We start from the raw sequence: 71,703 nt of genomic DNA, 5'->3' as shown, positions 1-71,703 counted from the left end.
TGGATTGAATTTGGTCTTAGTTTGCAATTATGAAATGCTTGTTTGATTTTTTTTAATAAAAAAATTTGATCAAAACCCCATTTTTGCCTTTTTATATCATTCCAAAGTATGTTCTTTTTATAAAAAGAATTATATAGATAGGTGTTCTAAAATGTTTTCCTCATGCTGTAGTTTTTATATAAGAAATTTTATGAACAAAAAATGTTCGAAGTTTGTTTTCCTCGTGTTGTGGTTGCGAGAGATGTGGAAATCATCTTCACATTTTGGGATTAAAAATTGCATCGCCAGTTTTTTTAAAATTAAAATTACATAATCAGGTTTGTGTCTCGATTAATAAGATAGATTTACCTAGTCTTCTAAATAACGCGCTATAGTATTTTCGGACATTGAACGCTATCTTATAGGATAAAAGTGCATTATTTCAGCTACGACCGCTATAGCAGCAATAGTGGTTCGCTATTTACACTACACGCTACGTGCTATAGTGCACGCTATGCTACATATGCTTTTATTTAAAGGCCCAAACTAAAAATTTATTTTAAAGTTTTTTTTTTTCAAGATCCAGATTAATTTTGCTTTTAAATAGAAAAAGATAGATAGTTTATTCCATGATACTTAGGTTTTTTTTAATAGAAAAATTTTATAGTTTATATCATGATACTTATGTTATATTGAATAAAAAAAGATAGATAGTTAATGATATTATTAGAAATATTTTGAATAACAATTTGGACTTTGTACTGATTCAATATAAATATTCTAAATTCTTAATCAATTTTGTGTTATTTATTGCTCTATAAGACTTTATATACGGTTGATAATTAGTAAAAATATAAAATATAATTTTATAAACAAAAAAATGCTATGTATAATAGTTTTTGCTATAACTATGCTATTCGCAATAGTTTTTTTTAGCTTTTTCGCTATAACACGATAATCGCTATTTAGAACCTTGAATTTAACCCTTATTTAGAATCGGCACGTTCATTTGTAATTGTTTACATAATTGTGAAATCGCAACTTCTTTTTGTTTACTAAGCATTTAGCTGGTCTCAAGTTGCAGTGATCTATTTTACAAATTGATGGAATGTTGAACATTCATATCCGATGCTGATGAATTACCGGTTATTTGTTGCAAGTTCTTAATGGTCTGTATATCAGCCGATTTGTTTCATAGACTGGTAGTGTTAATTACAGTTTAAAAACCGTATACATTTAATTAGGAGCCTGATAATTATACTCCAAATAAAATCTCCAAGTCCGTTCTCCACAAGTAGTTTAACAAAAAAAAATTCCAATGTTATGTAACTTTTATTTCTAACGTTAATATTTAAATATTTAAAGCTACGTTTATAACATTTTACAATGCTACTCGTAAACATTTAAATTTCTATCTGCAAACATTAAAATTTTAAATATATAATTTTAAAATCTAACTACTTTTGTTTTTAAGTCAAAAACGAAAAAATTCCTTTCACTCACTTTTTTTTTCTATGATCGTTCTCATCTATTTTTTCACTGATCATTATCATTATTGTTACGGTAATTCTCATCTATTTTTTCACTAATCATTATCATTATTGTTATGGTAAGCTGCAATTAATGGATTCTAATCCATTTTTGTAATAACATGTATGAAATATATTTTAATAACTATAAAATAGCCTTCCAATACAACCTTTTCTAAGAATGTTAGAACATGCACCGCAAACCGCTATTTAAAACATTGAATATAACAAATGAAATAACAGAGTTGTGGATATGCAAGCAATTATCCTTGAAAGTTCAATTGAAATAGTTAAATATGAGTTTTATCAGTTATCACGTTCGCAGATTAACTACTTAAAGCATGAAGAATCCGTATCTTGAATTGTAAACACCTACATAAATATATAATCCAAATACAGCAAAGTACCGGCAACTTCAGTAATAGTAAATTCTAATACCCCACATATAATCCTGTTTGATGATTTCAAACTAACGTAACCCACAAAAATATTCGTCCCTTTGGGAAAGAGCAGGGATTATAATCCAAATCTATTAACAACCATATATGCATGTTTAGTTCTGACTATGAAAATTGCCTACATAGACATAATTACTAATATGTAATACAATACTTGCTAAAAGTCTCAGTAAACAAGGCATAATTAGGTGTTTGTTTATCCCCTTGCTCGAAATAAACTTGTAACCAAGCAAGTTTACGGAAAACTTAAAACTTCTGAACTACCAAACCAATCCATAAACTAAATGTAAGAAATGAGCATTATTTTAACATGTTTACTTATCCCAAATTTTGCACCATTATTTTAACATGTAAGAAATGAGCATTATTTTCTATAGATTTTCACCTTAAGGTGCCTACCATTACTAAGGGTTTTGTTTTGTGTCATCTAGCAACTGGTAAGGTTCAAGATTTTAGCTGGTACAAACAACTACCAATTGAATCAAAAACTGTATCCAATTACAAGAATAAAATCGAGTTTGGTGCTTACCATAGTAAAATAAACATCTACAACAGATTTGCAAAAATAAATTAAGCATTTAACACTAGAATTTATTGATAACAACATTTTTCGATGATTTCTTCTCAAACCTTAACATGGGTGAATTAATTGATTATCATCTAATGTTAAACTAAATCAAATAACATATGAAACCAGTAACACCAGAAATCTGATAAGATTAAGAGATGACAATTCATATAACAAAGATTTCTTATCCCAATGAACAGCAAGGTCTGAACAAGCAAAACTCACATAACAAAATCTTAATAAAAAACATAACCTACTGATGACTCTCAGGTTTCAACCAAAAATGACTTAAAAAACTAAAACACGATCCAAATCACCTACCGTTGATTCATCAGACTTTCTCAGTTCCCTCCTCTGCGGCCACCACCACCACCATATGGCGCACGTCCACCGTACTGTGGCGCAGCCTGAACCACCTCTTGTTTCTCCACACCTGGAAGATCTGCCATGCCGAGCGCCGTGAGCATCTCTATCGTCTCCTTGTCGACGAAGATCTCGTTCACCTTCAGCGCCGACTCATCTGGCACGAAATCCATGCGCCTCTCGCGCTCCTCCTCCTGAAGCTTGAGCGAGATGCCTCGGACGGGGCCTCGCTGGATCCGGCGCATAAGGTGAGTCGTGAACCCGGCGATCTTGTTGCGCAAGCGCTTAGAGGGGATGATCGCGACTTCTTCAAGAACCTTCTTGTTCGTGTGGAAATCGAGGGTCATGCGCGAGTAGTAGCGCTCGATCACCTGGCGAGACGATTTCTTCACGGTCTTCGTACGGACGCGCCCCATTGTTGAATCCTTTACCTCTCTGCTCGAGCTGGTATCTCTCCTTCTCCTGAAAAGCTTTTGCGGCGGCGCGAGAGAAGGGTTTCTAGGGTTTTGAAGTTATTTTATAGGCTTGGAATTGTGTGGGTTATTTTTATGCGTGCCTGTAGTAAAACGGCCCAATACACCAATAAGCGAAAAACACGGACCATTGTCGATTTCAGAGTCCGGCCCCACAATCTAGTGAGATGTTGTAGTGTGAGTACAGTGAAGGAATATTTTGCTATGGTGATTGGTGAAGAGCGCTTTTGAGGTTCCTTCTGTAATCTTTGATTCTTGACTGTTCATTTATCAGATACACCGTGATAATACAAAATTGATCTATTTTGGATCAAACTGGGTTAGGAAAGATGCATGGACTGGGCCTAACATCATAGAGCCCAAGTACTCAACACAACACGGAGAATTATCACGTCGAGTAACATTTTTCTTTGTAAATATCAAAGAATTTTCAATATTTAGGCTAACTTCTGTCTTGGTTTCTATAGGCAATCGTAAAGTCTATGACATTTGCAATTGCATATAGAGTCTATGACATTTTCTACAGGCAATTATAATGTATATGACATTTTCAATACTTGGGCTAATCTATTTTTGTATATACAGCAAGAGATTACAGATGCAAAAGTTCTCTCTTTTACTCACCATTCTTATTAATTTTTTTTTTTTTTTTGACCCCCATTTCATAAATTTCTGGCTCCATCCAGCATAACTAACAACAGTTGCCGTTTAAAGGTAACTTAAGATACATATAAAAATAACACAAGTTCCGTAGTTTATCTTTTTAAAGGTAGTATAAAAAAAAATTGTAGATAGAACTTATGCAAGATGCTAGAACAAAAGCTTTTAGCTAAGCACCAATACTAATAAGCTTCTGTTGGGAAATAAACCTGCTACGATTCTAATCCTTAGATTTGAAATTTCAGGGACCTATAATCCTTAGAATCGTAGCAGATTTATTTCCGCTTCTGTTTTTTTTTTTTTTTTGATAAAAGTGGCATGGGCCACCAGTTTCATTAAAAACTAAATTGTTCTTTACAAAATGTGCCATGTTGGCAATTACAGTACTCAAAAGTATAACAGTAACTAAAAGGCTAATTATCAATCTGATTGTTAAGCAATCAGAGGATGAGCAACACTAATCAGCAACTAAGAGTTAGGATGACATGACATACAAAACATACAAAACATAGAGTTGAAAATGCATAACAGACTAAGCAATTATTTCCGCTTCTGTTGGTACAACTTAATTATATAATGTGACAAATTGATACTAAATTACCTTAATTTTTATCGCCAATGGAGCACGCACGTGCAATTGATTTCATTTGTTCTTATTAGCTTCTTAGCCCTTTAGTTAATTTTTCTACTGATAGAAGCCCAAGGTTCGCTGCTAGTCCTTCCCCCTTGGTCGTATCCATAGGCTGAGACGCATCAGGCAGCGTAACGAACCCTGAGTTGAGACGAGTATCCATTGGAGTGACTCCTCTATGTTGTTATTCTTCTTTCTTCTTCCTGTTCTTCGCCATGATCACACCTCGACCTAGGTTAGGGTCTTTCTCTGTCTCTCTCTCCTCTTTTCCTTTTTTGTCGTCTCCAGTTCAGTCGAACTAAACTATAAAAAATGCTGTTAATTCAAATTCGAAATAAACGAAATTTGAAAGTTGAAAAATCAAAAGAACAGTGATTTTCAGTGGCAGTATTGGCATGTTTGTATGTGTCACTTACATTCCCCAATTCAAACAGAGCTCTCTTTTTTCTTTCTTAGATTTGGTGTAGTGGAGCGAATATAATTAGAAATCTCTATTTCAAAATAATTTTCCTCTGCTCTCTCTCCCAGAAAACAGTACTCCACTGAGGCTTTGAAAGGTATCACTTCATAACATTATATCTGTTTTTTTTTTTTTTGGTTTTAATTCTGTAAATACTCTCTCAATAACTGTAGTTTCATTTCAGTTGCATAGTTTTTTTGTTGATTTTGTTCTACAAGACCAATCTGTTGAAAGTTTTGTTTATACTTTTGGGTTTGTTTGCTGAGTTTATTTATCAGGTTGCTTTACATTGTGCTACTTTACTCGAGCAATCTTTTTACCAGATGGTTATTTCACCGTAGTATTTTTAGGACCCTGGTTTCTTAAATCGATCTTAACTTCATACCTCCAAATGTGAATGAAGTATAATATTTTTCATTCTCTTGAGCATTCACTAATTAGTGCAATCTTTAGAACTTTACCTCCCTTAGTTAGTTAGTTACTACTATATTTATTTTCTTCCCATCATTGTCATAAGAGTTAAGTCTGTTCATTTAATAAAAATGTCAAACATGAAAGATGAATCTCTCATTAATTAGTAAAATTTGTGATAAATTTCTGTTTACATTGATACAAGATAGACTTCTTGGTGCATTGAAGGAAAAGGTTTATATAACAATTATTTCCAATTTCAGGAAAACTGTCACAACATACGGGACAAGAAAATTACACCCGATAAAAGGACTAAAATGTCCATTAATGAAAATAGTGAAATAATAGATGTACAACAAGAACAACAACACAAAACTTCTCCATTCCCCCCCGAATTAGAATACTGCGCCATTAGTATTCCATCCATGGAGGAGAGCTTGTTGCAGGAAGAACCTGAAAGAAGAAGAAATCTCAATCTGTTAAGCAAATTTCATGATACTCTCAATAGAAAAGAGGAAATTTCAATTTCAGTTCCCTCCCCTGCAGGGACCCACTTAGTAGGAAAGTTCAACTGGAAATTAGTTCTTTCCAAATTGAAGAATTGGTTAAAGCATCCTCTGAAAATTGGACTTCTCATTTGGTTTCTCTGCGTCGTTGCCTCTCTAGTGATGCTGGTATTACTTCTTATTGGTGCACTAAACAAAGCATTCCCCACAAAATCATTAAGAAACCGTTGGATTGAAATAAACAACCAAGTCTTAAATGGCTTTTTTACCCTTATGAGCCTACTTGAACACCCCCACCTGTTCCATCATTTCTTCCTACTTTGCAGGTGGAGATCTGAAGATGTATTAGAACTAAGAAAAACATATTGCAAAAACGGAATGTACCGACCACATGAATGGGTCCATATTACAGTTGTGGTAGTTTTCCTACATGTCACCTGTTTCTTTCAGTATGCACTTTGCGGCCTCTACTGGGGATATAACAGTAAAACCCGTCCAGAGTTTTGGGAAATTTTTTTCTCTGTTTTGGGGGTAGCAGCACCAGTATTTGCTGGCTTGTATTATATGATCTTTATCCCTCTTAGAAGAGAAATTGAATCCAATTCAATTGAAAACAATAATCAGCCTGACAAAACCAATTTAAAGTACCAGTTGACCACAATTGGAATGGAGGTTTGTTTGACTGCACAAGTAATCCTAATATTTGGATATTAGGAGCCTCTCTTTTTTTTTTGCACCTGTTGCATGTTTGGTTGGAACATACAGAGGCTTGGGTTTGGGAACATGTATGTGCACATGTTCACATTTTTACTACTATGCATAGCTCCATTTTGGGTACTTAACATTTCGGCACTTCACATAAGCGAACTTTCAGATGTCATTGGCTATGCGGGAATTTTTTGTTGTTTTTATGGGTTACTATATGGAGGATATTGGAGAATTCAGATGAGAAAGAAACTTAAATTGCCTGTCGCTCTGCGTCATTGACTGATTATGTACAATGGCTGTTTTGTTGGTCGTGTGCTCTTGCTCAAGAGATCCGCACTGGTTATCTCTACATAGAGGATGAAAACTTGTATGCAAAGTTGACAGATGCTGAGTCTGTTGATGCCATCATTAATATTGCACCGGTTCAGCCGGTAATAGCAATTCAAGTCGATATAAGAGAGACTATTTGAACTGCTGCTGAAAATGAAGAAAAAGTACACTGGCAACTGTCATCATCATGATTTTTTTTTTCTAGTTTTGCAATTTTCGTGTTAATTTCTGTATTCTACAAAGGATGAATTAGTTAGTCGATTGTTAAAATTTAATAAACTTGAACCATTCAAAGAAAACTTTATAGAGGATGGTCTCTCTCAACAAGTTGCATCTTCTTGTCAGAGCTTCATCTCTTTTATCTAGATTTTTTTACCCCTTTGATTGAACATTTATTTACTTCCCTAATAATTTAGTTCATAGTTTTAATAAAGCTCAACTCTAGATAGTAGACTTCATTCTACAGTTACAACAGCTGATCTGGATTCGTCTTTTGAAGTTAAGTTTATCAAAAAGCTTGCTGAGCTTTAGAACACCTAGTTCTACTCTGAAAATTCATAGTTTGAAGATAGAACGTGTGCTCTTAGTAAGATGCTCATCACATTTTTACGATAAAAACGTGAAAATTTGCTCATCAGAAATAATGCACAATTGGGCAATAGGTTTTACACTTTTTATGGTACTAAAATAAAGAAGCGATGAACTATTGTTCTATGGGAAACAGCTCAATTTTATGAAACAGGGATGTCTGCTCATTGATATACGCAGGACGATTCATACAAAATAACGGAATAATATGATGCAAGCTATAATCTTAGCAATATCAGCCAACTGAACTATTTAAAACCAGCTTATCACGCCCGTCTGCAATTCACAGAAAGATGCCATAAAAAAAAGGAAAAATAAAATAAAAGGCAAATAAAACATAGCATTTCTAAATTTGAAGAGGAGACTGTAAACATAGAGCACATCTGACTTCATAGCATTAAAAAACTGAAAAACATTGATAAAATGTAGAATAACAACAAATAGAAGAAATCTACCAGCATTACCTTTTATTTATTTATTTTTTATCTAACAGCGCCAATGAATAGTCAATAGACGGAACCAAATCACTAAAAAAAATTGCTAAGAACAAATCCGATCGAGAAAGACCTTTGCAAATTAAAAACAAGCTAAAATTGAATAGTCAATAGACATTTTCACTCCTCCGAGACCTTAGCAATCACATTTCCATCAGAAATAGGTGACAATGAGTGTCCTGCTTTTGTACGGTCCTCGCTATCAGCAATAGCATTCGGTACAATCCTGCCATTAGACAATCCTCCCAACCATTGGACCGGCTGTATACCGGTTTGATCTTGAACAATATTCATTAGCGGGGGTACCTTACGGTAAAACTCAGACACTTCATTCATAGCGCCACCTTCACCCCCGTCTCCATTAGTGTTCCACACACTAATCTTCGGGCTTAAGCCCTTGATACCGTCAGCATTAATCCTAGCAATCTCCTGATACATACCCTTGTTAATCATGAGGTAATCTCTCAGAGCATGGTAGTTGCCACCCAGTGCACCAAGGAGTGAGGAGAGGTATTGGCTCTGTGCATTTCCCAAGGCAATCAGCCCCTCGGCTTCCCTTTTCTTTGCGTAGAGCTCGGCCTCGGCCTCCTTCTGACGTGCAAAGAATGCAGCTTCAGCAGCAGTCCTGCGTGCATCAGCAGTCTTCTCTTGCTCATAGAGCATCGCTTCGGCCGCCTTTTGTTTCTTATACAGGTCACGGTTTGCTTCTTGCACCTACAAAGGAAAACATATATACAAATTTGATCTAGTTAAACGTATTGAAAACCATATGAACAGTTAAAACATGATCTCCATATGAAAATGTACTTGAAGAACAAATTTTACATTTTTTTTGAATGTTTTTACTATTTTTTTAGATAGGTAGAAAACCACCGCTTTTGAATGGTCCAGAAATATAAAATCATATTATTTTCTACCTATCTAAAAAATAGTAAAAATATTCTAAAAAATGTAAAATTTGACCTGCAAGTAAATTTTCATACAAAAATCATGTTGAACAGTTCAAATCAACTCTTTAGACTTTAAAAACGAAGATATGAGTCGATAGTACGGACCATTGTGTAATATGCATATTACCATAGCCTCACTCAGAAGTTTATAAATATTGTGCAAAAAGTAAAAGTAAATACCTTGGTTTCATAGTCAACTACAGCTTTACTAAGAATATCTGCCTTGAGTTTCTCTGTCTGGCGCACTGCGTTCCTCTTTTCCACTTCCATTTGCAACTCGGCATCCCTTATTGCCACGGCCTTCTCGGCCTCGACTTGCTTGAGTTTTGTCTCCTTCTCCCATGAGGCCTTCTTCACAGCCAGGTCAGCATTCGCTTGAGCCACCTCCGCTGCTCTCTGGTTCTCATAAATCTTAACCTCAGTTGACACCTTCACCTCCTGCTTCAGTGATTCTCCCTCTCTCTGTTTCTCATATATCTTAGTCTCTGCATTGACTTTGGCAGCGTTTTGCTTCGTGTGGCCATCTCTTTCCTTGGCACCCATTTCACCCTTCATTTTTGCCTCCGATACATCGATCTTTGCCTGGTTGGCTGCCTCTTGTTGGGTTTTTTGGCCGAGGTAGGAGAAGTATTCGTGGCCACGCACATCCACCAGTTGTTTCACATTTGCATTGTAAATTATGAGCCCGAACTGGTGTAGTTCAAGTTGCACGTTGTCAAACACAGATTGCTTGAACTCCTTTGTGCCTATTCAGTAAAAATACTCAGATTGTGAAATTGTAAGTATTGTAACACAGAAATAGATTAGGAGTGATTAAACTGAAATGGAGGTCATTTTAGCATTCTATTTTTCTTAAGATGAAACCCGTAAGCAGGCAATGATAGTCTACTGTAACTAAAACAGGTAAAAATTTGATTTTTTAATACTTCAAGAAAATCGAAGTCTTATTTTTTAAGTAGGACATAGCCTACTTTAATCTTTTATTAAATCAAGAAAACAAGTTTAAATGCAAAATAGAGGGGAAGAATGTACAAAAGGGACGAACGAGATGCAACAATGTACAAAAGTAACTAAACCCCAAATAATAATTTTCTTAAAGATAAGTAAGTTATAATTTGAATTGATAGGTGATGAACTTAATTTCTAGTAACAATTTGCAACTATTGCATCTATGTTCAGGAAACTTTGGAAAAATAATCTTTTATTCCTACACACAACAGATTCTTGCAACAATCTTGATGACTAATTTAACTTTAATTGATCTAATTTAAAGTAAAATATAACCATAATGATTCTTATGCAGAAAAATATATATAACAGCCTAGGAACATTGTCTTGTATTTTGAACTAGAGGAGGGCTCAAATGTCCCATTGCTTCATGCTCCAACAGTACATAAACATCTTTATTTTCGATTTCAAAGTCCAAATAAAAGATCTGAACCACTCAACATGATATCCATGTTAAAATGTCCTTCAAGATCAAAGTATTATATTTTTTGGAAACTTTTTACTAATTTTTAAGATAGGTACATAATCATTGTTTTTGGATGGTCCACAATTTCCTAAAAAACATTGATTTTGTACATATTTTAAACAATAGTAAAAAAATTTCAAAAAATGTAAAATTTTATCTCTAAGCACATTTTAACGTGGATGTCATGTTGATTGGTTTGGATTTTAAAATCAAAGATAAAGATTGGGGTACGATTGAGACATGAAGCAATAGGGCATTTGAGCCCTCCTCTTTGAACTAACATTAATTTTAGTAAATATATTACTGCAAGAAACATTCTTTTCCTAATTCTGTTCAGCTTATTTATAACATATATTCACTGATTAGCAAGAAACAACATAAAACATGAAGCTATTGCATAACACATATAATTTGAATTGAAAGACCATCAACTCAATTTCTAATAACAATTTGAAAACTATTGCAACTCTGTTCTGGAACTTTGGAAAAAAAAAAAAAACCTTTTATTCCTACACAACAGATTCTTGCAACAATCTTGATGACTAATTTAACTTTAATTGATGTAAAAATTTTCCATAATGATTCTTATGCTAAAAAATATATTTCAGCTTAGGAACAATGTCTTGTATTTTGCACTAATATTAATTTTAGTAAATATATTACTTCACGAAACATTCTTAATCTATTACTGATTAGCAAGAAACAACATAAAACATGAAACAGTATCTATGAAGCCCTCCCAAATAAAATCGCTATCAAGCAAAAACCCTCTCGTTAATTTTACCTTTAAAAATCTGTTCCATTGTCATAGAAGCCGCAAGAACACGCGTCTCTCCTTCGATAACACCTTGCACGAGTTCCTTGACATGGTTAGACAACTTATCGTGCGGCGAGATCAATTTCGCGTACTTCAAGAGCGCATCCATGTCTTCGGTTCTCGGTCCGATGGTGAAAACCGCTGGGAGAATGAAAGGCAACTTCTCGGCGCTCATGGCTTGCACCTCGAAAGTGTAGTTCACCGGAGTCATGTCGAATCTGACACATCTCTGGCCGGGAAGGATCCACGCCTTCTTTGCTAGTTTTATGTCATCGATTTTCCATCCGGTTATCGCGAGATACTCTGACGCACCTGCCACACGAAACGCCATTTTTGTCTCGCAACAGAGATTTGTTTCAAATAGCTAGCTTTCTGTTTTCTTTTTGTTACTGAGATGGTGAAGGTTAATGGAGGAGGTTTTGAGAAGGCAGTGGGAGGTTTTAACTTTTAACAGCAATTTATATATGTATCCACCATAAATTCTTTATTTATATATATCTCCATCAATATTCTAAAATTAGTTATTTTTCATCTAAACCCACTTATTTTATTGATGTCTTAATTTCTTAATTTAATCAAACTAAAATAATAACAATATAAATGAAAAAATTACCACGGAGGCTGAGAAAAATGTCTTGTTTTATTAATATTAATATATACTTTTAATTGATTAAATTAATAAATAAGATATTAATTAATAAGTGAGTTGAGGAAATAGTTAACTTTAAAATTTGATGGAAAAATATTTAAATTAAGAAATTATGAAGGGTATATATATAAACTATTCTAAATTTCTAATCTGGGATTAGCTATTTTCGTAGTTTAATATTGCTGAACCTGGTGTAAATGTGGTGCTTACAACAGATGGTTAACATGTAGTTTAAGTTAACTTTTTACGAAAAGCATTCTCATGAGCTGACTCGGTGCACTGATTTTGTTATGGAACATGTTTAGTAATGTGTTTTCTAAAATTAGAAAATGATCGGATTTTTGATAAAAACAAATCACAAAATGAGGGTGAATATCAAAATGTATTGGCGAATACTTGCATTTAACAAGAAGCTTCTTGGATGAATTATTTAAAAAAAGAATAATTGTACTAATCCCTCCATCCCAAATTAACTTCATTAACTGCCTTTTATTCCTCCCATTAATTATGCTAAGAATTTTCATTTATCCCCGCATTAATTATATTGTCATCTAATAACAATCTCCGTATTAATTATATTTTCCTTTAATAACAATCTCCGCTAACAATTATTTATCTGTTTATTGATGTTCAAGAAAATATTTATCATTGTTCAGACAAATATTTATCCTTATGTCTGACAAGTATTTATCATTGTTCCTGACATGTTAATATTTTGATTTGATTAAACATTACTTATTGACAAGTTCAAGAACAAAGTTCAAAAAATTATTTATCATTGTTCTAACAAGTATTTACCATTATATCTGAGAAGTATTTATCATTGTCACAGACGTTTTACTGTAAGTTGCAATTATGTCTGAGACGTATTTATCCATGTAACATAAAATATTTATCCATATAATATAAAGTACTTATCATTATGTCTGAGAAATATTTTACTGTAAGTTGCAATTATGTCTGAGAAGTTTTTATCCATGTAACATAAAGTATTTATCCATGTAGCATAAAGTATTTATCATATGTCTGAGAAGTATTTATCATTGGGTGAGAGGATTGTTTATTTAATGGTCCGTAGTTGTGCTGGGACAATAAAAAAAAAATTGTGCGGGGATAACTGACAAATATTTATGAGGAGATTGTTTATTTAATGGTCTCCAGTTGTGCGGGGACAATTAAAAAAAAGAAGGAAATTTTGTGCGGGGACAATTGATGGATTGATTTGTTCAGTCATAAATAGAGATCTTTGCATATGGATTAATACTTTGCAAATCCAGGATAAATACTTTGATGCTTTAAGTTAAATACTAATAGTTTCTGCGGAGTATTAATGATTGAGCGGTCTCCCCATGACTTTTTTGGCAGTTTGTGCAGGGTTTTTTGCGGAGTTGAAACTGCAGAGATTGTTATCAGGATCCTTAAAAAAATCAACAGTGAGCATGCAGCACTTGATATACAATCCATGTGGTCATGCTTACATGTTTTTGAGTTTAATTTATAAATCGTCCGAATAATAAATTCAATTTGTATATCCTTAAGAGATTGAATAATTTTTGTTGCATTTTTTTAATTTTAAATCTTATGCAAAACGAAAACGAAAATGAAAAATTCTTCTCTTGTCAAATTTATAAAGATGTTAAGTTTTCATTTGTCACAATAATTTAAATGATTTCTTAAATCATTTTAATTTATCTTTTCCATATGTCACAACAATTTATGAGATTAAATAGGCATATATCTCTCTGTTCTTTCTTAAAATGCAGTATCAAAATATGCCTATTTAAGATAATCAGACTGTCATGATTCATTTATACCAATATAACAATTGAACAAATAAGCCATACGAAAAGGAAATATTATAAATTAAAGCAACCCATAAATTTAGAATATTCCTTTTCATATGGCTCATTTTTTTTTTACTATAAATGCATTGAGATATTTCATAGAAATCTTCCAAATTTGAATTATGACAGTCTGGTTATTATGTGTCAAATCTGCCTATTTAAGAAAAAAAAAAGAAGAATTATGCCTATTTAATCTTATAAATTATTATCCTTGAGGAAAACTTTTATTTTTCTCAATTTCTGATTTTCAGTTTTTTTTTATATAAGATCAAAATATCCAAATAGTTGAACACCAAATTAATTCTTTTTTTAACAACTTTACCTTATGAAAAACAAGCTAAAAAAATAATGAATCCAATTAGTGTCTGTCAACAAGATCGAAGTCATCCAAATTCATCATTTTCAGATATGATAATTTTAGATTAATTAAATTTCTGAAATTTCTTGATAAGGCTAACTTGATCAAACTTTAGTATTCAGATTTTCTTCTTTCAGCAGAAACAAATTGGGCCGCACAATTCAAGCCCTTTTGGGCCCAATTTTTAATGATGTTAATAAAAAAAAGAACCAAATGACGTACCGTACCGATCAGGATAATGTTGGGGTTTTCACGCGGTGCTAACCGGAAACCCGTTTCAGGCTTAAGGTGCGGAATGACCGTAGAACAAAAATTTCTACGGCCAACTTAAGCTCAGGATTAAACGGGGTATGTCAGGAAACTTTCCAAGGCGGTCCACCTTCAGTATTCCTTTGGCATCAAAACCCAATTTAATCCTTTTACAGATCTACTCCATGATTGATTTCTAAAACTTTAATCTACTTACAAATTAAATAGATTAATATAACATATTTATACCTTGTTTCCAAATCACAGTTGGAATGCAGACCGAGCGAGTAGAGCCTCACCAGGGAAGGAATCGACTCGGAGTATCACACGTGTGATACCTCTATCAGTTATCCACCAGGACTAACCGGAGAGCGGTTTATTTCTTCTGCCAGAAATACCGTAAACCGCAGAATTCTGCAAAAACACTATTCACAGGGAAAAGACGAAAACCCGTAAACACGAATTTTCGGTTGCTCAGTTTCATCAATATGCAAAACTGACATACCGCTAAATTCGGTAAAACACTATTCATCGATCCCGTAAATATACTCCACAACAACCCGCAAGATTATACGTCAAGTACGTATAACTTTATTTTCTCAACCGAAACACTATTTGGGAGAGAAACCGAGAAAGAGAGAAAATACCGATTCGTTTCTGCACGAAAAGATACATGTGAATGTGCATATGTATATATGTGAATATATCTTTCTCTCTCTACCCCTCCACCCCTATTTATAGTGTTTAGATTCGGTTGCAAAAGACCAAAATGTCCTCCAAGTTCGGCCTATTTACAAGATATGCCATTGACACCTCATCCTTTTATATGTGAAATGACCAAAATACCCCTTCCACACCCTTCCACATTCTTCTCCATGCTTCTACACATGCAAGGTGGCATAGGTGTGAAATGACCATTTTGCCCTTGTGGATAGGATTGATGACATGTCATCTGGATAGGATCAATGACGTGTCATGCGGATAAGCACGAATCTGAAAAGACCCGAATGCCCTCGGCCCGAACACAAATAATATTCGTATAATTATTCTGAACAATTATATATATATTTTTCTTTCGGTTATTTGTTTCGGTATCGATGACGTGTCATCTGGATAGGATCGATGACGTGTCATGCGGATAAGGACGAATCTGAAAAGACTCGAATGCCCTCGGCCCGAACACAAATAATATTCGTATAATTATTCTGAATAATTATATATATTTTTCTTGCGGTTATTTGTTGTTTCGATAATTTATACAATGTGTCCTGCACATTTATAAATTAACCGGTTAACTTTTATACAACGTGTCATACACGTTTATAAATTAACCAATGTTTTTGCTTGTTATTTTTACATAACATTTATAATTTAATTATAACACGTATAATTAATTATAACCATCTTAATATTAATTATAATCAATTTATAATTAATCAGTAAGATTCTCCGAGTAGCTCCTATATGGTGTGACCCAATAGGATCTGTGTTATGTTGGTAAACAGAGTTAAAACTGTTTTAACTTCTGTTAGTCATGGGTGGCATCTGGCAACACATCATGACCATCCAATTACACAGATGATGCTGTACTGTACAATATCACGATCCAGTAAACAATTTACTTGTGTCTGTTCTTCTGTCTCATAGCTATCAGATTAGTTTCAAGGTAGATGTGTGTCATCCTTGCTAACTTAATCTTTTCTTGATCTTGAGCAGATTATCAAATATAATTACTCTTGTAATTATACCGCTAGCAGATAATCTTACTCTATCAAGGGGCCCAGTGATGCTATAGCTCGTATAGAGATACGAGGGACAAATAGTATTCTTGGTAAACTATCACTTCCTCAGCTAAGCTATACATATGGAAAAGCTACCGTTATGACTGCTTTTTACGGACAGCGGTGGATAACAATCACACATACATATTTCTCAGTGGGAACGATAAATACCTCATACTGTAGAACGTGACACTGAATGAAAACATAAATGACACGAACACAATTCTATTTAATGTTTCATTCGGGGTCTGTCAAATACCATGTTTCTAGAACATGTATCTATGTGATTAAAATGACATCTCGTGTCAGGTGGTTTATAAAACTTAACCATCTTTTAATCCACATACTAACCTTATCGCGGTAATTAGTGTTCCTGCTAATTACCTTGGTCAGTGACCTTTTAAGAGTATATATTATCTATATTATGGAGTTTCACAATTTCAGTCATGAACTCGAAATGATCCATAAATTCAATAATACTCAAGGCAACAAAATGATATTAATCATCCAATTCATGAACAAAGTTTTATGATAAATTATCGTATTATTGACTTCTAGATTATTACACTAACAATCTCCCACTTAAGCTAGGAGCCAATCATCATAGGCCCTACTTATATACAAAACTCTATATTCTCTAAGATCTCGTAGATCCTGAGAAAATCTGACAGCCAATCTTCTATGTGTTCCAGACCCATAGAAGCATTAAGCATCTCGTGCTTGGCTTGAGGAAGAGATTTTGTGAGTGGATCAGCTGTGTTGCTGATTGTGTCAACTCTACTTATCTTTACATGACCTTTATATTGATTATATCTTTTATAATTAATTATAAGCATCTTATGATGTTTACGATCTTTCGTATTAGGTGATAACGTTGTAGACGAGAAACATATCCTTAGTTCTCCTCAAGAACTTAATGATATTCTTTACAGCATTCCAGTGCTTTATGCCTGGATTAGCCTGATATCTACTCGTCATACTCAAAGCATACGAGACATCAGGGCGAGTGCACAACATGGTGTTTATGATAGAGCCAATAGCCGAAGCGTATGGTACTCTTCTCATAGTGCTTTGCTCATCAGTTGTCGAAGGACACTGAGTCTTGCTAAGCAGTGCACCATGATTCATTGGCAGGAATTCTCTCTTAGAATCCTGCATGCTGAACCTATTCAGCACTTTGTCAATGTACGTGCTTTGACTTAATCCTATAAGTCTCTTTGATCTACCTCAGTAGATCTTTATGCCTAGTATATAGACATCCTCGCCCAAGTCTTTCATCGAGAAAACTTTTCTTTAATGAAGACTTGGCTAATTGCAAATAGAGGAATATCGTTTCCTATTAAGAGTATGTTATCTACATATAAGATTAAGAAAGGCGATGGCACTCCCACTAGTTTTTCTGTACACATAAGATTCTTTTTCGTATCTGACGAAGTCAAGCTTTTTGACTTCTTCGCCAAATCGAAGATTCCAACTCTGTGATGCATGCTTCAATCCATAAATGGATTCAAGAAGCTTGCATACCTTCCCAGCATTCTCTGGATCTTCAAAACCCGTAGGCTGTGTCATGTACACATCCTCTTCTTAAATTTTCATTTAAGAATGCGGTTTTGACATCCATTTGCCATATTTCATCATCATGAAATGCGGCAATTGCTAGGAGTATCCGAATTGACTTAAACATAGCCACGGGTGAAAAAGTTTCATCAATTCCCAGAATTTGTTTGAAACCTTTTCGCTACTAGCCGTGCTTTGTAAATAGTCATATTGTCATCCATGTCTATTTTCTTTTGAAAACCCACTTGTTAGCTATGGGTTTCACCTCATCAAGTGGTACAACTAGGTTCCAGACCGTGTTGTCATACATGGACTGTATTTCGGATCTCATGGCCTCCAGCCATTTATCAGAGTCGGGTCTATCCATTGCTTCCGCATAGGTCAGAGGATCTTCAGTGTCAAAACTGAGACCTCGTGCAGTCCCAAGTACCTCTCGGGTGCATGGACTGTTCTCATTGACCTACGTAGCACTTGTTCTTTAGGCTGTCGAACTTGATCCACAACTATCTGCGGATCCAGTTCTACTTCAACTTGCGTTGAAGCACTTGAGCTCGAGACTAGAACCTCATCCACAACTATTTGTGGACTTGGTACTTCCAGATGCTCATCAGCCAAAAAATCAAGAGGTGGGTTAATCTGATCTAGTTCAGATATTGTATTGTGTGATGTATCTTGAATTTCTTCAAGTATTACATTACTCCCACTACTTCCTTTTGCAAGAAACTCGTTCTCCAAAAGTATACCATGACGAGCAACAACTAATTTGTTCTCGGACTGGTAATAGAAGTAATATCCTTTCGTTTTCTTAGGATACTCTACGAAAAAGCACTTGTCAGATTTGGGACCAAGTTTGTCAGACGTCAGACGTTTGACAAATACTTTGCAACCCCATTTTTAAGATAAGACATATTTGGGATTTCCCAAACCATAACTCGTATGGAGTCTTTTCAACTGACTTGGATGGAACCATATTTATCGTTAGTGCGGCAGTATCTAGTGCGTGTCCCCAAAATGATTTTGGAAGGGTGGCGTTACTCATCATGGAACGAATTATGTCCAACATGGTTTGTTTCATTTTCTTGGCAACACTGTAACATTGCGGTGTTCCTAGAGGTGTGAGTTGTGAGACTATCTCACATTCCTTTAAGTACGTTTTGAAAACCATAACTCAAGTATTTGCTATCACGGTCCTACCGTAATGCCTTAATACTTTTGTTCAATTGATTTTCTACTTTAGTCTTAAATTCCTTGAACTCGTCAAAGGATTCAGACTTATGTCTCATGTAAGTCAATACTTTCATGAAACGTTTTGAGTCTTTTGTTATTGATGTTAAACACGTGGTTTTCCATTTCTAGCATATAAAGATCATTTAACAAGTAAGATGATCCATAATATGTCTCATTTTTATAAATAGAACATCTATTGTCATTTATAACAAATGAGAAACCATTCATCTCTAAACACGAGATTGATATGATATTTCTAGAAATGGTAGGAACAAAATAGACATTTTCTAGTTCCAGAATAAACCCGTTAGGCAAGTACAATTCTATCCTACCGACTGTAACGGCTGCAACTTGTGCTCCGTTTCCAACTCGGAGTTGTACTTCCTTATTGCGTAACTTCCTCTTAGTGCGTGCATATTCGTGCAAATATGAGCACATGATCCGGTATCCAGTACCCAATCATTAAGAGAGGTCGCAACATTAATTTCAATAACATAAATACTTGAGACTGAGACTTTTGAGACATTCTCAAACTTCATATCTCCAAGATACTCCGGGCAGTTTCTCTTCCAGTGACCTTTGTTATTGCTAAAATAGCAGTCAGAGTTAGCAGAAACATTTATCTTGGGAGAGTTCGTTCCTGGAACCAACTTCCCTTTGCCTTTGTACTTAATCGCCATTTTTCCCTTTTGCTTTCTTGATCTTACTCCCACCTTCTTGGATCATGAGGACATGAGAGCTATTCTCGATGTCTTTATCAGTGATCCTCAGCATCCCTTGGAGCTCCTGCAAGCTTTTATCCAACCCTTGCTTTATGGGAGTTCACAATGAACTCCGAATAGCTGGGAGGAAATAAGTTCAGGATAACTTCCGTGGCCAACTCGTGGCTCAACGGACAGTTAAGCTTTTACAGTTTCTCATCATCGCTTGTCATACGAAGCGTGTGAATACTGACAGAGCTGCTCTCTACTATTTCAGCAGGGACCGGTGTATTTAGGATATATTCATTTTTCTCACGTATGTCTACCTTTTCGAGTAGGGAGCGTAAAGAGAAAGACGTTTCTTTAGCCATATTTCTACAACATTTAAAGTAAAGATTTTAGCTTTGTTCATGTAATGTTTTATTCTAATAATAAAACTCCCACTGCAAATTTGTTCTATTCCCGTTTGCAGTAGGACCAAGATCCATATTTTCACCAATAACCAAGGCAGTGTATGCATATCATGGCTATCAGTTATCTTAGGTAAGCAAACTTGCTAATCACATCTCTTTGTGATTCTTGGTTTCGTTAAAACATCACGTGTTTTTAACGAAGACTTTGCCCCGTGCCCAAAACTGTTTTGGAAATCATCGGTAAGTAACCTCACTCTATTTGGTTTGATATGTCGGACATAACCCTCGACCACCAAAGGTAAAAGGCGATGTCTACTGAGTAGTTTAATCATCAACCAATGAACAATGGTTTGAGGAGGATATAGTGGGAAGGGCATACTACTTAATATTTAATGGGTTGGTGTTTATGCTTAACAGTGATAGCAATATCCAAAGGAGTATGTCAGAAAGAACGACTAATGTGATTCTATTCGTATCTTTATAGCGACTTCTTTCATATGCTTCATTAAGCAATTATGGAAAGAAAGTCTTGAATACTGAATGTGATCTCCATTTCTTTTCTTATCTTATGTTAGAAAGAACGATTAATGTGATTCTATTCGTATCTTTATAGCGACCTCTTTCATATGCTTCATTAAGCAGTCGTGGAAAGGAAGTCTAAAATATCGAATGTGATCCCCATTACTTTCTTTTCTCAACATATGTAAGAATGACTAAATGTGATTCTATTCGTATCTTTATAACGACCTCTTTCATATGCTTCATTAAGCAGTCGTGGAAAGGAAGTCTTGAATACGAAATGTGATCTCCATTAGTTTATGTTCTTATCAGTACCTCTTTGATATGCTTAGCTTTGTTAAGCAGTCAGTTCTTGTAACTGACTTTGGACACGTGAAAGTCGTCTGCCAGAAAGACAACGGTGAGTTCCTTCACAAATCTTTCTTTGACATCACGTTCTTTCACGGTTCCTTTGAAAGCAATAAATCTAATTTATTCAATTCATATCAAAGCAGTAAATCTAATTTACTTATATACGGGAGCAAGTCAGGTATATTATTTATCATTTCCTAATTCTTTATTTTGCAGCTATGCTGAGTTCTTATTTATACCATTTAAAGCACATAAACAATTTATATGTTTTAAAATCATATATTATTTTCGGTCCATAAAGCAATTTGGTAATGTGACAAAGTTCCTTTTGGGCCAGCCATTAGGATACGTGAAAGGGGCTCCCAGGAAAGATTGGGGTCACGAGGACCGCTTAGACTCAATCTTTCCTAGACAGAACCATCTCTTTCTTGTGTGGAAATGACAGCTCTTACTCAGGTACTTTATTGCTTCATCACATTCTTCGATGAACTTTACTTATCCGAAGGTTTTCGAAAAGGCGAAAAACTTACACTAAATTTTGCCATTTCAAAAGCGTTAAAGCAATTTGGTAACGTGACAAAGTCCCCTTTGGGCCAGCTATCAGGACACGTAAAAGAGGGTTAGACGAAAAGCCGAGACTTTTCTTGTCATTAACCTTGTCGTTTACGGGTGGAGATTAGCAGTTCTTACTTGGGTACTTTATTGCTTCATCACATTCTTAGATATACTCAAATGCAGTTGAAAGTTTTGAAAACGAAAACATAAAGAAAGCATAAAATCCTATTTTATCTTTCTCGGTCGGAAAACCGATCCAAGAAATGTAAAAGTTTACATTTCATAAGAAAGCATAAAGAAAGATTAAATCTAATTTAACTTTCTTAGTCGGTAGAACCGATCTAAGAAAATCTCATTTCTAATCGGTTTTGGACTTAAGCTGCAAATGTAAGAATTAAACTGATATGCGGTATATGCACCTAATTTGCATAAGTTATAACTTTTAGAAAATCAATCAGCGGGAGAGCCTTGTGCTCTGATACCACTGTTGGGGTTTTCACGCGGTGCTAACCGGAAACCCGTTTCAGGCTTAAGGTGCGGAATGACCGTAGAACAAAAATTTCTACGGCCAACTTAAGCTCAGGATTAAACGGGGTATGTCAGGAAACTTTCCAAGGCGGTCCACCTTCAGTATTCCTTTGGCATCAAAACCCAATTTAATCCTTTTACAGATCTACTCCATGATTGATTTCTAAAACTTTAATCTACTTACAAATTAAATAGATTAATATAACATATTTATACCTTGTTTCCAAATCACAGTTGGAATGCAGACCGAGCGAGTAGAGCCTCACCAGGGAAGGAATCGACTCGGAGTATCACACGTGTGATACCTCTATCAGTTATCCACCAGGACTAACCGGAGAGCGGTTTATTTCTTCTGCCAGAAATACCGTAAACCGCAGAATTCTGCAAAAACACTATTCACAGGGAAAAGACGAAAACCCGTAAACACGAATTTTCGGTTGCTCAGTTTCATCAATATGCAAAACTGACATACCGCTAAATTCGGTAAAACACTATTCATCGATCCCGTAAATATACTCCACAACAACCCGCAAGATTATACGTCAAGTACGTATAACTTTATTTTCTCAACCGAAACACTATTTGGGAGAGAAACCGAGAAAGAGAGAAAATACCGATTCGTTTCTGCACGAAAAGATACATGTGAATGTGCATATGTATATATGTGAATATATCTTTCTCTCTCTACCCCTCCACCCCTATTTATAGTGTTTAGATTCGGTTGCAAAAGACCAAAATGTCCTCCAAGTTCGGCCTATTTACAAGATATGCCATTGACACCTCATCCTTTTATATGTGAAATGACCAAAATACCCCTTCCACACCCTTCCACATTCTTCTCCATGCTTCTACACATGCAAGGTGGCATAGGTGTGAAATGACCATTTTGCCCTTGTGGATAGGATTGATGACATGTCATCTGGATAGGATCAATGACGTGTCATGCGGATAAGCACGAATCTGAAAAGACCCGAATGCCCTCGGCCCGAACACAAATAATATTCGTATAATTATTCTGAACAATTATATATATATTTTTCTTTCGGTTATTTGTTTCGGTATCGATGACGTGTCATCTGGATAGGATCGATGACGTGTCATGCGGATAAGGACGAATCTGAAAAGACTCGAATGCCCTCGGCCCGAACACAAATAATATTCGTATAATTATTCTGAATAATTATATATATTTTTCTTGCGGTTATTTGTTGTTTCGATAATTTATACAATGTGTCCTGCACATTTATAAATTAACCGGTTAACTTTTATACAACGTGTCATACACGTTTATAAATTAACCAATGTTTTTGCTTGTTATTTTTACATAACATTTATAATTTAATTATAACACGTATAATTAATTATAACCATCTTAATATTAATTATAATCAATTTATAATTAATCAGTAAGATTCTCCGAGTAGCTCCTATATGGTGTGACCCAATAGGATCTGTGTTATGTTGGTAAACAGAGTTAAAACTGTTTTAACTTCTGTTAGTCATGGGTGGCATCTGGCAACACATCATGACCATCCAATTACACAGATGATGCTGTACTGTACAATATCACGATCCAGTAAACAATTTACTTGTGTCTGTTCTTCTGTCTCATAGCTATCAGATTAGTTTCAAGGTAGATGTGTGTCATCCTTGCTAACTTAATCTTTTCTTGATCTTGAGCAGATTATCAAATATAATTACTCTTGTAATTATACCGCTAGCAGATAATCTTACTCTATCAAGGGGCCCAGTGATGCTATAGCTCGTATAGAGATACGAGGGACAAATAGTATTCTTGGTAAACTATCACTTCCTCAGCTAAGCTATACATATGGAAAAGCTACCGTTATGACTGCTTTTTACGGACAGCGGTGGATAACAATCACACATACATATTTCTCAGTGGGAACGATAAATACCTCATACTGTAGAACGTGACACTGAATGAAAACATAAATGACACGAACACAATTCTATTTAATGTTTCATTCGGGGTCTGTCAAATACCATGTTTCTAGAACATGTATCTATGTGATTAAAATGACATCTCGTGTCAGGTGGTTTATAAAACTTAACCATCTTTTAATCCACATACTAACCTTATCGCGGTAATTAGTGTTCCTGCTAATTACCTTGGTCAGTGACCTTTTAAGAGTATATATTATCTATATTATGGAGTTTCACAATTTCAGTCATGAACTCGAAATGATCCATAAATTCAATAATACTCAAGGCAACAAAATGATATTAATCATCCAATTCATGAACAAAGTTTTATGATAAATTATCGTATTATTGACTTCTAGATTATTACACTAACAGATAAAATATAATATTTGCAATGCATAATCTTGATAAACATACAGACTAAAATTAAATTAAAATATAAAAATGTTTAAGTCATGATCATGAATCATGCATATAAAAATATTATGACATTGGATGCATATGTAATACTCATAAGCTTATCAATATCGATCTTTGTTTTCAAAATCCAAACAGTCAATCTGAACCGTTCAATATGACCGTATCATTATTTTTTTTATTTTTATTATGTTTTCCTTCTAATAAAGAACAAACACAAAGTCAGAAAAACAAATTAACTCAATATAAATTACTGTCATACTAGTGAAAAGCATTCCAGGATTTCTTTTACTGTGAATCTGTGATACATTAGGAACTGTTCATTTAATTTTAATTTTACATTGCAATCTAATTTGTTACAATTTCATAATAGAAATATCTGGTTTCAGGCTTTTCATCATATCAGCATTTATCTGTGCAATTTCTTCATAAACCCCCTCTTCAATCATCATATAATTTCTCACTTTATTGTAATCTCCATCAAATTTCTCCATTAATGATTTAAGGTACACGCTCTGCCCCTTGGCCAAGTCTTCTAATGCCTTAGCTTCCTTTTGCATGCTGTAGAGTTCTCCTTCGGCCTCTTTTTGACTCGTGAACAATGCCGCTTCAGCTGTTGCTCTGCTTCCATCGGCTGCCTGAACTTGCTCGTACAGTGATGCAGTAGCTGCATTTTGCTTGCTATACAGCTCCCATTGTGCTTGTTGCATCTGTCAAGATTTTCAAATCAATCAAATATATATATATATATATATATATAAAATTTCAAATCAATTTGTCTAGGATCTTGTATGTTTTTCAAGAAACATTGGAAAATGTTCACTTGATTTCCTGTGATCACAATTTATGCTATTATACAAAAATGCAAATCAGACTTGATTATTTTAAGTGGACAACTAATTTGTCTTAATTAATTGATTTAGTTCCTAATGTTAAAAATTATTTTGAAATTACAAAGATCTTGAAGATTTGAGGTGAACAAATCAATTGTCTTAATGAAATCCTAATTCCTAATGTCTATTGGCAATTATGGATTATGCAAATTAGTTTTTAAAAAATATTTTGAAATTACAACAAATTAAGATTTGCTTTCTGGTTAAGGAAAAAAGAAAAAAAATCGAACCTTTGTCTCGTATTCGACCTTCGCCTTGGTCAGGTGCTCGGCCTTGAGCATCTCCATCTCCCTCGCCGCATTTCTCCGTTCAACCTCAATTTGCAACTCAGCATCTCTCAATTGCACCGCTTTGGCGGCCTCTACTTGCTCCATTTTCGTCTGACGCTCCCATTCGGCCTTCTTCATTGCCAATTCAGCGTTCGCTTTTGCCACCTCGGCCTCCCTTGCATTCTCATACAACTTCACCTCCATCGTCACCTTCGCCTCTTCCTTACTCAGCTCCCCCTGCCTTTGCTTCTGATATATTTTCGTCTCGGTATCTACCTTCGCTGCATATTGCGTCATATGACCTTCTCTAGTCTTTACCCCCATATCTCCTTTCATCGTTTCTTCGGCTACTTCCACCTTCGCTTGATTTGCTGTCTCCTGTTGCATCTTCAGACCAGCATTGGAGATGAACCCGACGCCATGCTCATCTACAAGTTGTCTGATATTTGCATTGTAGATATGCAACCCAAAACTATGCAATTCCTTTTGAACATGCTCAAGAACCGCCTTATTAAACATTTTCGGTTCATGGAAGATTTTTCCAAGTGTCATAGTCGAAGCAACCAAACGAGTTTCACCTTCTATCACCCCCTTGACAATCTCTTTCACATGCTCTTTGTCGGAGTTCTTGTCTTGAGACGAGATGAGTCTCGCGTACTTTACAAGGCTTTCCACATCATCGGTGCGGGGCCCGATTGTTAGCACTGCAGGGAGCACAAAGGTGACATTGTCAGAGCTGATTGCTTGCACTTGGAATCTGTATGAATCCGGTGAGATGTCAAAGCAGATGCAAACCTGACCGGGAAGAACCCATGCTTTTTTTGCAATTTTGATTTCTTTGATGCCGGAACCGGTTATGGCTAGATACTCAGAAGGACCAGCGACACGAAACGAAAACATCTTTTCAGAAAAAAAATGTTGAAATGGTTGGGGGTTTAATATGTGAATTTGAAGGAAATCAGAGGAGAAGAGCACAACTTGGAATTAGATGTTGTCAATGAAGAGGAAAGCAAAGGAAGTTCCTTGTGAGAATATTTTATTTTTAGTACATTACTTATTTAGACTTTGACGGTCTATTATTTGTTTATTAAAAAAAGAAAATAATAGATAACTAGATATGGATTGATCGAGTCAGAGATACTTTTAGAACAAAAAAATGGATTTAAAAATTGTAAGATAATCTATGAATATTCAGAAAATAAGCCAATGTAATAATGCAAGTTAAAATTGTACCTATGAATATTCAGAGACAGATCTACGACAAGTCAGAAATACTTAGTCACGCTCTTGATTATAAAAAAATTAATGATGTATATTAAAAATTTCCAGCGTATAGTTATAATATCATGTTTCATATAAAAATAAAAAAAATACAAATTTAAAATTAATGTTGAATTGTTGACTCCATTAATTAGGAGACGTGGTTTGTGAGTTTCCGTGTAAATGCCAAGTGTTTCAAGTCAACTTATTGCTATTAATTTCTTGATAAAAATTCCATAGGCTGCCAGGCTGGACATTATTTGTGCAACTATTTATTTTCTTCGGTTACGGATCTAAAATGATCAAGGAAATATAATATCAATTTGTTATAGTAACTATAGTTTTACCGGATTTAATATTCGTGCAGTGGGTAAAAAGAATTAATAATAAAGCATTTTCATTCGAAAGGCACAACAATTCCAACAAACTTTAGTTCTTTGGTCAAAGTCAATCGAGGAAAATTTGGCTTCAAAGTTGTAAATTATAACATGAAATTATGGATCAATTTCTAATGTTTCTAGCATATATAGCATGTTAATTGCCATGGTACTACGCGGGATTGGTCGTTGTCTTTATTCTTTTTCTTTAAAAATTGAATATATAAATTGGGAGGGATACAAGTTAGGGGTGTAAACCGTGCGAATTCGGAGCGGATAATGCTAATATTAAATTTGTATTCGCTTTTAAATGAGACATATATGAATACAAATACAAGTAATTAGTAGATGTTAAAATTTAAAATTAAATTCACTTTAGATCAGTGTTCTGAATAGCGCGCTATAGCGATTTTGGACCCTAAACGCTACGCTATGGTATCAAAACGTGCTATTTGAGCTACTATGCGCTATAGCGGTAATAGCGGTCCGCTATAGCGCATAGTGTGTAGCGCAAATAGCGCGCGCTATGCAACATGAGTTGTTTTTTTTTTCTTCTTTACAATTTATATGGGTTTTAAATAAAAGCTCATATTGGATTTTAACCGTGATTTTTTTTTTGCAGTTGACGTACTAAACTTTATAGTAAACTATTAATTATTAAATGAGAGATCCATCAAACGAAATCAAATAAGGAAGCTATAGCGCTCTATGCAACATGAGCTGTTTTTTTTTTTCTTTTTCAATTTATATGAGCTTTAAATAAAAGGCTCAGATTGAATATATTAAGATATTTCTTGAAGTAACAAAATGATACTTACTATATGGTAGTTTGAATATTTTGAATAGATTAAGATAATTAATTATGCCATGATGTCTAGGTTATTTTGAAATTTAAATACAAAAAAGATAGATTATGTCATGATGTTGAATATATTTTGAATAGAAAAAGATCGATAGTTTATGATATTAGTATTACTATAGATATTTTGAATCGCAATTTGGACTTTCTATTGGTTCAATATGAATATTATAATTTTTTAATCAATTTGATGTTATTTATTGTTCTATAAGACTTAGTTAATATTGATATTTAGTACAAATATATGATATAATTTTTATAAAAATAAAAAAAAACGCTATGTGGCATAGCTTTCGCTATAGCGACGCTATTCGCTATAGCTTTTTTTTAGGCTTCCCGCTATGACGCGATAAACGCTATTTAGAAACTTGCTTTAGTGGAATAAATGATCTACCACTATGAATATTAAATGAATAATAATTGTCGAATAATTAAATTATTATATGAGTTCATATCCATTAAATGGGTCCAAGTGTCTAGATAGTTGATTTACACCCTGTTTGGATGGAGAGTAGAGAAGGAATGAGAGGTAAAGAATAGAAGGGATGAGAGGTAAAGAATAGAAGGGAATGAAATGAAATAAAAATGAAGATTAACATATTTATCATTTTCGTGTTTGGATGATTATGAGAGAAAATAAATTTAACTTTCATTTTCGTCTTATTTTTTGTTTGGTTGATTAAAATTTAGGAGGTTAATGAGAAATTCGGTGACTGTTGTAGGTTTGAGGAAAAAGTATTGTATGAGAATTATATATGTAAGATATAGGGTTGAACATTTGTGTCATTTTTTTTTAAAATATTTGTAACAATTTTTTTTCATCCGTTACATCTCAATTTGAGAGAAAAACTGATTCTATTAATTATAATGATACAAGGTTAAACTTTTCACCTATTGTACCCTTCACCTCCGACATACTTTTATCAACCAAACACAATTCAACGGAAATTTTTTGTTCCTTTCCATTCCCTCCCTCCCTCTACTCTCCATCCAAACAAGGTGTTAGGATCTCTCCCTCTTCTTTCATAGGAGTTTCAGCGCTTTGAATTATTTGTTTTATAATTGTGGAAATGTGTATGCTCAGCTTCATATAATCTAAACTTTGTTCTGGTTAACAGGTGGACTTCTGTGCAGCCCATTTATGTAAAACTTTGTTTTTATAAAATGTAATTTGTCTACGGACTATTGGTCCAAAAAAATATCCTAACAAATATCAATTTGATTTGTTTTCCCAACTGTTTTGTTTTCTATGGAACAAATACTGCATGATCATATAGCCTAATATTTAAATATTTGATGTGAAACCCACTATAACGTTAATAGGCGAAAAATATCACTTGTCTGCTAATAAGCATTCATATATATTTGATATATATAGCTGAAATATTTAATTCAAATATATTTGATATAGATGGCTCAAATATTTGATATATTCAATTGATATAGATGGCCCTAATATTTGATAGCTGAAATATTTAATTCTAATATATTTGATATAGATGATCCAAATATTTGATATATTCAAATATAAATATCAAATATATATGAATGCTTATTAGAATACAAGTGATATTTTTCGTCTATTAACACCATACTGAGTCAAATATTTATTGTACATGCTCTAGAAATGAGGTGAAAACTGAACCGGGTTCGAACTGTGCGAAAACTGGGCCGGGCTCACGTGCTCTTCAGACGGTCGCGTGAGCGCCATCCAGCTAGGCAATCGCAAACTTACAGGCTCTCTCTCGCCGACCGTCGCCAACCTCACCGGCTTGACCAAACACGAGCTTCAGTCTAACACTCTCTCGGGCCCACTCTCTGACATCTCCGTTCTCGCACTTCTACAGAGTCTGCTTCTCCACAACAATCAGTTCACCTCCAGCCCGTCAAACTTCTTCTCTGGTTTATCTTCTCTGTAAATAGTTTCGCTCGACAATAACCCGTTTCAGCCGTGGGTTATACCCGATTCGTTAAGCTCAGCGGCTTCTCTGGTCAACTTCTCGGCAGTTAACACAAACTTAACAGGTGCTCTCCCGTCTTTCCTCACCACCACTTTCCCTTCATTCAGCCACCTTGCATTGTCATTCAACTACCTAACCGGGTCTGTACCTGTTTCTTTTGCTTTGTCCCCGATAAGGTCTCTATGGCTAAACAATCAGCAAGGACCACCCGTTTCACTGGTGACATTGGTTTCCTCTCCAACATGACCTCCTTAAATCAAGTATGGTTCCACTCCAATGACTTTTCAGGTCCTATACCTGACCTTTCGGGCTTGAAATCTCTCACTGAGTTAGAATTAAGGGATAACAGCTTAACCGGGCCAGTACCTCAATCACTCAGCAAGGTGACTCTGACCAACAATTTTCTCCAAGGCCCAGTACCTGTTTTCCCAAAACATTCCTTACTTCTGTCGCTTGTTGCCTTCCAATCTCATTTAATTCTGGATCCAAATGTCCCTGTTTATATGAGATACGAATTTTTCTCTCAACGGATGGAAACTTTTACTACATAAAATATACAAATGTGCTGCTATATCAGAAATTTAACTTATCATTTAGTAATTACTTTTCGTCTTGTAAATAAAATACGCAAATCAAATCGAATGTAGTCAGTCTCATGAGTAATGAAAATTGTTCGCAAAAAAAAAGAAAGAAATTTAAGCCCAGAACCTATATATACACACAAAAAATAAAATGACTCTGGAAACCCAAATTCTTTCATCCAAACAAGGGGAAGAAAGGAAGATAGAGAGGGAAACTACCAGGATATGAAAGAGAAGGAGCGTGTCATGAAAACATGATGGAGAGCTGAAACCTTCTCCTTTTTCTCATTGCACATTTATGTGTTTTCTGCACTTTCATCTGACATATATGACAAAATTACTAGGTGAGCAAAAAGAAAAGGGGCGGGACCTGGGATTTTTAAATGGGCCTTTAAAAGGAGTAGAAGTTTTTAACTTAAATTTTATATTCCATGATTTAGTTTTGTAATATTGTAATGTAGACTGATTTCCAGTTTTTTTTAGTGAAAAAAATACCTACGGATTTATTATCAAAAAAAAAAGAAGAAGAGGTGAGTATGATGTGGACCGTGACATATATTTAGGCCGTTCGATTCGTATCATGCATATCAAATAGCGCTATGATTTTGTAAGAAAGACCTTTATGATCAGCGCAAAATTTAATTGGACAATAAATCCTTTTTTAATGTATTATATTATAGTTGCAATTACGGAGAATTTTGTATTTATAGAAATTAATAAAAAAAAGTGATACGGAAATAGAAAAGAGCATCTCCATTTCAACATTTATATAAAGATCGGGATCTTGATCTCAATCCAAACTTTAATATTATATTAGTTCTGCAAAAATTCAAATCAATTTGGATCCGTACCATTGAGTCATTGACACCGATCCAAAAAGTGATTTTTTTTGTATTTTAATAAATAGTAGATTCTTTAATTTTTGTTGTTTTCTCTGTTCAAATATTAGAAAATATTTTTATATTTTTGGAAAAACGGATGGAGTATCATGGAATTTGAATTTACTAGAGGAACTGTTACAAATAGCTTAGATCAATAATTTTTAGGTTGAATTTTTTGTCTATAAAAAAATAAAAATGTTTCTTTGTGTGTTGTTGGAAAAATAAAAATTAAATATTTGGATCTGAGTTATTGATCCTGGTTCAGGAAACAAATCTGCTGAAATCCTAGGGGATTTCAGGAACTTGAATTTCTCATTTCAACGGTCTATATGTTTCAATATATATTTTGAGATTTGTGCATAAAAACTTTCTGCTTTGAGATTCGTGTATACAAAATTTAGACGGTTGAGTTTAGTATTTAAGGGTCCCAGCAGATTTGATTCCCTCGGTTCAAACCTTGAATCTGGGTCAATAAAAAAAATTCGTGGTCCTCTAGTGCATTCAAATTCTAAGGTATTTCATCTATTTTCTATAAGTCATTTTATATTTTGAATATTTTAATATTTTTCTAAATTCACTTTCTAGAAAAATAGATGAATTACCTTAGAATTTGAATGTCCTAGAAGAACCACAATATTCTTTTATTGACTCAGATCCAAAATTTAAACCGGGATTAATAACTCAGATAAAAATATTTATATTTTTTTTCCAGCAACACACTAAGAATATTTTTATTTTTTTGCAGCTATAAAAAATTCGGTCTGAAAAATATTGATCGGATTATATATCACAATTGTTTTTAGTAAATTCAAATTCTATTGTGGTACTCCATCTGTTTTCTAAAATATAAAAATATTTCTAATATTTTAATGAACAAACAAAAAAAAAATGCAAAATTGGATTGGTGTCAACGATGCCATCCAAATTTTTGTGATTTCCTTCTGTGCGAAAAATTAAAATTATTAAAGTTTGAATCAGTATCATTGAATTCGATTCATAAATTTGAATCGGAACCAAAATCTCCATCGTTCTATAAATATTGTAAATTTGTAATGAAAACACCTTTTCTTTTCTCGTACCTTCTTTTATTATTAATTTCTATGAATAAAAAATTCTCGCAATTATGAGTTGTGAACTCAGGATGAAAGTCTACTAGGGGCTATCCTGCGACAAAGATAGAATCGACTAACATTGGGTCCCATAAATCTCTACAATGCTGCCAAAAATCAATCCTTTTTGGGTTTTTGCTATAATGCAACATGGAATATGCAGGAGAGATAGATAAGAGGGTTGGTTCAAATAATTAAATGGGGTTGGACCCCAAGCCTTTTCCTTGATCTAGCAGTGGACTGGTCTTTGGCTCTAAATTCCAAATCCCTGGATGCTGCTCACATCAGTACAAAGGCAGAGCCGCAGAGGCAGCCCTTCCTCTCAAGTTTAACACTTACTCATCTTCTGTGTTGCTTGCACATTAACACTAGCACCCTCATATTGTTAAATGTTATTTTATAAAATAATTTCATCCTCGTGGGAAAATTAATTCATGCCAAGAGAAGAAATTTTTTTTTGAAATAAATTAGTTATAAGATTGGTTGGGAGGTATAAAAGAAGAAGGGGAAAAAAAATCAATACTAGTTTTTTTTTTTAAAAGGCACTGAATATTTTCTAAAACGTAAATCTATCATAATAAAATATTAATTTTTTAGTATGAAATACAATTCATAAGACTATTACTAATGAACAAAAAGCCACAAATACAGTTATCATTTGTAAAGATTATGTTTAAAAATTAAGTCGTTAATACCATATAAATTTAAATAAAGTCCATACTTTTAGATGATAATTTATATTAGTCAATTTGTATGGAAGTCACTTGACATTTATTTGTATTGTTGGTGATCTCATATAAATACTAGATAATTTTTTTGCCCATCAAATTTTCACTTTAAATCTTAATTCTAAATCTCAATTGCAATAAGGCCGAAACTTTAGTTTAAAAGGGAAAAATACAAGGCTTCGTTAAAGTGTTGGCTTGCAACAAATGGTGCTTTAAACATTTATTATTGACAATTATACTCCTTTCTCCCCAACTTGTACTTGTTAATTGGAGATAACGAACTCTCCAAATACCCATTTTCATAATAAGTAAAAAATTGTCCAGACAAATGACCAAACCATTTTTGAATATTTATAGAGTTATTATTTTAAAATTGATTTATCTAATTTACAAAAAAAAAAAAAATTAACTGACGTTATCAACATAATAAAAAAATGAATACCATATTGGCACACGTTTGATTTTTATTTTAACTTTTCGTATTTGATTTTAGTTTATTTTATAGAAATGATTGTATTAAAAAAAAATCAAAATCCATATAATTAATTTTTATTCGACAAATAGAAATAAAAATAATAAAAAATAAGTATATGTTTTAGATTTGAAATAAATATTGGAAAATGCATAGTAAAATTCAGAAAGAAAATCCAAATAAAAATATAATTATTAGAAGCATTATTTATTCATTGTACACACAAATTAATAGTATTAAAAAAAGATTAAAAATTAGAGAGGTAATTGCAACAGATTAAAACATTCAGGAGGATGATTGTTACAAATAGAAGATTAAGAGAGAGAAATTTGGAAAATTTTGATTACCCAAATTACCAAAATAAAATAAAAATAATGCAAGGTCAAGTGATAACGTCTCCCATTTTGTTGTGCAATGGAGACGACAGAGAGTTTCAGAAAGTCTCAGGAGTTGGGTGGCCCTCGAGACTCAGTTCACAGCAATTTGATTGTTTGTCATCATTTGACCCTCCAAAATGAGAAAGGAGTTTTGGGTCCAATGGGCTTGACAACCGTCCGATTCGGTTTAAGTTCCGTGCACACGACAATTGATGCGAGCGAGCACGAATATTAAAGACGTGGGTACAGATTTATAGCATATTGTACGGTCCTAGAGCCCATTCAAACATAAAGTAGGTCCAATGCGTATCCTCTGAGATATCTCAACTTTTGAGTGACCGACGTGTTCGGTGGCTATTCGGGGGTGATGTAGGGGTCAGTATTATGTGTGCTTTGAGATTCGTGCAGAGCGTATTTAAACGGTTGGGATTTTCCACAAAGTCACGAAAAGTTTGAGATATCTCAGAAGATACGAATTCGATTGCCTCTAACATCCCAGCTTCAAGTCCCCTGTAGCATACCCCCGTATAGCAATTTATAAAGAGAGTCGATACAATAGAGATAAACTGACTATGGTGGCGATTCACCATTAAATAGCTACTGATTAGATGTTCCAGGGAATCTGCATCACAAGATTTGAGAGTTCTCGGGTTCCCTTCCCTTTTTTTTTTTTTTTAATTTATCTGAGCGAATATTAATTAACAGCTCAAACCATACTTTATTAATCACATTTAAGAGTTTTATTTTGAAAACTTGGAAACGACTTCCAAGATTATATTATAAAGACAAATACCTAGCTTGGGAGTTGGGAATAGTAAACTAATTAAGCACCCCCCTGTAAAATACGACAACCATTCAATAACAATAACATACAGAAACATAGAAAAAGTCACTGCGACATCTTAATTATTCGTCTCTGCTCCAAATTAATTGTATCCGTCAAAATTGTAAAAAAGGAAGTTCAACATTTGCCCTTTTCATTTGAGATATCATTCCCATTTAACTATATTAGTTGGATCATTTGGTTTCTCCGCCGACCAAACTGAAGCTTTCTCCGCCCAAACTGAAGCTTTCTCCGCCGACCTTCTCTTCCCCTTTTCCTGCTTCTCCCTCCACGGAGTTTCTCCTCCTCCTCAGCTTCAAGAAGTAGTTGGATCATTTGGTTTTCGGGAGCTGTAACTTGGACCATGTGGTTTCTTTGAACAAGTCCTTGCTCACAAGTGAGAGATTGCAAGGTACAATATTATCCTATCTTCTAATTTCATTTTTTAGAGCATAAAACTTTGAAATTTGCATCAATGCTCTTTGTGTACATTCTCACTTGTGCATCAATGCTCTTCTAATTTGTTTGATTCATATTATTAGTTTAACTTCAGGTTGCATATGTTCATTATTTTTAGTTTAGGTAATCAGAATAGATAGATTTACATGTTTTAACTCCAACAAAATAGTGGGGAAAATCAATAATAAAAAAACTAAAACAAGTTGGTTTTGCTTCATTACTGTCAGTCCTGCTGTGTGTTTTTACCCCTAGAAGCTAAACTTAGCAATATTTAGATTCAACGTGTATATTGCTTCCCTAAAAGCTTATGAGAAGCAAGATTTGAAATAAACAAGCAATATAGCAATTGATAATATAAAAGAGATTTATATTATTTTTTAGATTGCTACAAATCTGATCTAAATGTTAATTTTTTTTTTTAACATTGATTTTTAACAGGACCAATAAGAGATAGGAACTTCTCCTTAGGCGTTGCCAGCTACTCTTCTCTATTATCTCGGTGAGATTCCAAAATCAATTACTGCATTTAGATAAATGCCCTTTGGAATGCTTACAAAATGATAAATTAGGATCATTAACAGAAAAACTAGGGTTTTCTTAGAAGCGTTACCATTCTAGCACAGAGGACAATGGGAATTGAATTTAAATTATATTCTTAGAATCCAGGATGAATAAACTTGACCATTATTTGCAATATTTGTTCACTGTAGGCTAAGGGTTTGAGAAAATGACCCTAATAATTATGAATTTTCTCAAAAGGGCAAACTTGTCTTGGTGTTTGATAGATGAAACTCTTTGGTAAGTTTAGGATCCTAATGCTGTCATGTTGCTTATAGAATTTTCTTATATTCAATTCTCCAAATATTTAATTCTGTCCTTCATGCTCTTAAGGCTCTTCGGGACGAGACTCTGGAGCTCAGGTTTTTGCTGCAAAAAGCTTTCTTGAGTTTAATAGATTTTGCCCAAAGTATGCTCTTATCTTCTCAAAAGATTGACATCGAAATTATAACCCACGAAAACTTAGTCCTATGTTTTTTAAATATTTCCAATATAGATCAATTCGTGCACTGAGTCCTTTGAAATCAATCCTTATCTATCAATTAATAACAAGGGACTGGTTCAAATTGTTCTTTTTTTGTCCTTCATGGTACAAGATATTAAGATATAAAAATGCATAAGAAACTTAATAAATCAAAGAGGACATTAGGAATTAAATTTAAACTATATTCATAGAGTCCAAGCTGAATATATACCATTATTTGCATCATTTTTTCACTATAGACTACGGGTTTGAGAAAGATGTGAACATGGCCCTAATTGTTATGAATTTTGTCTGCAACAACCAAGTTTTAAAAAAAAATGTATATATGAATTTTCTCGAAAGGGCAAACTTGTCTGAATGTTTTACAGATGAAACTCCATTCTATTTATTTGAATAATTTACATTGTATTTCTTCAGCTAAAATTTTGAATAAGCTGTGAGTACATGCAAAGTAGTCTTTTTTTAATTTTAATATTTGGCTTTGAATTAGATCTTCAATTCTCTACTGTTTATAGAACAATCAATAGATGATCTTTTTCAATTGATTTCCACTCCATCCAACAAGCTTGCAGATAGATATTGAATTTATAAAATGGTTCTCTGCACAATTTTAAAAAAAAAAAAAAAAGGAAATTAGGGTTTAAAAATTAAATAAATGCAGTTTTAATAAAGAAAAGAAATGAAAATTGTACCGGTAGCTGTCCTACATGACCAAATATGCATTCTAGAACTTTAATATATGTTTTATATTGTTAGTATTACAAAATGATGTATGTTTCTTGTTGTTATGTTTGATTGGTAAACATGATGTTCAAATCAACAACGTAATCCAAAATGTCACCTTCTTCTTATCTGGTCATTCTGCTAGAGTATGGAATCCAAGCCAATAACTAAAATATTTGGGTTTGGCTCTTAAGAAGAAATAGGTTTCTGATTTTGTCAAGTATGACAGTTCTTAGACATTTTTCTGTTTACATGTGTATCTCTTATTCTTCATTCATTGTTACCAATGGTTCCAGTATTTTTCTTTGCATGCAAATATGATTTCATGGTTTTAAGGGATTGAGAAATGAGTTATATTAATCCCGAAACATCCTTTCATTAGAGATTTTAATATGCAATCTTAAATTAATGTGACCCAGCCTAAACAATTATAAGAAATGGACTATGCATGACTGTAGGCTTGGGCTGTTTGGTTCAACCAAAAATATAAATCAAAGCACATAGTTGCTGCACATAAGCTCACCTCTCAACTTCATTCTCAGATTTGCAAGGTCTGGCTTCTATGGTGCATCAATTTGTAAAATTTTTACTGGTTTGTTGGACAGCATTGCAAATATGAACAATGAAAAATTATGTACCAAGAGAATCATAATTTTTCACGATCATACACAATATATTTCCCATTTTCCATCTGGCTTTCATTAACTATTGAACTATCAACTCAATATTCATACTTGCAGTTGCAAACTGCGACAAAAGCCTCCAACAACCGGGGACATCAAGAAAGCAAGAAAGCAATTATCTGTGAAATATCCAACCAAAAAAACAACAACATGGTAGCTAACTCATCTCCACAAATGTATAAAAGAAAAGATTAAAACCCATTTTCAGTTTGGTCAACTTGGGTTTAAAATCATGTGAGCAAATTATTTTCAAGTTTGGTATGCGGATTAATACACACTGAATTTGTTTGCAGCTGTATATGGATTAATACACCCTGAATTTGTAGTATGAGAGGTTTTGAGTTATCAAGTAGCTTCAGGTAATAACTACACAGTCATATTCAAAGTCTCAAGCTACATTCAGCTCAAATTAGAACTACACCAATTGCTGGTTGATTCACATTTGGATCAAGTCCAGTTGACTCAAACAAACTAACGTATATTCTCATTTCTGCAGTAGTGACAACAACAAGTCGAAAGAAAAGCTGCAACATCCCGTTAAAAAAACTAAAATTTATTTTGTTCATTATTTCCATCTGAACAACACTAATAATGAACAACACTTCCAACTGTACAGTTTTAGTTCACAAAGTGTTAACCAAGCTTATATACAATTTGTGTTCCATAGGTATAGTCTATAAAATCATATCCAATACGATCTATATGGCTTTTATACCGTGGTTAATCCAATACTACATGCATGTACATTGTATTGGTTTCGTTTTCCTCACAGTATATCAATAAATTATATTTTTCTGTATTATCTCAATCGTCATTGCCGAAGCAAAGCAAGGCTTTGGGCTAGTTTAGTTCCATTTTGTAACTAGCAAGTGACCAGTATCTCTATTTTCTTATTTCCCTCCAATTTCTGTAACAAGCTTATATCTATTTAAAATTTCTTTTTTCAGTCTAGTACCAGAAATTAGGATCAAGCTTTATCAATGGAGAAACCATCGTCTCCTTCAAGAGACGCAGACTCCATCAACATACCTCCTATCTCAGAAGCAAAGCTACGAACCATCAAAATCGCAACCAACCCTCTGTCAAGAGAGAAGGAAGCCAACAAATCAAATCCAATATCTCCATCGATCTCCATCTCTCCTCACCTCTACTCTCCATCGCCTCCTAACTCGGCCTTTGTCTCTGCTCTGCAATCTCCTTACATTTCACCAAGAGCAATTGAACCGCCATTGAATGAGACCACGAAATCAACCCCCAACACCGAAGCAACACCTACTCCTACAATAACAACCCTCCCTTCTCCCGCTTCCTACTCTGGCAGGTCCCACTCTGACGATGTGCCGAGCACATCTCACACGGTATCAGAAAGGGACGACTTCTCTGCTGATCAGATTGACCAGAAGCCAAAGATCTCTGATGCTGGACCCCGCATATCATTCTCTTTCCCTGTGCCACGTGTTTCTTTTGGGAGGGGCCCTGGCGCCCCGACTTCCTCCAATACAAAGTTGCGGTCTTGTGATGTTTACATAGGGTTTCATGGCCAGGGTCCGAATCTCTCTCGGTTTTGCAAATGGCTGAAAGCTGAGCTTGAGCTGGAAGGCATGGCATCCTTCATAGCAGATCGGGCAAAATATTCTGATTCGCAAAGTCATGAGATAGCAGATCGGATTATCTGTTCAGCTGCTTATGGGTTTGTTGTTATAACTCCTTTGAGCTTTTTAAACCCATTTAGCTTGGAGGAGATGAGGTTTTTTGCACAGAAGAAAAATTTGATTCCTCTGTTATTCGACACAGAGATGTCAGAACTTACCAGCCTATTTGAAGGCAAATTAGAAGATAAAGAGTGCAAAGATGCTTATGATGGCTTTCAGAGATGCCATGAATACAAGCTTGAGACAAATGATACCGATTGGAGAAGTTGCATTCAAAAAGTGGTTGGCATTTTGCGATCCAAATTGGGTAGGAAGAGTATAGCTGAGAAGGAGAGAGAGGTAAGAGAAGCACTGGAAGAAGAACTGCCTTATCCAAGAAACCGGTACTTTGTCGGACGGGAGAAGGAATTGGGTGAGATTGAGACAGCCTTCTTTGGGTTCACAGATGTGCATGAAATTGAATCCAATAAACCATTATATGGGTCGAGCGGCATGTCAGATGGTTTTACGGATGAAGAAACTGATACTGTTAGCACCAAGGAGAGGTTTATTAGCTTGGAAATGAAGAAAAATAAGGAGCCAACTCTGGAGGCATGGATTGAACCGCCCATTGTTGAGTTAAATGGTAAAAACAGAAATGCAGTGCAAAAGCAGGGAAATAAGCCTAAGAAATCAAGAATTTTTGGGGGTAGCAAAATTAGTTCAAGTGTCTTCTGCGTAAATGGGTCTAGTGGAACTGGTAAAACTGAAGTAGCACTTGAGTTTGCATACCGGTACGCTCAAAGGTACAAAATGGTTTTGTGGATAGGTGGTGAGATGAGATATTTTAGACAGAATATTTTAAATTTGTCGATGAATTTGGGTGTAGATGTAAGTGCTGAGGCTGAGAAAGAGAGGGGCAGATTGCGAAGTTTCGAGGAGCAAGAGTTGGATGCATTTCAGAGGGTTAAAAGAGAACTGTTCAGAGATATTCCATATTTAGTAGTAATAGATAATCTCGAATCAGAGAAAGATTGGTGGGAGGGCAAAGATCTTCATGATTTCATCCCCAGAAACACCGGCTCCACTCACATAATTATAACTACGCGTCTTTCAAAGGTCATGAATTTTGAGCTGATGCAACTCCCACCTCTATCTCTAGCTGATGCTTTAGTGCTGATCAAGGGTAGGAGAAAGAAAGACTACCCTGCAGATGAATCAGAAATTCTAAGAAAATTTGATGAGAGGTTGGGCAGGCTGAGCTTTGGCCTCTGGATGGTGGGGTCACTCTTGTCGGAACTACTTATACAACCCTCTGAATTGTTTGAGGCAGTTGAGCGGGTCTCAATTTACGACAGTGCATTAAATACTGGTGGAAATGATGATGGGTTTTGGAGGAACAATTCATTTCTAATGAAGGTTTTCATATTTTGTTTCGCATTAATGGATCGGGCTAATAGGGGTACGCTGGCTTCACGCATGGTACTATCTGGTTCATGGCTTGCTCCTGCACCAATTGCATCCAGTCTATTGGCTTCAGTGGCTAACAAGCTCCCATCTAAAATGAACCCATTTCAGCTGTGGAGCCGGTCCATTACCATGGCAGTCTGTTGTGGGTCAAATTTATGTCTCACGACCCAATCCCGAAAGACCGAGGCTGAGTCTGCCTTGCTATTAGTGAAGCTTGGTTTAGCAAAGAGAGCAAACAAACAATCGGGTTGTTGGATTCAGTTACACCGGATAACCCAATTATTTGGGAAGATTCGTGGGGGGTTAGAACCGGCAATCAGTGCGGTTCATGGTGTTGTTAGATCAGGTAACCCAGGGTCGAATTCTGACCATCTGTGGGCCTCAGCTTTTCTCGTATTCGGTTTCAAATCAGAGCCACCAAACGTATCACTCAAACCAGTAGAAATGGTACTATTTATTAAGAAAACTGCATTGCCTCTTGCGATTCAGTCATTCATGACCTTTTCCCGTTGCAGCTCAGCCCTTGAACTTTTGAAAGTTTGTACAAACGTCCTTGAAGAAGTTGAGAAATCATTTGCATGCCAGATCCAAGAGATGAACCGGGGGCCATTTTGCTGGAGAAAGAAGAAAAAGGAGGTGCAACAGTCGAACCAAAAGGTGGATGAGTTGGTGTGGCAAGAGGTCACGCTTCTCAAAGCGACCTTACTTGAAACTAGGGCCAAGTTGTTGCTCAGAGGGGGGTTGTTTGACAGTGGAGAGGAGCTGTGCCGAACTTGCATTAGTATTCGCACAGTCATGCTTGGTCACGGCCATACACAGACTCTGGCTGCACAGGAGACACTTGCGAAGATCGTGAGGTCTAGAACAAAGATGTGATGGGTAAAGGGAATATATGTAAAGGTTCTTGCTTTCTGAATTTTTCAATTCATTTTTAGGGGTGTTGTTCCAATGCGGTTTTGCTTATGTATTGGTACACAATGGAGAGTAGGTTAGAACTTAAGAAGTAATTAATGCACTTGATGGTTCTTTCACTGGCTTAATATTTCTAGGGATAATTTTCTATGTACCCTTAAACACATTTTTAATTTCTTATTTACCCCTCAACACTTAAAATTATCTCATATATCTCTCAAATATTGCAACTGCTTTTTATTTACCCATCACTTTGACTATTCTAAATTATCTCTAGTTCAATTATAAAAATCCTTGATTGACCTTTGATTAAAAATTAGAAAGACAGAATTGCCCTTTTCTTTTCTAAATTATCTCCAGTCCAGGATTCAACCTCTCCATCCCCAAGCAATGCGGGGCAGGGATAAAGCAGCAGAAAAAGGGACTCCTCAACTTATAACAGGCCCCATAATCTTTTAGTTTTTAGTTTTTTTTTTTTTTTTTTTTATATCGTTTTGTAGCATGTTAACTTAGGTTTTGATGTAGGATTTATTTTTACCAGTAGCTTTTTCTTGTAACTTATAATGTAGGGTTTATTTTCGGTACCACTAAACTCTTGTAATGCGTTCTCAATATTAATAAGCTCCAAACTTTATTAGTCAAGATGAACAAAGTAATGAACTTCTTCAATAAGCTTTACCCAGACCTATCAACTCAAAGAAAGCTAAATCAAGAAATAAAAAATAAAACTCAGCCTCTTTGCGAGCTCATTATTTGATGTGGCATCATGTGGATTGTTATCTAATCATTTAGAAAAGAACTCGTGACGGATTTATGATAGAGGAAAGTTGAAAGACAAAAAAATAAATAAATAATAATTGTCATCATTTTCTCATGCTTTACTCAATGGAAGCGGGTAGTTTTTTTTTCTGAAGGTTGGAGGTCAAGCCACCCATTTAATATCTTTGAAATACAACAAAAGATTTCTCCCATCTGGATTTCGAACCCATGATTTTTCATATAGAGACCATGTGCCTTTGCCACTAGATCAAATACTAGTTCTTAATGGAAGCGGGTAGTTGATGATCATCAAATTAAATTCAATCCGATGTTTAATAATATTGGTCCGATTCGTGTTAAGATTCATACAAAGTTAAATTGTCTAGTGATACAAGTCGTTTGTGAAAATCTCAACGTGAATCTAACGATTTAGACCGAGCATAAGTTGAATTTAATCCGATGGCCATCAAACGCCTATGTTCCCTTATTCTTATCTGATTTTATCCATACTATCGATTTCAGATAATTTTGTTTTATACACTATCGATTTCAGATAATTTTGTTTTACACCACTATTATTTGACCGCTGAAATATTTAAAATCTGCTAAAATCTTTAATTTTATTATTTTTTTGATAAAAAAAATTGGTATTCTAATTCCAAAATCAAACAAAAGACTTGATACAGATCGCATTAAAGTGCAGTTTATTTTACTAAGTCCAGCCCTTGACTAGAGCCCAAATATTTAGATGATGAGATCCCTCTTAAAAATCTCCATTATTTCATTCCTGTCAAGTACATATTTGGATTTTTTCATGCACCGGGCCTCAACCTATGAAGCCGCAAATAGGGGTGGTAAAAATGTTTGTGATTTGTTCTTTGATTTGGTAATATTTGGTACAAAGCTTAGTCGAATAAATTAAAAACATTTAACAATTGAAGCTATCAAGCTCAAATCACTCAGGAATAGATCTTAAATTAAGTCCAGCACGTTCAAAAGCAACTAGCGAAATGCCTCGCTTTGCTCCAGCAGTGGTAACTGGTAACTGATATAGAATGTATGAGTTGTTGGTCAAATAACGAAAGAAAAATAGAAAACAAATTTTTGTTTATGATAGTAGACTACAGACGAAATATTTAAATATGTAGTAAATTTTTTTTAGAGCAATGCAGAAGCTGTCGGGTTGAATATGGAGTAAGTTAATTGATTGAAAAATAATTTCATTTATTATGTTTTTCTTAACAATTTAAGTGTGAAATAAAACTTCACCTCTTACTCACAATCAAGTACATGACCTTAAATCATTTTTCCAACCAAATCTCCAAATTATATTCCACCAATACATACATAAAGAAAATAGTTAGGTAGCTAGTGACATAAACAATAATAATCTTATTAATTTCTTCATACATAACCTTACATCAAATTGAACAGCAAATAATTCCCATTATACTAAGACTTCTTAAAACACTTGAACAAAACAATTCAGCAACGAAAATGAAACGAAGCACTATTCCACTAGATTTCAATTAGTCGAGGTCTCCGGCAGTGACCCCATCCAAGCCGGTGGCATCATCCCGGTTTGATCCTGAACTGTTTGAAGCAAAGGTGGCAGCATACGATACACACCTGCCACCTCCTTCATGGCCCCACCTTCACCGCCGCCTTCACCACCATTAGTCCATATACTGATTTTTGGTTGTAATCCCTTGACTCCATCGGCATTGATCTTCGCTATCTCTTGGTACATGCGCCCGTTAATCATCAGATAATCGCGCAGACAATTGTAATTTCCACCTAATGCATGCAGTAATGATTCTAAATAGGTGCTTTGAGCTTGAGCCAGCACCAGTAAACCCTCTGCCTCCTTTTGTTTTGCGTAAAGTTGTGCATCGGCATCCTTTTGCCGAGCAAAGAATTCAGCCTCAGCTGCTGCTCGTCGCCCCTCGGCAATTCGCTCTTGCTCGTAAAGCAGGGTTTCTGCAGCCTTTTGCCTCCTGTAGACCTCTGCATTTGCTTCTTGCATCTAAAAATAAATCATCTCATGTATATAAGACATGTAATGCAGAACATCATCACCAAAATCAAGGATTTGCTTTTCTTAAAAAAATTTGGGAAAAATTTACTATATTTTCTTTATTAATGCATCAAGTGTAGGTACTCTTTTATAAAATAAAAATTATATATATAACCAGAAAGGTCTGTTAATTTCAAATAATTTTTCATACAAGAATAAAAAGATTAAGAAATTAAATCATACCTTCGTCTCATAGTCGACTATCGCCTTACTAAGATGCTCGGCTTTGAGCTTCTCCGTCTGACGCATGGCATTCCTTTGTTCCACCTCCATTTGCAATTCAGCATCTCTTATTGCAACTGCCTTAGTTGCCTCAACCTGTGCCAACTTTGCCTCCCTCTCCCAGCTTGCCTTCTTTTTTGCTAGCTCGGTGTTCGCCTCAGCCACCTCAGCCTCCCTTTTGTTTTCATAGATCTTCACCTCAGTCGTCACCTTTACCTCCTGCTTCTTCGCTTCTCCATCTCTTTGTTTCGTATATATTTTAGTCTCAGCATCGACCTTAGCCGCATTCTGCTTCGTTTCCCCTTCCCTCACCTTTGCACCTACATCTCCCTTCATTTTTGCCTCGGCCACATCAACCTTCGCCTGATTGGCCGCCTCCTGCTGTGTCTTCTGGCCAAGAAAAGAGAAATACTCGCTACCGCGAACATCTACCAACTGCTTCACATTCGCATTGTAAATTATCAGCCCAAATTGGTTTAGTTCCAATTGTACATTCTCAAAGACAGCATGCTTGAACTCCTTAGTGCCTTTGAAAATCCCCTCCATTGTCATCGAAGCAGCGAGAACACGAGTTTCTCCCTCGATCACACCTTGCACGAGCTCTTTGACATGGTTGGACAGCTTGTCGTGCCGTGATATGAGTTTGGCGTACTTCAAGAGGGCTTCATCGTCGTCGGTTCGGGGACCAATGGTGAAGACAGCTGGAAGGATAAAGGGTAGTTTCTCGGAGCTCATTGCTTGAACCTCAAAAGTATAATTGACGGGTGAGATGTCAAATCGGCTGCATATTTGACCTGGCATGATCCATGCCTTCTTGACAAGCTTGATGTCTTTGATTCGAAATCCAGTGATGGCTAGGTACTCGGAGGCACCGGCTACCCGGAAATATGCCATTGCAATTGTAATTTAGTGTGGATAATGTTGAGAACAAGAGAATATTTAATCAATGATTAGATGAATCTGAATTACATTTATTGAAAGGGTTGTGTTTGTGTGTGTGTGTATATATACAGGGGGAGAAGGGAAGTACTGAGAAATTAAGGAGCTCTTGTAATTTTTTTTGGGATGATTCCTGTTATATAACTTTATAGTCATTGATTAATTCTAATTATTGCATGGATAAATACTAATGAGATATGAGTCGTTGACTAGCTAGTTCAAACTTCAAACGAAGAATTCTTCAAACAAAAAATTGCCAACAAATTAATTAAGCCAAACGCGTTTTTTTTTTTTTTTTTTTTTCCTACCCAGCGACTTTTTATATATACCACCCAACTACAATGAAAACTCATGTTCTTACGCGGCTACGTTAAGCCAACGAGTTTGCAATTAGTATTATATATATTTTTGGGAAAATTTCTACTGTACCCATCAAAACTTTTAAAATAGTCAATATCCCCATCAAAACATTTTGATATCCAATATACCCATGAAAATTAAACACTCTTTCTTCTATACCCATTTATTCATTACATCTATTGTTTAATTATTTTAAAAGTTAAATTGACAAATTTACCCCTTCTTTTCAAATGGAGATGTTCTTTAAAAGTTGAGATTGGATTGAATTGAATAAGAGAAAAAGTATACCGTGGGAAATCCAAATATAACACTACTGAAGTAACTCAACGGAAAAACAAATTCTACCATTTTCGGCAATAATTCTCATTGCATTAGGTTGCCTCTTTTTTCCTTTTTGTTTGATAGTTATTATGTTGACCTGATCTAAGGATACTCGCTCCCTAAGGTCAATTGAACTTCTTTATAAAATTTCTTATAAAGGCTATGTGATTTCTTCCAAAAACAGAGTCCATTTCATCAAAAATTAATCTCTTCTTCTCTTTTGTCAGGCCCCTAACCTGAGTTTGATAATCAAAGTATAATTTGAACAAATATTCAATGAATTGAATCAATTTCGAAGAAAATTTAAGAACCCAAAAAAGTACGACATACAAAAATGAATAGGTAGAAACCACAAAATTCTTATTCGATAATGTGATCCAACTGGTTACAATGATTATCTATTTGTAGGCAAAACTGTTAAAGAACAAAAATTCGAATTCTATCAAATGGATCTTGAGAATCAATATTGTGCTGACATCTCAGCATCTATGTCAGTGTTCTTTGTTGATATTCTGTTGTGACAAAGTGGGACCCAACTCCAAATATGCTTCTTTGTATCACTATGATTTACTACTCAAATGATCAGTTAGAGTTAATTTCTAGTGCAACTGTACTAGCAGCTATCATCTTTTGCCAAATACCGAGACCTTCAGTTTCCATGATCAAAGCGAATGAGTTTAGGCAAAAAGAGATGAAGAGTCTCTTCACTTTTTTCTCCTGTTCAATTCAACCTTGCCTCCAAAGGACATCTCCATTTGAAAAGAAGGGGTATATTTGTCTATTTAACTTTTAAAATAACTAAATAATAGATTTAATGAATAAATGGGTATAGAAGAAAGAATGTTTAATTTATATGGGTATATTGGATATTAAGATGTTTTGATGGGAAAATTGGCTATTTTGAAATTTTTGATGGGTACGCCAGAAATTTTCCCTATATTTTTTGTATAGTTCTTGTTTTATTCAAAGTCAACTAATTGAACTAGCTTTTTCTTTTTCTACAAGTCTCAACACTTGTAAATTAATCTACATTGGACAATATATATATAAATTAATCTACAAGTCTCAAAAATTATTGTAACTTGATCCTTTTTCATATATATATATATATATATAGAGATGGGCTACGGTGAGTTGTGAAGTAAAGGGACTATTTTACTTAACGCTCATATTTTGCGATTTTAAAGTTCAAAATGTCGATCCGAACCGTTCATCTTGTTCTCCATATTGAAATGTGCTTGGAGACCAAATTTTACATTTTTTGGAATTTTTTTACTATTTATTAAGCAATTTTGAAAGTCGCTGATCTGATGGTCCAGAAAATTTTACTGTTTTGTACTGTTCACAGCAAAACAGCAATTTTAAAAAATGCTTAATAAATAGTAAAACAATTCCAAAAAATGTAAAATTTGGTCTCCAAGTACATTTCAATATGGATTAAACATCTAACGGTTTGGATCGGTCGTTTGGACTTTCAAAATAAAAATACGGCATGAAGTAGAAACGCGTTTTACTTCGCAACTCACCGTAGCCCATCTCTCTCTCTCTCTCTCTCTCTATATATATATATATATATATATATAGAGGAGGGATCAAGTTACAACAAGTTACAACAAGCATTATTTACATTTTCAAAGTCCAAATCGTCGATCCATACCGTTAGATGTGATCTCTATAATAAAATGTGCTTGGAGACCAAATTTTACATTTGTTAGAATTTTTTTACTATTTATTAAGATGGGTACAAAATTCAATGGTATGAATTTAACTAGTTTTTATACCCACCTTAATAAATAGTAAAAAAATTCCAAAAAATGTAAAATTTGGTCTCCAAGCCCATTTTATTGTAGAGATCACATCTAACGGTTTGGATCGACGATTTGGACTTTGAAAATGTAAATAATGCTTGTTGTAACTTGTTGTAACTCAAAAAATGTTGTAACTTGATCCCTCCTCATATATATATATATATACAGAGGTGGGCTACGGTGAGTTGCGAAGTAAAATGCATTTCTACTTCACGCCGTATTTTTATTTTGAAAGTCCAAATGACTAATCCGAACCGTTAGATGTTTAATCCATATTGAAATGTGCTTGGAGACCAAATTTTACATTTTTTGGAATTTTTTTGTTATTTATTAAGCATTTTTGAAAATTGTTGTTTTGTTGTGAACAGTAAAATTTTCTGGACCATCAGATCAGCGACTTTCAAAATTGCTTAATAAATAGTAAAAAAATTCCAGAAAATGTAAAATTTGGTCTCCAAGCACATTTCAATATATAGGATTTGGCTAATATGCTATGGGTAGCTAAGAGGCTTCCCGTGCTACGGCTCAATATTCGACTTTTCAAAATCCTAACGGTCGATCCGAACCGTTCATCTTGTTCTCCATATTAATATGTGTTTGGAGACCAAATTTTACATTTTTTGGAAATTTTTTACTATTTTTTTAGATTTATTGAATATCGCTGTTTTTTATGGTCCAGATTTGTCTGAAAAACAGCGATTTTCAATAAATCTAAAAAAATAGTAAAAAATTTCCAAAAAATGTAAAATTTGGTCTCCAAGCACATATTAATATGGAGAACAAGATGAACGGTTCGGATCGACAGTTAGGATTTTAAAAACTCGAATATTGAGCCGTAGCACGGGAGGCCTCTTAGCTACCCATAGCACCATAGCCAAGTCCTATATATACATATATATGTTTATTATAAGAGTTGCTAAGCCACTTCAACTCGATCAGTATAAAGTGTCTTAATGAAACATTATAATTTAAAAAAGTAGTTGATAAATCGATGACAATAATGTTAATTCCATGTGTTCTGAGGGCTAACTCTAAGCTACTGTAATTTGTGCTGTTGGATGTGAAAATCATATAAATTACCAATTTTAAATAAATGTTGACCCCATCATTAATTAGAGAAGACATTAGACATGGTGTGAATTTCGGTGCAAATGCCAAGTCTTTGAAGTCTACTTAATTTTTTTTATTTTTAACATCCAATCGCGTAAGCTTTATTGCTAAAACTAAATAAATTGCTCTTGGGTCAAAGTCCTCTGTTTACAATCGATGAAACTTTGGCTTCAAAGTTATAAATTAACATGAAATTATGGATCAGTTTCTAATATTGTTCCTAGCATTGCATGTTGATATGGTACTACGCCGGATTGGTCGTTGTCTCTATTCTTTTTCTTTGAAAAATGCTTATACAGACTCTTCTCAGACTGCTTAAGGATAGATTAATTCTAAATAATGTAGTTTGTGCACACAAAATACTACATCAAGTTAGAATTAAAAAATAAAAGGGAGTTTTATTTAAATTAGATTTCGAAAAGGCTTTTAATCATATAAATTGAATTTTTTTACTAGAGGTCCTTTAGAGACTTTGATTCTAGATTTATTACTGAATTAGATTAATTTTGTAAGGTGGTAGAACATGTGTAAATTTAAATGGTTTTTTAGGACCATACTTTTCTTGTAAAAGGGAGGTGCGACAAGGGGATCCTCTATTCCCTTTTTTGTTTATTTTAGTTACTGATGTACTTAACAAAATTTTGCAAAGAGCTAAGTTGGGATGATATGTTGATGGGTTAGGAAACTTCCCTAATGTAGGTAATATTATGAATCTGCATTTTGCAGATGATACTTTACTATTTCTTAAAACTGATAAGGATGTTCTATTGCATATTAAATGACTTCTTCTTGCCTTTGAAAATGTTTCAGGTCTTAAAATAAATTATGACAAAAGTGAAATGTACCCTCTCAATTTATCTGATTTAGAATGTGAGAAATTGGCTATTATTTTAGAATGCAAAGTAGCTTCTTTACCACTTACCTATTTAGGGATACCCATTAATAACAAAGTCTTAACTGATATAGATTGGTAACTTTTAATAGATAAGATTGAAAAGAGACTTCAAAGTTGGAAAGAGTCTTTACTCTCTTTAGGAGGTAAAGTCACCCTCCTAAATTTTGTGTTATCTGCAATCCCTTTATATTGGGTGTCTATGTATAGATTGCCTGCAAAAATTAGAAATAAAGTAGATAAAATTAGACACAAATTTCTTTGGCATGGGGTAAATTTCACAAGGAAAAAATATCACTTGATACCACCGTATTTTGCATCGGCTCAGTGGCAAATTAATTACCCAGTGGTGCAACTTGAGGCAATGGAGATGGTGGTATCAGATCATGCTCCGCTGGTGTTATCATGCAAGAATAGAGCAACCCGCCCAAAGAAAAATAGGTTTGAAATTTTCTGGTTAAAATACGAAACCCCCAGAACATTGGTTCAACAACTATGGACTCAAGAGGATGTTCATCCACAAACTAGCTTGCAAAGATTCACACAAAAAACAACAACCCTTCACAGAGAGCTGTCACAATGGCACCGAAATGCATTCTCATTTATGGATACACAACTAATCAATTGCAAAAAAGCAACTCTATTTTTTGACAGGATTGAAGAAAAGCGGCTGCTAGCGAACCATGAGCAAAGGTTAAGATGCAAGATTAAAGAACGAGCATTCGAGTTGGCAAATAACATCGAAGAGAAGTGGAGGCAACGAGCAAGATGCAAATGGTTAAGTCAAGGGGACCGAAACAGTAGATACTTTCATGCTTTTGCCTCATCACGCTTAAGAAGGAATGCAGTGTTAATTCTCAATCATGAGGGAAGGCAAATTACGGATCAAAGACTGATCAGAGATCTATTCCAACAACAGATGCAGCAAACGTTGGGTAATTCGGTTCAGGTTATGCATTTCAACCCCCAGGTCCTATACTCAACAAATCCAACACTTACACATTTAGTTGCACCAGTTAGTGAGATTGAAATTGATCTAGCGGTAAAAGCATTGGCCAAGAACAAGGCATCGGGTCCGGATGGAATCCCGAATGAGTTTCTCAAAACATACTGGCCAACCTTGAAAAATGAGATATGCAACATTGTTTGGGGCTTTTTTAATAACCAAATAGACCTCTCGGCCATTAATCTTGCTAATGTAGTTATGATACCGAAAACTGAATCCCCACAAACAGTTGGAGAGTTCCGACCGATTAGCATCATTAACATAATACCAAAGCTTATTTCCATGATTATGGCTAATAGATTGGGGCTGTCATTAAAGGATCTCATTTCTCCATACCAAACTGCTTTTATAAAGGGTCGCCAAATTACCGACAATTTTGTGGCCACTAGAGAAATTCTGCAGCACATTTCGGTGTCAAAAAAACCCGCAGTTTTTATCAAATTGGATTTTGCAAAAGCTTTTGATTCAATAGAGTGGGAGTTTCTATTTAAAGTGATGGAGGCAAGGGGATTCCCGGCAATTTGGATTGCATGGGTTAGAGCTTTATTGCAAACGGCACAATCACGAGTCTTGATCAATGGGGAATCAACAGATTTTTTTGTGCATAAGCGGGGGCTTAGGCAAGGTGACCCGCTATCCCCGATGCTTTTCAACATAGCGGTTGATGTTTTTCAACAAATGGTGGGTTCTCTAAACAAAATTTTACAAGGGAAAATTACAAGGAAAATAAATGAGGCGATATTGGCTCTTCAATATGCGGATGACACCGCAATTATTGCATCTGCGGATATCACCTCATTAATTTCCCTCAAATTGATATTAAAACTTTTTACATCCGTTTCGGGTCTTCAAATTAATTACACAAAGAGCACCTTTGTACCGATTAATGTGGAAGGGGGTATGCTTGAATGGGTGCAACAAATCCTTGGCTGCACTAAAACTCACTTTCCAGTACCATATTTAGGCATGCCATTAACAGTGAAGAAACCAACCAAGGAAATGTACATGCCATTGATTGAGAAAATAGAGCACAAACTATGTGGCTGGCAAAGCAAGATGTTATCAAGAGGTGGCCGGTTAGAACTTGTCAAGTCAGTTTTGTCGGCTATTCCGATATATCACATGACCTGCTTCCAATTACCGCAGTGGGTAATAGATAGAATTGACAGGATACGTCGAGGGTTCCTATGGGGCAAGAATAATATGAATGAAAGGGGAATATCAGTAACAAACTGGGAAACCGTGTGTTTACCGACCAAATGTGGTGGTATGGGTGTATCAAACTTAAAACTGGTTAACATATCCCTGATGTTGCGGTGGTGGTGGAAGGCCTACCATGAACCAGCAAGCCTATGGTCAATTGCCATTTGCAGAATTCGGAAGAAGGGGGCTATAACAGTCAAGCCAAAAATTTGGAATGTCACAGGATCTTTCTTTTGGTCGCAGCTTTGCAGAATTAAAAGGTTGTTCATATGGAGCACGAAATGGGTAGTAAGAGACGGTACGTCAATTTCATATTGGTACGATTCATGGCAAGAAGGGCCGAGAGCATATGCTAGGGTACCAACATCACAGAAACCGCGTATATCACTCAAAGAGGCATGGGCAGATATACAACAAATTAATCCTAATGAGCATTTCGATGGAAACCTACTCATCTTCACACAGGGAGAGGACATAATTGAGTGGAGATGGGACAAAACAGGGATATACTCAGTCAAATCAGTGTATGGAGTATTGTCAGAAGGAGGCAAAACAAGTGCAGCATTCAAAGAAACATGGCAGTGCAAGGCTCCTCCGACAGCAAGGATCTTTGCTTACTCAGTTCTGTGTACAAAATTACTGACTAGAGATGCGCTAAGGAGAAGAGGTATGCAAATACAACTCGACTGTGTTCTGTGTCGTAATTGCCCAGTAGAGTCAGTGTTGCATCTATTATACCTGTGCCCATATTCGGTAACGGTTTGGTTTGAAGTTACAAAAATAATTGATACTCCTATCATAATGCCGGCGATGACGGTGCACCTGGTTTGGGAAAAATCGTGGCAGATGGTTAAGAGGAAAGGAGTACTTTCGTATAAACAGTGGCTGGTTTGTTTTATATGTGTGGCTTGGATGATTTGGAAACAGAGAAATAATATTGTTTTTAACGAACAAAGAATTCCCCCGAATTTGCTGGCAAGAAGATGTGCTCAGGAGATCAAGTTATGGAGACAATACTGCTGAAGTTATATATAATTTAGTTTTGATTTGTAGAACTACAATATTATTTTTTTTTTTTTTTTTTTTTTTTTTTTTTTTTTTTTTTTTTTTTCTTAGTTGTAATAGAATAAAGGTTTAGAGATGAGCACAGACGTTGATACTCTGATTTAGGTAATAGCTGCACCAACAGTTGGGAGAACGAACTGTTGATAGGCCTGTAATTTTACTCATATATATAAAATCACTTGTCAGCTGCTGACAAGATTTCAAAAAAAAAAAAGTGGTTTGGGTGTGTTAGATTTAAAGTTAATAAATCAATCTCTTTTAGCTAAATGGTGGATTAGATTTCTTGATAATTCGGTCCATGGTACATGGAAATCAATACTTTTAAGTAAGTATGGAAGTAGAACTAACCCTTCAGTGTGTTCTCCATTATGGCGATCAATTTTAAAAGATCATGTAGTGATTAACTTAGGTTTAAATAAGGAAATAGGTAATAGTAAATCTACAGCTTTTTGGCTGGATAGGTGGTATACTGAACATGCTCTACAGCATCAGTATCCAAATTTATTTTCAATTGTTACCAATAGATTCGTGTCTGTGGCTGAGGCTTTTACTAATTCTTATTTGCAACTTAGTTTTAGAAGACAATTAACTGGTATATATATGGAGGAATGGTTAGCTTTGCAAAATAGATTCTTTCATTTTACTCGATCTGACCAATTAGAAGATATGATTATATGGCGATGGTCCACAGATGATAACTTTACCGTTCATTCCTTTTATAAATGGTTAGAATATGGGGGAATGCCTAATTCTGAATATAACACCATATGGAAATCTCATATTCCATTAAAAATTAAAATATTTTTGTGGCTTGTTCGAAATGACAAGATTTTGATTAAGACTAACTTAGTAAATAAAGGTTGGCAAGGAGATACGAAATGTGTATGATCAAATAGAGAGTACAGAGCATCTTTTTGTTCAATGTTCTTACATTAGCTTAATATGGAACTGGATAGCTGAGTATAATAACTTTAGTTATAATTGTCATACTTTAGAAGATTTATGGTTGATTGATGCTTCTATTCCTTTAAAAGATAGACTATTAATTGAATTATTACGAGAGGCTATACTATGGATTATTTGGTTAGAACGAAATAAATTATATTTTAATGATAGCTCCCCCTTATTCTATTAAGGTTATAGGTGCTAAGATTATTTCTTAACTCAATTTTGGTGTCAATCTAGAGGTGATGATTATTTCCTTAAATTAAATCTTATAATGTCTTTTGATGTTAAGGATCTCCCAGATCTCCTTCTGTTGGACGAGGAAAGAAGTCCAGAACCGACCCAAGCTTTGGACCTTCTGGTGCAGGGTACTGGGGATGGCAACCCCCCATATCCAATGTCTAGCGACGAGGAGGATGAATACTTATTACATCTGTAGTACTTAGTTTTATGCATGTTATGATGTTTTTGTGTTTTCTTATGATGTTGCCTTTGTTGTGGGCATGTTATGTTGTTTTTGTTTTTGTTTTGAACAGTTGTACAAACTTGTCGTATTTGATTTTAGTACAAATTTTAGGTACCAAGACAGATATGTAATGGTTTTTGATTTCAAATGAAATCGGTGGTAAATACCACTATTTTTCAAAAAACTTCTTTAAGAAAACGATAGGATCAAGAAAGATAATATTAGTAAGATTAGGGCTGCAAACGAATCGAACTTACTTAAGTTTGAGTTTAGTTTGAATTAATTTCAAATCGAATTTTTTACGAACTCAATTTCAAATCTTTTACAAATTTTTTTACGATAAGGAAGAGTGATCATAGTAGCCAAAAGCCAGTAGTAAATGTCCTCTAGAATTTAGAACTGAGAGCGAGAATTACGACTTACGAGTTATGACTTATGGATGGACGGCCTTATCTTTTAAGTTATCAGCGAACATAAGTCATAAGTAGAAATCAACGGTTCATGTTACTTTGAGATTCAAACTAGAATAATTTGCGAACCTGTTTCGAACGAATCATGTCCAGTTTGAGTTTGGTTTGAATTAATTTCGAACTATTTCGAATCGAATTTTTTACAAACTTTTTCGAATCAAACTCGAATCGAATCACGAACTACGAAATTTTTGTGTAGCCCTAAATAAGATTATGTTCGGACTCCCTGTCAGTGGGAGACAAAAAAAGCGCCCTTAGGCATTACATTTGCTTGGAAAAAAAAAAAGCCAAAAAGCATAAAAGACCAGCATCTTACTCCAGCCCTTAACTGCACCCTTGCAAAAACGTCTATTCCCTGAATCCCTGTTAGTTAGAAATATAGGATATGTAAAGCATCCATTAAATATTGCTCTGCGTTCTGTCTTTTTGCAAAACAGTACGCATATATATCGTTTTGGCTCCTGTTTATATGAAAACATTTAAAGCCTCTGTTCTCCTTCAGTCTTCTCCAAGTCTCAAAAATTTCATTGAAAGCGTGTCATTCAACCTGCATTGACGGTTGCATTGCATTACAGGCCTTAATTACTCAATTCCTGGTTGCCAGTGAAGAAGGTGCAGTCCGTCATCCCTCTATCAATACAAACATCACCGCTTCCATTATAGCAATTGCCTCTGACTGTAGCGGGCAAGATGCGGGTGTATCTAAGTTCATTGTTAGGGTGGCTAAGCTATCTCTATGGGTCGTTCGGCAACAAATGATTAAGAGTGAAGGATTAAGAGCTTAAGGAGTGCTAAAGAACCAATGTTTGGTTGTCTTAATCTTTGAATTTTTTTTTAAAATGGATTGGATGGGTGTGGGTTTAAAACTTTTGATCACGGTTTGATCTAACCGGTTTTAAAATTTCTAAACCAAACCGAATTGATCTATTTAACCGAAAAAACCAAACCATTTAAACCAACTCTCTCAGTTTAAAACCGATTAAACCGGACCTGATAAACCCCTACATAATTGCATTGGAAGGATATATAACAGTAGTTATGACTAAACTCTATTAATTGAACAACATATCACATCCTCTTGCATGCATCTTGCCAAAATGGATTGTTGATCAACATATCACATCTCTTCCGATTATGGGTGAAAACGGAGCGGATTCGGAGCGGATATACGTATACCTATCCGTCTTTTAATGAGCGGATATACATATACGTATACGGATAATAAATGAATATTAAAGTTTAAAACCAAAACGTATACGGATATGGAGTGAATAATCTACGAATACGAATTCAAATACAGATATAAAACAAATAATTGTCGAATAATTGAGTTATACACTTTAAGATATAAATAAAATATGATAAATAAAAAATTATAATTAACAAATAAAAAATAATATAAAGGACAAAAAAGTGTCTTGTTGTCATCTTGAAACAATAGCTAAAATCAATTTAACAGAGGCTAAAAGTTGACTAAATCACCAGCTAAAGTCTTGAATGAAGAAGGATGCAGCGTGATGAAATGGAGTTAAAAAGAAAGAAAATAACGCTATTGTAGCGTCATCACTAGCAAAAAAAAGAAATTAAATTGGAAACCGGATCGTATTATCGTTTATCCCACAACCAAGACTGAAATGAATATGAAATAATTATATAACAACTTCTATCTGGAACAGTAAAATCAGAGCCAGTTGGGAGCAATTTCGGATCCGGATACATCCAGATATCGGCCACTCCGTTTATACCTTCATGAAATTATTCATACCCGTATCCGCCATTATTTCACCATATGCAAAAATTATCTGTATTTATTTAATCCAGATTCTATAATCTCTAGATACAGAGCGGATTATCCTTATCCGTTTACACCCCTTCTTCGGAAACATTTCTCTTGGTTTAACTTTGTCGGACAAATTATAAAATATACTTGAGATTTAAACATTTAAAAAAGTAAGTCTCATTCTAAACTTTTTCTTTTGAAAATGTACTTTTATTTCTTTCTAAAAAAATATAAAAACAAATTTAATGTTTAAATAATTATAAAATTATGCCTCATCCTATAATATCATCTTATTATACTGCAAATATTGACTCTGCCCCTGCGCGTTGACTTGTTAATTAATTAGCATGATGGCACAACATGGGTTAAATCAATATTTTTTATATCGTGTTAGAATTGTTATGTTACACTATTTCATATTACCTATATTATTACCTGATTCTGATATAGACCCACCCTGGTAATATGTTCGATTATATATTTTTATAGATCGAACATCAGACAGCCATGCAGTACTCTAGGATGACGTTTCTATGAAAAATAAAAATATAGGAAAAACAGAATAATTATCGCTAAAAGAATACATTTTTATTGTGTTTTTATGAAAAATAGAAATATAAAAAAAAGATAAATTATTCCGTCCAGCGGACGGGACAGTCTATACCTAATCTAAAATCGTAATAAGTGCTAATTAAGTACAGAAAAAAAATGGGATAGTACTAAAAATATGTCTGGATGGAATAAATCAATCCGATTTATCTAGATATCGAAATTCCATCAAATCAATCCGCTTCTGCAATATTTTTATTTTATTTGCGATTAATAAAAAAATATCGTTTTCTGCATTTCATGCTGTCCATTTCCTTTCTTCTTTGTACTTGACATTGTCGAATTGGAATGTTGGATGGTTTATAAAGCGCGTTTGGCATACGTCAGTATTTTAGGAAGAGATGCAAATTCTTACAAATGTTACAAGAATTCAGATCGGCTGAAATTCTAAAGGGAATTTCAGGTCCCTGCAATCTCTCTCTCCCTATCTCTCCTCTCTCTTCTTTCTCTCTCATTAACTCTTTGATGAGAGAGAAAGAAGAGAGAGAAAGAAGAGAGAGGAGAGAGATAGGGAGAGAGGGGGATTGCAGGGACTGAATTTTTTTTTTTGAAATTTCAGCAGATCCGAGTCCATGTTACAAGAATGTTATTGTTGTCAAACAAGCAAAATCATTAACTTCTAAAAAATATTTTTCAATTTTTAAACACTGAATTTTCCGTCTCTTCTGCTTAATTTTATGGGCAATTATCCTTTTGTCAAACTAGTCAATAAATCATATCCCATTGGTATATCCAAGCAATATTTAAGAATGAATGAGCATAAATTTTTGCCTACGGGGCTGTTCACAAAAAAAAAAAATATATATATATTTATAAAAGGAAATCAACTAATATAAATAAAAACCCCTAGTTCACAGCTGGTGATGATTTATAATTAATTGATTTCAAATAAATATTAAAGAAAGCATGCCAGTTCATTTCGTATAAGAAAAAAAACATACAAAATAAGAAAGGACATTAGACTATTTAAAGTCTAAAACAAATTAATAAACAATTGCTGGGATTTTATAATTATTCAAATTAATACAGTTGAATTTATATTGAAGGAGCAATATTCTTAGATGAAATAGTCCAAGTCAGTATAACAATAAATTATTTAATAGTATTTTATTATAAATAATAAATCATACATACTAAATACTAAAATAATTAATAATCTGAATAATAAAACATAAATAATAAAGCGTTTAAAATGAACAAAACATATAGCCCGAATACAAATTAAAACATTTAAACTGAACAATAAAATACGCGTAATTAACACTAAGTATCTAAAATGAACAACAAACATTTAACCAAACATTCAAATTGAATACTACAACATTATACTACTGCTTTAAATTCGCCTGATCATCACCAAAAGTTCATCGAACGGCCAATAAATCTGTCGGAATTTTGCCAAATAATTGTGAAACAGTCGCTGAGGTTATGCTAGGCAAGAATTAATAATAATTGTTTGATAGGGCTGACTAGTCATATAAAGTATTAATTAGTTAATTGCAAAGGTGATAACAACGATAATATCCACGTAGCATTTTTCTCATAACTTATCTGTTAAGAGCTTTCTTGGAAGAACATGCATTTTTTCATAAGCCATTGAACACGAATTACATTATCTCGTCGACACAAATTAATATAATTCATTGAAAAATAAAAGTTTTGGATATGGCACGTAGATAACTTGTAATTGGTTCTATTTCGAATTTTCGATAAGATCCAAGTCATGGTAACCCCTGCTTGAGGGGCAAGAAATTAAGACAGAACTTCTAAGAAATTACCTAATTAATTAAGAATTCACTTTGTCAATTAGACGAATATTTGATTGCCTCCATAAGTTAATAAACAAAATTGAAAATATATTTTATTTAACATTTAGAATGCAAACATATATCTGGAGATCATGAGGAAATTACTAATTTATATTGGAGGGCAGACTTGGTAAGTTGGTTTAGAAATAAATAGAAACAAAGACTTATTCTGCTAGTCAACCAATTGGCTCGTCAATATATATATATAAATAAAAAAGCTTTTCAATATATATAGATGTTCATATCCATCAGAATTAATACAATTAATCACCCATCACTTGATTGATTAAATATCCTCTTGTTTTCAACATTATCAAAACTGAATCTCAGTTGTAATGGCGTATTTCCGGGTAGCCGGTGCCTCTCAGTACCTAGCCATCACTGGCTTTCGAATAAAAGACATCAAGCTTGTCAAGAAGGCTTGGATCCTGCCAGGTCAGGTATGCAGCCGATTCGACATCTCACCCGTCAATTATACTTTCGAGGTTCAAGCAATGAGCTCCGAGAAACTACCCTTTATCCTTCCAGCTGTCTTCACTATTGGTCCTCGAACCGAAAGCATTGACGCCCTCTTGAGGTACGCCAAGCTCATATCACGGCACGACAAGCTATCCAACCATGTCAAAGAGCTCGTGCAAGGTGTGATCGAGGGAGAAACACGTGTTCTCGCTGCTTCGATGACAATGGAGGGAATTTTCAAAGGCACCAAGGAGTTCAAGCAAGCTGTCTTTGAGAATGTACAATTGGAACTTAATCAATTTGGGCTGTTAATTTATAATGCCAATGTGAAGCAGTTGGTGGATGTTCGCGGTAGCGAGTATTTTTCTTTCCTTGGTCAGAAGACACAGCAGGAGGCGGCCAATCAGGCGAAGGTCGATGTGGCGGAGGCAAGAATGAAGGGAGAAGTAGGTGCAAAGGTGAGGGAGGGGGAGACGAAGCAGAATGCGGCTAAGGTCGACGCTGAGACAAAAATATATACGAAACAAAGAGACGGAGAAGCGAAGAAGCAGGAGGTAAAGGTGACGACTGAGGTGAAGATATATGAAAACAAAAGGGAGGCTGAGGTGGCTGAGGCGAACACCGAGCTTGCAAAGAAGAAGGCTAGCTGGGAGAGGGAGGCAAAGTTGGCACAGGTTGAGGCAACTAAGGCCGTTGCAATCAGAGATGCTGAATTGCAAATGGAGGTGGAGCGAAGGAATGCCATGCGTCAGACCGAGAAGCTCAAAGCCGAGCATCTTAGTAAGGCGATAGTCGACTATGAAACAAAGGTATGATTTAACTCGTATATACATACATACATACATACATACAAACATACATACATACATACATATAAATATAAATATATATATATATATATATATATATAGATGGACTTGGGTGAGACGCGGAGCACCACGCGTTTGTACTTTACGCCATATTTTCATTTTGAAAGTCCCACAACCGATCCGAACCGTTAGATGTGATCTCCATATTGAAATGTGCTTCGAGACCAAATTTTACATTTTTTGAAATTTTTTTTACTATTTATTAAGCCACTTTGAAAATCTGAAAATTCGGATGAACAGTAAAAACAGTAAAAATTTCTGTACCACCAGATCAGCGATTTTCAAAGTGGCTTAATAAATAGTAAAAAAATTTCAAAAAATATAAAATTTGGTCTCCAAGCACATTTCAATATGGAGATCGTGTTGAGCGGTTCGGATCGGTTGTTTGGATTTTCAAAATGGCTAAAATGTACCATGAAGCACCAAACGCGTATACACCGCGTCTCACCCAAGCCCATCTCTCTCTCTATATATATAGAGTGATGCTTCTATGGACATAAGGACTTATTTGTAAAATGAACATATTTTTATTTTCAAAGTTCAAACAGTCGATCCGAACCGTTCATCTTGTTCTCCATATTAATATGTGCTTGGAGACCAAATTTTACATTTTTCTGAATTTTTTTACTATTTATTAAGATGGGTACAAAATTCAATGGTCTAAATTTGATATTTTTTGTACCCATCTTAATAAATAGTAAAAAAATTCAAAAAAATGTAAAATTTGGTCTCCAAGCACATATTAATATGGAGAACAAGATGAACGGTTCGGATCGACCGTTTGAACTTTGAAAATAAAAATATGTTCATTTTTACAAATAGGTCCTTATGTCCATAGAAGCCTTTGCCATATATATATATATATATATATATATAGGCTGTGGCTAATTTGCTACCGGCAGCATTTCTGCCGGCGGTGCTGCTGCCTTTTTTTTATTTTGTGATGTGCAAACAATAAATTCAAACCGTTAGATGTTTAATCTATACTATAATCTACTTGGAGACCAAATTTTACATTTTTTGGAATTTTTTTACTATTTATTAAGCTGGTTTGAAAACCGCTGATTTCAATGCTGCAGAAATTTACTGAAAACAGCGGTTTTCAAATTAGCTTAATAAATAGTAAAAAATTCCAAAAAATGTAAAATTTGGTCTCCAAGTAGATTATAATATAGATTAAACATCTAACGGTTTGGATTTGTTGTTTGGACATCACAAAATATAAAAAAGGGTGGCAGCACCTCCGGCTAAAATGTTGCCGGCAGCAAATTAGCCAGACCCTATATATATATATATATATAGAGAGAGAGAGAGAGAGAGGTTGGCTAAGATCAAAGTGGTAGTTCCTGAGCTTTGGTGCTACTAATTTGTTTTTTAATTTTCAAAGTTCAAAACGTCGATCCGAACTGTTCAAGTTGATCTCTATATTAAAATGTGCTTGGAGACCAAATTTTATATTTTTCTGAATTTTTTTACTATTTATTAAGCCACTTTGAAAATCGTTGATCCAATGGTTGCTTCTGATTTTACTGTTTTGTTAAGCCACCCTTGGATCAGCAATTTTCAAAATGACTTAATAAATAGTAAAAAAATTCAGAAAAATATAAAATTTGGTCTCCAAGCACATTTTAATATAGAGATCAACTTGAACGGTTCGAATCGACGTTTTGAACTTTGAAAATTAAAAAACGAATTGGTAGCACCAAAGCTCAGGAACTACCACTTTGATCTTAGCCAACCTCTATATATATATATATATATATATATATATATATATGCATACATACAGAGGTTGGCTACTCTACTTACATAAGCATGTGAAGGTATATGCTTATAAGTCATTTTTTCGTTTTCAAAATCCAAAAAGTCGATCTAAACAGTTAGATGTGATCTCTATATTGAAATGTGCTTGGAGACCAATTTTATATTTTTCTGAAATTTTTTACTATTTATTAAGCCACTTTGAAAATCGTTAATCCAACGGTGGCTTCTGATTTTACTGTTTTGTTAAGCCACCGTTGGATCAGCGATTTTCAAAGTAGCTTAATAAATAGTAAAAAAAAATCAGAAAAATATAAAATTTGGTCTCCAAGCACATTTCAATATAGAGATCACATCTAACGATTCAGATCGACATTTTGGATTTTGAAAACGAAAAAATGACTTATAAGCATATATCCCCATATGCTTATGTAAGTAGAGTGTACACATATATATATTGCTTTTATGAAAAAAAATACAGAGCTACAATAGATATAAATGAATAATGTTGAGTAAAAATTAATTCTTTTTTTTAATCATGCATCATTGTAAGAACTTGTGATAGATTAGGAAATTATGAATGATTGATTATTCAATTGTATTGCTAATTATACGGACTACAAGGGTATATATAAGCTAATTAATTAGCCGTTATTGTTTACTAATCAACTGCTAGTCGTTAGGCTTTCCTAGTATCCTACTTACAGCATATACACAAGATTATAATATCAGCTGATTGATCTGAATTGATTCGACAGCTGTATATTGAAAATCTAAGCATAAGAAGTTTAATGGTAAATTTGCCATGCTGCTGCGTATCTTCAACAATTTGTTTATGATACTTGTCAAATTCAAAATTGTTTGCGGTCAACATGAATGTTCTAATACTTTATTCTGATAAAAAATAAACTAAATTTGCCCCCCAAAAAAAAAATTAGGAAAAGCCGATCCTTGATTTGGTGGTGATGTGTGCATTACATGTCTTACATATATGAGATGATTTTATTTTAGATGCAAGAAGCAAATGCAGATGTCTACAGGAGGCAAAAGGCCGCAGAAACCCTGCTTTACGAGCAAGAGAGAATTGCCGAGGGGCGACGCGCTGCAGCTGAGGCTGAATTCTTTGCTCGGCAAAAGGATGCCGATGCTCAACTTTACACAAAACAAAAGGAGGCGGAGGGTTTACTTGTGTTGGCCCAAGCTCAAAGCACCTATTTAGAATCATTACTTCAAGCATTAGGTGGAAATTACAATTCTCTGCGTGATTATCTGATGATTAACGGGCGCATGTACCAAGAGATAGCGAAGATCAATGCCGATGGAGTCAAGGGATTACAACCAAAAATCAGTATATGGACAAATGGTGGCGAAGGCAGCGGTGAAGGTGGAGCCATGAAGGAGGTGGCAGGGGTGTATCGGATGCTGCCACCTTTGCTTAAAACAGTTCAGGATCAAACCGGGATGATGCCACCTGCTTGGATGGGATCACTGCCGGAGACCTCAACTAATTGATCTATCGTGGAATGATTTTTCTTGTCCGGAACAACTTCGTTCAGATCAATGATTGTATATACTGTTGTCATATGTGTGAATTTAGTACCTGGTTCATACACATGACAACGACTCAATAGTGGGGTCAGTCCAGACCGAAATTACTCCGGACAATTAGTAGCGGGTTTCAAAAATCTATACATGGCAAAAACAGTTTCATTTTCGTTTTGGAAGTTCATTAATTTGTGCTTGGTGTCTTTTCTTTGCTGAATTATTTTGTTTAATTGTTTTGTTCTGTTTGTTGTAAATTTATGTATGAAGTAATAAAATTATTGTTGTTTATGTGACTACCTAACTGTTTGGGGGTTGGTTGGTACAATGATTTTAACTATATAAAGGGAAAAGAAAAAAGAAGAAAAAAAATTTAAGTTTAATAGCTACCGACTATCGAGAAACAAATTAAAGTTTAGCGACAATTCGTGATAAAGAGCAAAGCTAAGTAACCTCCGACGAAATTTATCTAGGTGAATAGCTTGTTTTGAGGAAATGTAAAATTACAAACACAGTTCTAGTTAGAAGTGAAGGTAATTCTCTCATTTTCAACTAGAGGAGTGTTTGAAGAGAGCATAACTGTCCAAAAAGCAATGCCCAACGGCTAGGAGTGCATGAGTCTCTTACAAATGTTAGTGACTAATTAATTAATTAGTATCTGCTAAGTTTTATGAAACACCTCCTGTATCCAGTAGATGAATAAGAAAATAAATTTTTAGGTATTGAAGATTCTAGCTTAATCAGAATTGGGGAGCATCTCTGTGTATTAATAGTTTCGTTTTCAAAGCATAAAGAAAATTGCTTTGATTTTTACAATATTAACAGATAGAACTAGGGGTGAAAACGGGTCGGATATTATCCGATCGAATTCGGATCTGTATCTAAATTTTTCGGATTCAGATAGTCGAATACGGATAATTTGCGGATACGGATACGGATATGATTTATCCGGATAGGATACGAATTCGGTTTTAATTTCGGAAGCGGATACGGATATGATTTATCCGGATAGGATACGAATTTGGTTTTAATTTCGGAAGCGGATACGGATACGGATTCAGATAATTATCTGGATACGGATTCGGATAATTATCCGGATCCGGATATATTGAGTTTTCGGATATTCGAATTTTGTAATTTTCGGATATATTTTTCAGATAATTGGATAATTTTTCGGATATTCGGATATGGATATGGATGAGGTCCGCCTGTAATAGAAATAGACAGAAGAGAAGAAAGATGTGGGATCTATGTGGCCATCCGTGAGTGAGGGGTCCTGCCATGAGACCCCATTGATATTCAAACAACATTTTGAATTTTCATTTCTTTGTTTAAGTTGAATCTTAGGTTTAAAAATTCATAATAAATTTTCAAAAATGCTAATAATCGTTTTAATTTTTTTAATTATTTTCTCATTTAATTAATTGAGTTTTGATGTAATTTATTGTTTATGATAGGTCATTTTATTTTTATTAAATAATACATTAATTAATTAGTTTTGTTCTGATTTCAAATGTGGATACTTGTTGTTTTACAATTAAAAAAATTAATTCACTCCATTGATGTTATACAATCTTGTTGTAATATATATATATATCCGAATTAGGAATTCGATTTATATCCGTATTCGTATCCGATTAATATCCGATTCGTATCCGTATCCGTATCCGGAAAATAAAAATGGATACGAATATGGTTTTATCACTATCTAATCCGTTATCACCCCTAGATAGAACAGTTTCAGAAAGAGAAGGAAAAAGGAAAAGACAAACAGATGAGCAGCAATTGTTCCTTTACATACAAAAATGCCAAAATCCATATTCCTTCTACAGTACTATCCTAAGCAGTTTGCTCAGAAGCACATCAAAGCACATGGCTAAGTACATTCTTCCCCATGTCTCTCACAAATCACACTAACAATACTATATACAACATATTTTCCCTCTAAATTTTATGACATGTTTATTTATTTCTAGGAATCATATATACTAGGTTCTGAAACAATATCAGTTTTTGAACAAGAAAGCAGCTTTCATGTCAACCGTCTTAACAGTTCAAGGACCAATCAAAATTCTGGTAAGATATACTGACGGCCCCGCTGTCATTGAGCAGGTGCGACAAAAGGCCAGCTTTGGTTGAATCCAAGTAGTTCATGACCCAATTGAGAACCTCGACTTTATCTTGTCCAAAATCAGCACTGTACCTGAGAGAATCCAGAAGGGATGTTTTAAAATCTTTCTTAAAAAAACAGATAAGTCTAGATGAGAGCTTTCATGTTTTATACTGGTAGTTTGAAGTTTTGGGGGCAAATATAAATTTTGCCAGAGTAAGAAACAATGAAACTTCCGCAAAGAATGGAAAAAATCAAGCGTATTAAGTACATAAATATATATATACCATTTGAAGATTCGGGAGAGGTACACGGTACGCTTTGCGAAATCGATTTCAATGCCACCATCCTGGAAGAACTCACGAGCTGCTTGACGGAGCTCGACCTCAACCCCGTCTAGTGTGAAGAAACGAACCGTTGGGCTTGATCGGTTCCCATTGCACAGCCCAAAATGGATCAGTGGGTTCATCTTCTTAGGCATCAACTGTGTAATTTTTCACAGAATATATGCTTAATTTCATATAATTAATATATAACATTTAGAAGTCAACTTTATTTCTTCTTAAAAAGAGTAAAAAATTTCAACAAACTCAGTGGACTCAGTTCGTCTGTTTACATATAGAAATGGTCAAAAGTGATTATCAAATGACACTGGTTCTGGTTGAGAGGTTAAAAAATGCCTCTTGAAAATAAACAAGTTAAGAAAATCATGAGAATTGAGAACAAATAAGTCACAAATAAGATCAGGTACCTTCAATCGGTTATCGGTCGAACTAAAAGGTTTAATGAAAGAATAAGGTTGCCTCCTGTTAGATCTTAAAATCCCGTTTTTTATAGAAGAAAGAGAGTAGGGGTAGCCTCCGACAATGTACTGGAAATCGGCGAAGAAGGCTCTTCGGTCGATTAGTCCTGGCTGGCCAATAGTTATTACTGCATGAATAACCATTGCATTGTAGAGGTTGAGGAAGAAACACAGCCGTTCAGTTTCTGACAGGGTTTCCATGTCAACTCTTTGGAGATCTCGCACCAAGATTCCATACCTAGAATTTGATTGAACTCTTTAATTACTGTTAAATTTTATAAACTAGCATAAAATATTTTTAGTAAGAAGTTAAAATTTTACTCATTTTACGCAATATGTAACTCCCTAACTATTTAACTTTAGCATTTTATGTCTACCTCATGTTGCTAACAAGAACATAAATAATTGAATAAATGAATATGTCATTAAGTAAATTCCAGACACAACAAAAATTTCCGAGAATGATAGGTTACCTTCTAAATTCTTCACTGGCAGCAATGCGAGCATAGTCCACGTGGCACCTGTCATCAGAAGCATAGGCCTCAAGCATGGCCACCATTAATTTGGTGAGCCGTTGGCCGATGACAGCTGGTGACTTGGGCTTGTTATCATTGGTTGAAGCACGGAAATTGAAGTACTTGGGTACCCCTATGTCGTGCTCCAGAAACCGGTACAGTTGCTGGGCCCCATCCTCAAAGTCAATCTCCCTGAATACATGATGGATGAAGTGCTTTCTAAGGAGCTCCTTGCCTATTTCTTCAGCCTATAAAAATGCGGCTTTAATTAGACCAAAATAAAATAAACCCTTGTAAGATTAATTTGGCAATGCTAAATTTTTTAGATATTACAAGTATTAAAAAGCTAAGCAGATTTTTCTTTTTTATTGAAAAAGGTAAAAAAAAAAATGTAAAAATAAACAAAGCTCCCACCTACCCAGCAAAATAAAAGTGTGCTTGATTGAAACGGTAAGATCTGGGGATTTACATATTTACATTACATAAAAAAAAAGTACTACCCATTGGGCCAACTTGTCGTTAATATATTTAAATGTTAACGGTTTAATGTTGTAATCAATAGACACAATTGGGCTTAAATGGTTCGTCCTATTGCATGCAGGCCCTCCCATGTGTACAGTATTACGCCGAAGTCCAAAGAAAAGACCCAAGTGGTCCCGCTAGTACCGGTTATAATTATCATAAATAACTGCATGACCCGTCAACCCGTTCGAACATCCATGTGAATATGTGATCCGATAATAAATTATGATGATATAAAAATCAATGACCCAAGCCTAACTTAATTAATGGATGTCAACCAAAAATTAGGTCTAACAAGACAATATGAGCGCAATTCTCCCTGAAATCTTTGTCAAAATAGTTCCATGCGCCTGGTCTAAACACGTCCACCACGGTCTCCAATAGAGTTGATTTCAGGTTTGACAATTGGTCGAGACCAATAGACTTGAGAAATCAGGCTTAACGTCTTGGTTTTCTTCTTTTAATTAAATGGGAGAGTTATTAGACCTGTATCTTTTAATATTATAATGGACAATTTTATTCGTTGCCTTGCACGGCAATCCGAAATAGGAAAAGACAAATTGAAAGTAAGAAAAAAAAAAAAAGAGCAAATAAAATAAAAATATAATTTTCCGAATTTCACGTCAGCTTGAACCCGGGAGCAGATGAGCTAGCTCGTTTGCACCAAGACCTAAGTCGTACAAGAAACACCGTTTAGGTGGGGCGTTAAAGCCTCATACGGTATTCCCGTTATCCAACCGGAAGGAAACACGCGGATGTGTGGTCCCCACTCATCCTGTCTAATCTCCTTTCGTTGCGGCGGAGTTGCGTACGGCACGCATGGAGAAAAAAATTAATAAAATTAAATTATTTCTCCTATAATCAGATTCGCCGAATTCTATCCAGAATCTATTTAGACCCGGGATCTTCTGCGACTTATTCCCTAACAGACTCATCGTGTATAGAATACATAATGTTGTAAACTTGTAATATGTGTGTTGTTGACTAATGCATAGTGCATTAGCATTATAGCAAAACAAATATAGTATAAAATTCAAGTAATATATGTAGATGTATGTCTTGAAAAAGTTTCATTATTTACGAACTAAGATAATAAGCAAAATATATTAGTATTTATTAGAATTAATTAAACGATAACTTTATATCTTCAATTGTATGTGTAATAAATATAAATTTAAAAAAGATAGAGTCCATTATTAAATATATGATCTTATGTATATAGTTTTCTACTAAATGAGTATATGAGAACCGCATTCTAAAGTAACAGAAAAGATCAAAACATAGACAAAATTTCGATTGCTTAGCCTAGAAAATATTCTGAAATTGAAAAATTGTTATTGGTCAATGAACAATATTCAACCATTATCAATAATTAATTTGAGATGGAGTGGGGCCCAAAACCACCGCCAAGCTTTCGACCACAGAAAAACCTATATCTTAAACCAATAGCAAATCCTACTGTTTAGTGTTTAGTAAACGCCTGCAGCCCTAATTAAATGAAAAATGTAGAAAATGGGTACTTGTACAAATGAACCAAGAAAAGAACCCGTCGATCCTAATATTGTTCCTCGTTTATCCATCCATATCTTGTTGTCTACAAAATCACAATCTCAATGCCTCTCTCAACTACTAATTCCAGTACAATTAAATTTGTCACACAAACATCGAAGTCAATTCTTAATTAAACACCATTACCAAAAAGAGGGTAAAAAAATTAAGCAAAGTTTAATTAAATTGACGTCATTTCACCAGTCAAGAAACCAAATTGATCAAAAAATTAAAATGAAAAAAAAAATTACCTTCTTGCGGCCCAAATTGAGATGTTGTTCGATCACATCCACCATCTCAGCACCAGTAAAACAATTTCTGACTAATTTCATGCGGACAAATCGATCCTGTATTGGCATGCGTGGCCTTAGCACAGCGACGATCCCGACCATTTCATCTAAATTATCTTTCTCGGCCTCCTCATGATCAAATCCGTACACCGGGACCCCCGGTGCCTTGTCAGAGCACTTCTTCCCGGTCATCGATTTCACCACCTTCTCAAACTCCCCACTGTTTCTCAGCGAATTCAATACCACCAACCCTCCCAAACGATTCTCATTTAGAAAGATTTGCGGCACCTGGTTTGTTCCCGCCCGATCAAGCAACTCCTCCTCCCGTTCAGGAAATACATCAACATTTATTTCTACATATGGCAACTCAATTTCCCGAAAGAAGGATCGCACGGCAGTGCAATCACGGCAACCAGATCGGGAAAAGAAGGAGACGCGGCCTTTCATTGAGGAGTAAGTCGACGGGCCTTTACCAGGTGGCTTCACAATTACTTTGACATCAGGTAAAACGATCTCAGTTATGCTAGTTCCATTGGAGGTCTCTTTTAGAGAGGAGATGCGTCGAGCAATGGCAGCTGAGACAACATCGCTGCGGTCCCGGATGAACCGTCCGATTGATGCCATGTCAACAGTTGATGGAATTTGTGCTGACGTAGACCTCTTCATCTGGTGATACTCTTCGTGAGAGATGGAATTGGTTTTTGTCAAGAGACCAGGGGGCGCCTCTGGTTTGGGTAAATGCTCTGGGAGAATCACCGCCTCTGTTTTATTGTTTTTTTCAGCTGAGGGGATAAAATCAACGGTGGAGATTGAATCTTTCTGATCATGCTTCATGGCCTCAGTCTCCGTTGCCTCCTCTTTGCTCTCTTTCTCTGGCAGTGATTGGTTGGTGGGATCGACGGTGGGGATCTTGTTGATTTCATCGGGCAGAGGACAGAGTGGATGGGGAAGAGCGACTTCTCCCATCGGAAAAAGCGGAGATGGGTAACGGTAACGGGTTTTGGATTCTTTTGTTTTTGGCAGGGAATGGGAAGGTGAGGTGGAGAGAAACGATGGAGAGGAGAGAGAGGAGACGAGGGGTTTAAGAGGGGACGGAAATTTAGGAGTAAAGAAGAAAGATTCAAAATTGGAGAGAGAATACAGTCAAAAAGGAAAACAAAATGAAATTGTACATGGCATTTTCTAATCAACCCTTTAAATATTTTAGATTTTGCACATCTTTCAGGGAAGATTAGATGGTTGTCTGTGGTTTGCATTTTTGTTGAGTGTGTGAATTAGTGTGTTTTAAAGATATTTTTTATTTGATTTTATTTATTAGTTCTTTATTTATTTGTTAAAAGATAATTGGAGATTTTCTGGTCAAAACAAATCAGGAAAGATTTCATATGTCGTAGCATGAAATAATAGAATGAAATTGGAAATCTTTTTTTTTTTTTACAT

The 71,703-nt window shown here is 34.7% G+C and overlaps 7 protein-coding genes and 1 pseudogene across 13 annotated transcripts; 3 read left to right on the top strand and 5 right to left on the bottom strand.

Annotated features, from left to right (window-relative positions):
• Positions 1–2,663: 2,663 nt before the first annotated feature.
• Positions 2,664–3,441, bottom strand: LOC144557016 (small ribosomal subunit protein eS17y-like). The gene has a single exon (XM_078305557.1). It carries the CDS (start codon positions 3,311–3,313, stop codon positions 2,876–2,878), a length of 438 nt encoding a protein of 145 aa, XP_078161683.1. The 5' UTR covers positions 3,314–3,441; the 3' UTR covers positions 2,664–2,875.
• A 2,324-nt stretch (positions 3,442–5,765) lies between these two features.
• Positions 5,766–7,216, top strand: LOC144556588 (uncharacterized; annotated as a pseudogene).
• Positions 7,217–8,020: 804 nt separating this feature from the next.
• Positions 8,021–11,778, bottom strand: LOC144557013 (flotillin-like protein 1). The gene is made up of 3 exons (XM_078305554.1): positions 11,367–11,778; positions 9,289–9,854; positions 8,021–8,872 (listed from the first exon to the last, which is right to left on the bottom strand). Exons 1-3 carry the CDS (start codon positions 11,728–11,730, stop codon positions 8,279–8,281), a joined length of 1,524 nt encoding a protein of 507 aa, XP_078161680.1. The 5' UTR covers positions 11,731–11,778; the 3' UTR covers positions 8,021–8,278.
• Positions 11,779–24,655: 12,877 nt separating this feature from the next.
• LOC144557060 (flotillin-like protein 1) lies at positions 24,656–26,666 on the bottom strand. The gene is made up of 2 exons (XM_078305611.1): positions 25,619–26,666; positions 24,656–25,205 (listed from the first exon to the last, which is right to left on the bottom strand). Exons 1-2 carry the CDS (start codon positions 26,555–26,557, stop codon positions 24,852–24,854), a joined length of 1,293 nt encoding a protein of 430 aa, XP_078161737.1. The 5' UTR covers positions 26,558–26,666; the 3' UTR covers positions 24,656–24,851.
• An 8,475-nt stretch (positions 26,667–35,141) lies between these two features.
• Positions 35,142–42,201, top strand: LOC144556763 (P-loop containing nucleoside triphosphate hydrolases superfamily protein). Of its 7 annotated transcripts, XM_078305189.1 has the most exons (5): positions 35,288–35,497; positions 35,983–36,043; positions 36,436–36,511; positions 38,050–38,145; positions 38,940–42,201. In XM_078305189.1, exon 5 carries the CDS (start codon positions 38,973–38,975, stop codon positions 41,967–41,969), a length of 2,997 nt encoding a protein of 998 aa, XP_078161315.1. In that variant the 5' UTR covers positions 35,288–35,497; positions 35,983–36,043; positions 36,436–36,511; positions 38,050–38,145; positions 38,940–38,972; the 3' UTR covers positions 41,970–42,201. The 7 variants fall into 7 exon arrangements, with proteins under 7 accessions (XP_078161314.1, XP_078161320.1, XP_078161315.1 ...); XM_078305188.1 differs by lacking the exon at positions 38,050–38,145 and having other exon boundaries at positions 35,142–35,497; XM_078305191.1 differs by lacking the exon at positions 36,436–36,511.
• A 1,938-nt stretch (positions 42,202–44,139) lies between these two features.
• LOC144557014 (flotillin-like protein 1) lies at positions 44,140–46,055 on the bottom strand. The gene is made up of 2 exons (XM_078305555.1): positions 45,025–46,055; positions 44,140–44,790 (listed from the first exon to the last, which is right to left on the bottom strand). Exons 1-2 carry the CDS (start codon positions 45,955–45,957, stop codon positions 44,290–44,292), a joined length of 1,434 nt encoding a protein of 477 aa, XP_078161681.1. The 5' UTR covers positions 45,958–46,055; the 3' UTR covers positions 44,140–44,289.
• Positions 46,056–60,092: 14,037 nt separating this feature from the next.
• On the top strand, positions 60,093–64,581 carry LOC144556900 (flotillin-like protein 1). The gene is made up of 2 exons (XM_078305392.1): positions 60,093–61,113; positions 63,946–64,581. The coding sequence occupies exons 1-2, from the start codon at positions 60,181–60,183 to the stop codon at positions 64,444–64,446; spliced, it is 1,434 nt and encodes a 477-aa protein (XP_078161518.1). The 5' UTR covers positions 60,093–60,180; the 3' UTR covers positions 64,447–64,581.
• Positions 64,582–66,251: 1,670 nt separating this feature from the next.
• Positions 66,252–71,391, bottom strand: LOC144557012 (glutaredoxin-like protein). The gene is made up of 5 exons (XM_078305553.1): positions 70,225–71,391; positions 67,862–68,151; positions 67,338–67,626; positions 66,874–67,070; positions 66,252–66,679 (listed from the first exon to the last, which is right to left on the bottom strand). Exons 1-5 carry the CDS (start codon positions 71,227–71,229, stop codon positions 66,523–66,525), a joined length of 1,938 nt encoding a protein of 645 aa, XP_078161679.1. The 5' UTR covers positions 71,230–71,391; the 3' UTR covers positions 66,252–66,522.
• Between the last annotated feature and the right edge of the window lie 312 nt (positions 71,392–71,703).

The sequence above is a fragment of the Carex rostrata genome, chromosome 7 (assembly GCF_964058835.1).
Source record: "Carex rostrata chromosome 7, lpCarRost1.2, whole genome shotgun sequence".
Classification (NCBI taxonomy): Eukaryota; Viridiplantae; Streptophyta; class Magnoliopsida; order Poales; family Cyperaceae; genus Carex; species Carex rostrata.
This window is presented reverse-complemented; position numbering and strand designations above follow the sequence as displayed.

What these genes read in the sequence shown, in the direction of transcription:
- LOC144557016 (XM_078305557.1), bottom strand. Translation starts at nt 3,313, where the DNA reads ATGGGGCGCGTCCGTACGAAGACCGTGAAGAAATCGTCTCGCCAGGTG.
- LOC144557013 (XM_078305554.1), bottom strand. Translation starts at nt 11,730, where the DNA reads ATGGCGTTTCGTGTGGCAGGTGCGTCAGAGTATCTCGCGATAACCGGA. An exon ending in AATGGAACAGATTTTTAAAG is followed by an intron (nt 9,855 to 11,366) that starts GTAAAATTAACG and finishes TTTACTGAATAG; the next exon opens with GCACAAAGGAGTTCAAGCAA. An exon ending in TAGTTGACTATGAAACCAAG is followed by an intron (nt 8,873 to 9,288) that starts GTATTTACTTTT and finishes TTTCCTTTGTAG; the next exon opens with GTGCAAGAAGCAAACCGTGA.
- LOC144557060 (XM_078305611.1), bottom strand. Translation starts at nt 26,557, where the DNA reads ATGTTTTCGTTTCGTGTCGCTGGTCCTTCTGAGTATCTAGCCATAACC. An exon ending in AGGTCGAATACGAGACAAAG is followed by an intron (nt 25,206 to 25,618) that starts GTTCGATTTTTT and finishes AAATCTTGACAG; the next exon opens with ATGCAACAAGCACAATGGGA.
- LOC144556763 (XM_078305188.1), top strand. Translation starts at nt 38,973, where the DNA reads ATGGAGAAACCATCGTCTCCTTCAAGAGACGCAGACTCCATCAACATA.
- LOC144557014 (XM_078305555.1), bottom strand. Translation starts at nt 45,957, where the DNA reads ATGGCATATTTCCGGGTAGCCGGTGCCTCCGAGTACCTAGCCATCACT. An exon ending in TAGTCGACTATGAGACGAAG is followed by an intron (nt 44,791 to 45,024) that starts GTATGATTTAAT and finishes ATTTATTTTTAG; the next exon opens with ATGCAAGAAGCAAATGCAGA.
- LOC144556900 (XM_078305392.1), top strand. Translation starts at nt 60,181, where the DNA reads ATGGCGTATTTCCGGGTAGCCGGTGCCTCTCAGTACCTAGCCATCACT. An exon ending in TAGTCGACTATGAAACAAAG is followed by an intron (nt 61,114 to 63,945) that starts GTATGATTTAAC and finishes ATTTTATTTTAG; the next exon opens with ATGCAAGAAGCAAATGCAGA.
- LOC144557012 (XM_078305553.1), bottom strand. Translation starts at nt 71,229, where the DNA reads ATGGGAGAAGTCGCTCTTCCCCATCCACTCTGTCCTCTGCCCGATGAA. An exon ending in TCAATTTGGGCCGCAAGAAG is followed by an intron (nt 68,152 to 70,224) that starts GTAATTTTTTTT and finishes GCATTTTTATAG; the next exon opens with GCTGAAGAAATAGGCAAGGA. An exon ending in CTCTCCCGAATCTTCAAATG is followed by an intron (nt 66,680 to 66,873) that starts GTATATATATAT and finishes GGATTCTCTCAG; the next exon opens with GTACAGTGCTGATTTTGGAC.